Raw genomic sequence first — 68,753 nt, 5'->3', positions numbered from 1 at the left:
GCGGAGGCCAGTGTGTTCAGGCCTGGGCTGGCCGCCGCATCTCTCTGCTTCTTCCCACGGCCGTGCTCTGTCATTGTCCGTTGCTTTCTTTCCTTTTCCAGAGGGAGGGGGAGGGGCGAGGAGGAGGAGGAGGGGGAGGGCTGTTGCACCTGGGCAGGTGAAGACAGTCTAGGACCAGGGTTTCCAAGCCTTTGGGACCTCCTTTTCCTTGCAATCTTGTGTGACAGATGATGTCACTCAACAAGTACAGGTGGGGATGCTCTGGCTTAAGGGTGGGGTCCCAGAGCTCCTACCGCCAGCTCCTTTCGGGCTCCTCAGGATTCAGGGGTTCAGGGGAGCTATTGCCTCTCTCTGAGCTTGCATAAGCCGCATCACTTCTCTGGACCTCGAGTTTCTTTACCTGTAAAATAGGGATGATACAGTCCCTTTGGGGGGTTGCCAAGGGATTATATGAATACGTAAGGAAGTTTGGGTTTCCCAGGTGGTGCTAGTGGTAAAGAACCCACCAACCAACGTAGGAGACACAAGAGGTGAGGGTTTGATCTCTGGGTCAGGAAGATCCCCTGGAGGAGGGCATGGCAACCCACTCCAGTATTCTTGCCTGAAGAATCCCATGGACAGTGGAGACTGGCAGGCTGCAGTCCATAGGATCGCAATGAGTTGGACATGACCGAAGTGACTTAGCATGCATGCGCACACACAGGAAGTTTATACTGTCAAATACCACATTAAAATAAGTCATCATTATAAATAATATCTGTGTGACCTTGGGCAAGTTGCCTAACCTCTCTGAACCTCCCTTTCTCAAGAAGAGGGAGAAGGTGAGGGAGAAAGCAGGGAGGCTGGTCTGCAACATCCCTTCGAGCATCGTCTTCTTTGATTGCATTGTGTCAATCTTGCTTCCCTGCAAGAGGCGTTAGAAATACTGCGTCAGAGCCAGAATGGTCGGCCGGATTGCTCCCATTTTACAGATGAAGAAACTGAAGATCAGAACTAGAAAGAATTTCCCAAGATCATATAGCAAATGACAGAGTTGGCATGAGGAAAAAACAAATACTATGAAAGGCTTCTCAGAGTACAACTTTCAAAATATTAAATGCGCAATTCATGTAGAAATATACAGTGAGGGGCTCCCCTGGCAGTGCAGTGGCCGAGACCCTGTGCTCCCCACGCAGGCGGCCTGGGTTCCACGGCGGTCAGGGAACTAGATCCCACCTGCTGCAACTGAGATCAAAGATCCCAAGGGCTGCAACTAAGGCCCAATGCAGCCAAATAAATACATAAATATTTTTTAAAAAGAAATACATAAGGAGCATGTGTTAGTTTTCTTTTGCAGTTTATAAACGAAGGAACAAAGCTTGTTCAATGAAGGATGTGAGAAAAAAATTATATATACCTCATTAGGGTGAGAGAGATTCAGTGAAAATAACAATAACAAGAAAAAAAAAAACCAAGAATTCTGGAATATTCATAGGTTGCTAAGGTAGTTACAAAACTGGTTAATGCTCTTTAGGGCAATAAAATCATCATGTTGGTGTTATCTACTCTACTGGAAAGAAATCATTTGCGTCTCTACCAGACAAAAATAATTGGCAACTTATCAGTTTTCTACCAGCTAACAGCTATCTTTACAGAGCCTGGGCCCTAATCAATAGTAAATAATAAGTCAAGCAAAGTGACATTCCCCTGGAGTGTCAGGTGACCCTTAGGAAGCCTTGTTAGACATGACTCTAATTTGACTTTGAAAGGACACCAGTTATCTGTTCGCCTTATTTCCTAGCGTTGGAGGATTTCACTTATCAGGCTGTTGCAAGAGTATAAACACTTCCCAAGACATCGATAGTAATGCACATATCATTAGTGTGAAAAGTAATGGGTCAGCAGTAGCCCTATGAATGTCACAGCCGGGACACCTTCAATCAGAAGAGGAGGGTGTCTTTTTCATTTTCTCCAGAGCTCAGGGTCCTGGAGGGGAAGCGGGAGTGGAGGGATGAGAGGAAATCCCTTGTCATGCTTGTGAGGTCGGGATCCAGGAGCCCCATCCCAGAGAGCGGTCGAGGGTCTGGGGGTAATCAGAGAAATAATTTTTAAATTACTCAGATTCTTCCTGGTGGAGTCGTCACCTCCCACTCGAGGGCTGCATTCCAAAATCAGCATATGAAGCAATAATTGTCAGTGGCCAATATCACCTTTGGAAAAAATTCTTAGGAAAGCACCATGTTGAAGACCATTATTACTGTCTCAGGATAGTTCTATGCGGTCACTTTTAGCGTTGACATTAGAACAGGTTTCTGGTCCTTCAGTGGAGTATAAGTTGGCTAATGTATACCCCCTTTTAAAAAAATTAAATCTTTAAAGACTGGAGCTGTACTTAGTGGTGAGGTGTTTAGACCACAAGAGGCTCTGGATCTGAGGCAGATGGTGGTGGGAGGTTGGGGGAGGGGTGGGGGGTTAGGGGTGGGGGCGTTGGAGGTGGGGGGTCGGGGCCCGCAGGTACACGCTACAGAATATGCTCCTTGAGGGTCTGAAGCAGCAAGGATGGACAGCAACCCCTGCTGTATTTTAATGGGTATCTTTAGTTTTTTCTTGGAGAAGGAAATGGCAACTCACTCCAGTACTCTTGCCTGGAGAATCCCATGGGCGGAGGAGCCTGGTGGGCTACAGTCCACGGGGTCGCAAAGAGTCGGACACGACTGAGTGAGTTCATTTTCACTTTAGTTCTTTCTCTCTGAATTTTATTAGGCAAAATGCAGATAGCCAAATGTGTATATAATTTAACTATAAAGTTCTTGTGTTGCATTTAAAAAACACGGAGGTGTTATTTACACACAGTAAAATGCACAAACCTTAAATGCCCCTGTTCAATGGCTTTTTAATGTAAATGAAGACACCCTTTACCACAACCAGGTCAAAACACAGAACATTTCCATTACCCCAGCAACTTGCCTCGTGCCTCTTTTTGTACCATTGGCCCTCAGTGTCTGCATCCACAGAGCCCACCAACCATGGATCAAAAATATTTGAAGAAGAATTCCAGCGAGTTCCCCCAAAAGCAAAACCTGAGTTTGCCACATGCAGGCAACTATTCACTACCATTTGCATTGTATTTACAATTATTTACATAGCATTTACATTGTATTAGGTATTATAAGTAATCTAGAAAGGATTAAAAGTATACAGGAGGATGTGTGTAGGTTATATGCAAATGCTACGCCATTTTATAGAAGAGACTTGAGCATCCTTGGATTGGGGTCTCCAAGGGGATACAGGGGTGTCCTGGAACCAATCCCCTGCAGATACCAAGGGATGACTGTATTCCCTTCTACCTGCAAAGAGCCCAGGGATTCGACCTCTCTCACCGCGGGTTGCTTCTACCTGTTCTTAAACTTCACGTAAATAGAATCGCTTGGTGTCTTTTGTGTCTGGCTTCTCTCATTTCACGTGCTTGTGAGATTCAGCCTCGCTTTTGCTGCACGCCGGCTCGGTTTTATCGCTGAGTAGTACTCCGTGGTATGCGTGCAGCCCATTTCATGTAGCCCTGCTCCTTTTCATGGAAATTTTTGGTTATGATGAAAGAAACCAAGAACATTCTCGTACAATCCTCCTCCCTGTGCCATCCTGTGAAAGGATATGTTCAAATCCCCACGTTACTGTCTGAACCCCAAGACGGGGACATGCGTTGACACGGACACCCCTTCACTCTCATCTGCTACCCCGCACCTCCCTCTCCATCAAAAACACAAACCTCCAGACTCGCTACCCGATCCACTTTTTCTCCTTCTCCTGGCCGGCTCTTTATTATGGAGATTGTCTTAATCTTGTCTTTCTTGCAAAATCCTTCCCCTCCTCTGGGGGCCTTCAGAATCTCTCCTTCCATTCTCCTTCCCTCCACCCGGAAGATCAGGGTTTCTTTCTTCAGTGCGGGGAGTGTTTGGGAATTGGGGAGGGAACTGTCGGAAACCGCCTGGACTTTATTCTTTGCCTTTCTCAGCAGATAAAAGAGCTTCGGGGGATTGTTTTATGAAAAACGGAGGGGATCGCAAAACGACAAATAATTTGTTGTGGAGATGGAGGCAGCGCAGATTCAAATTCAGCATCTCCCCCCTTTCTGCTGCGTGTGCTCTTGCAGGAAAGAATGCCCGTGTTTGGGGATGACATTGACCCCTCGGACTGGGATGAGGCTTCTGGTCAGTGTTGTTTGAATCTGGTGCATGGCGGGCACTTAGCAAAATTCCCACCTGCTACTCAGGGCTGCCCATGCAGGGAGACCAGCTGAGAAGTTTGGTGGGGGGAAGTAAAAAGAAGACCAAACACAGCAAAAATAATTTTGTGGGGAAGAGTAAGAAAAATACGGGAAAAAAAGCAAAAAAGCAGACAAGCTCCCCTAACTGCTGGCTGCAGCTGGAGACCAGCATCCTGGCTGCCCAGGAGGGAGAAGCCAAGCCTGCCGGGAGCCAGGAGGAGCTGCACTTGGAGACGTTCCCAACGCGGAGATTGCAGATCCGGCTGGAAAGGCGCTAATGGAAGCCACCAGGCATGCAGGCAGGTGAGACGTAAAAAGATTAGGAGGATTAGGGGCGAGTTTGGAAAACAGATAGTGCCAGCCAGGAGGACACACCTCTGCCTGGTGGAGGCCGCGTCTGGGTCCTAAGGGATGTCTCGACCCCACATCCAGGCAATGTGGTACCCAGAAGGCCTGGTTAATGCGACCTTCCAAGAAGTTCACACAGATGCAAGCAGAGGGGCCCGGGCAAAGCCTCCTCCCCACCCCACCTTTAGATCCTCACCCCTAGTCTCCATGTGGAAACGACCTCCCTCCTTTCCTGTCACTGGGCCTGCAGTTCCACCTTTACTCATTCTTTCCCTGCGGATAGAGGATGTTCTGTTAAACGATAAAATTAAAGGTGTGTCTTAGGGCATTTGCAAGGTGTTAATGGGCTCTAATTAGTGAGCCCTGCTGCTAGACTTAATACTAGTGTTTCATATACTAATTTCATCATTGCAACTCTAAGGAGGTAATACTATGATAAGACCCTTTAACAGATGAAGCTCAGAGAGGGTAAGCAACTCGCCCAAGGTCACACAGCCAGAAGGTGGTAATTTCCACCGCATCAGGTAGCTTTCTGAAGATGTTCACTGGAATCCTGCAGATCCCAAACAGGAACTCTGGAAGGGAGAGAGGAATGGTGGAGATGAAAATGTTGGGTATGGGGACTCTGAAGGCAAGATTTGCCAAGTTCACAAATTTACCTCCCCTGTGCCAAGTATTTTTCATATATCGTCTTGCTTAACTTACACCGTATCCTTACAGGGTAGTGTATTGGCTCATTTTTCAAGATGAAGAAACTAAGGCTCAGAGTGGCAGTGACTCGTGGGTCTAGGGTTGCCAGATTTTGTTTGTTGGTCAGTCGCTCAGTTGTGTCTGACTCTTTGCGACCCCAGGGACTGCAGCTTGCCAGGCTTCCCTATCCTTCACTATCTCCTGCAGTTTGCTCAAACTCATGTCCATTGAGTCAATGATGCCATCCAACCATCTCATCCTCTGTCACCCCCTTCTCCTCTTGCCCTCAATTTTTCCCCGCATCAGGGTCTTTTCCAAGCAGTCAGCTCTTCGCATCAGGTGGCCAAAGTATTGCCAGATTTAACAAATAAAAATACAGGATGGCCTGTTCAATTGGAATTTCAGATAAGCAACACTATGCATAGGATATACTTATATTAAATATATATATATTCATCCTGTACTTCATCTGGCAGCCTCCAGGGGCCACGCAGCCTCTGAGTGGCTGTTCTCCCTCCACTCCCTGGCTCACGGGAAGCCTGTCTTGGTAGGAAGGGGTGGGCTGAAGGTGTGCACCTCTCTGCCTCCCAGGGCAAAGGGGAAGAGGAGCCTTCATCTCCATCTAGGGTCTCCAAGACCCCTGCTCCTGTGGGCGAGCCAAGAACCCCAGTCGGGTTCCCTCACTCTGACCCCCCTCCCCACTTCATTACCACATCTCTTCCTGCCTTAGATTTTCATCAGGAGAGGTCACTATGGGCTGGAGGCAGGGGACTCCCAGCTCTGTGGGTGTCCATGGACAGATCACCCCTCTGGGCCTCAGTTTCCCTATTTGTAAAAAAAAAAAAAAGTGGGAGGAGTTGAACCAAAATAGTAGTTCCCTGGGTCAGAGTCCCATTGAGGAGCTGGTTAAGGAGACCATTACTCAAGTTGCACTCCTACGTCCTGAACAGAATTTCTGGGGTGGGGCCCAGAGATTCAGTGGTTTTCATAGGTGCCTTGGATGAGCTGAGGCAAGCAGTCCAGCACCTTTCTGGAGCTCTGACAGCAACTGGGCATCTGTCCAGTCTTGACACGTGGGCTGCGCCTGTCTTCTGCTTCTGACACGTGGGGATCAGGTGCTGAAGGGTCTCTAGACAGCTTGATCAGAGTAGGACAATGGAGGAAAGTCCAGGTTTGTTGGGTTGGGCCAGGGTGAGAGGGAGGGAAGATCACTAAATCTCCCCTGAGCTGAGATCATTTCCAACCTGGGAATTTCAGGAGTATCTCTTACCTCTGAGTAGAGATGGGTGTTTTTCACAGCCCCTGCCTGGCTCATGTGACTGCCCACCAGGGCACCAGCGAGGCTACTGTTGTCAGCGCCAGTGAACCAATGGGCGGATGGCGGCTCGGAGGGGGCAGTCAGTTTCCGGTGTCACCCAGCAGAGCTTCCCTGGTGGCTCAGCTGGTAAAGAATCTGCCTGCAATGCAGGAGATCTGGGTTTGATCCCTGGGTTGGGAAAATCCCCTGAGAAGGGAATGGCTACCCACTCCAGTATTCTGGCCTGGAGAATCCCATGGACTGTATAGTCAATGGGGTCGCAAAGAGTCAGACACACGACTGAGTGACTTTCACTTTCCCAGCAGAGCTGCTTCAGTCTCCAGTCTCTGGGGGTGGGATTCTGTGCCCCAGCCTCACCCTAAGGCAGTCCTGGAAGGTGTCTGGGGTAGACAATGCCCTGCTCCTGTGGTCCAGGCGCTGCTTTCTTCATGGCGATGTTCTGAGCTTTTGCCTCTGCCCTACCAGCCGCTCACAGCAGCTCACAGCTGTCCACTCCCGCACCTCAGGTCCAAGCTCCCTTCTCCTTTCCCTGAACAGGGGGTCAAGCCTGTGGGCTGAGCCAGGATCTGGGCGCAGGTCTGCTGTGAGGGGCGCCTCCTCATTTTTGCCCCTGCGGGGCAGCTTCGGAATCTGGGCAAATGACAGCTGCTCAGCCGGTTCCCTCCCCCTCTCTCCAGCCCTCTGCTGATTACAAATAAACACCCGGGCTATGAGGGAGAGTAATTAACTCTCCAACATGGGGAGAAAGTAATCAGCCTGGAGTTTGCTGCAGGTGGGAAAAGAGCAGGCTTTTCTTAAGGAGTATGCAAATACGTCGGTAGTTTGCAAACCACCCCTTGGGCTCCAGGGAAAGGCTGTCAGAGCTGGGGGCGCCCAGCTGCTAAGCAGGGACAGACACCGGGTGATGCTGCCTCCAGCTGCTGGGGGGCCTGGCCTCTCAAGTTTACGGAGATCGGAGGGGTCAACATAGGAGTGGGGGCCTTGCCTTTGGGGCTCCCCTGCACGCCTGAGTCCTTGCGTCTGGAGCTCTGTGAGGAGGCAGACGGAGAAACAGGCTCTGGCCTAACCCTAACCCTAACCCACTGGTCCTTGCTCATGTGACCCCGGGCAAGTCACTTCCACTTTTCTGAACCCCAGTTTTCTCACTGAAAGATGGGGATACAAAGACGCACTTTTCAGGCTCGTACGGAGAACTGGATAGACATAAAGCCTCTACCCGGGCCTGGCACGTGGGTGTTCAGCAAGTAGGAACTCTTATTAGAAAGTATCACGATCCATGTGGGCCACGTGCTCCCAGGTCAAGGCCACGACCCCTCGGGGAGCTCCTGGGTGCCTGGTCTACCTTTCAGGGGGTGCAGTCAGCCTTGTGACATGTAACTTGAAAGGCTTCAAGAATGGCCCTTCCCTTCTGTTTCCAGGTATCTTATTTGGTTGGCCAAAAAGTTCGTTTGTGTTTTTCAAAACAATCTTGATAACTTTTTGGCCAGCGTAATATTGCCCCTGCCTTGCTTGAAAATCTGGACCTGGACTAGGGTAAGGAGAGTGAGGGCCCCGTGGGATTAAATTTAAGGAGGCATTCACTCAAGACCGTGTGAGCAGAACTGCTCCTGAGGGTGAGCACCACCTTAAACACGCCCCGGGCACTCGACCCAACTCATCCTCATCCAGGCTCTGGTGAGACCCCACCTTTGTTAAGCCCTCTCTTAGAATTAAGCCTCATCCTTCAAAGAGATTCTGGAGGGGAGCAGGGAGGGACCAAGAGGAAATTTTCTGAGTGATGGAAATGTTTTATGTCTACACTGGGGTGTCGGGGCACAGGTGTACATGTTTGTCAAAACTCACCAAATAGCACATTTAAATTATGTGTATTTCACTGTATATAAATTTTATTTCCATAAAACATAATTTTAAATTAAATAAAATGTTAGTATCTCCTGGGAGACATCTCACATTAATGTGCAATTATGGTGATGATCAAGGTGGTCATTCAGTTTCTGCTTGTATACCTCGTGTGATAGGGAGCTCACCACCTGTGGAGCCAGGACATCACTTGTTTGGCAGTAGAACTAGGATCTGAACTCAAATCTTACTCCAGAGTCCAAGGCCTTGGGTTCGGCTCTACTGACTGTCCCAGGGTTGTGTGTGCTCGGGAATCATCGTGAGGGTTATATGAGGTGTGACATGTGAAATGTTTGTCGCATATCGCTGAGATACTTAAGAGCTTCTGTACATGTGGAATTGCACTTCCCCAAGATTGCTGGGAGAAATATCAGTAACCTCAGATATGCAGATGACACCACCCTTATGGCAGAAAGTGAAGAACTAAAGAGCCTCTTGATGAAAGTGAAAGAAGAGAGTGAAAAAGTTGGCTTAAAGCTCAACATCCAGAAAAGGAAGATCATGGCATCTGGTCCCATCATTTCAAGGCAAATAGATGGGGAAACAGTGGAAACAGTGTCAGACTTTATTTTTTGGGGCTCCAAAATCACTGCAGATGGTGACTGCAGCCAGAAATTAAAAGACGCTTACTCCTTGGAAGAAAAGCTATGACCAACCTAGACAGCATATTAAAATACAGAGACATTACTTTGCCAACAAAGGTCCGTCTAGTCAAGGCTGTGGTATTTCCAGTAGTCATGTATGGATGTGAGAGTTGGACTATGAAGAAAGTTGAGCGCTGAAGAATTGATGCTTTTGGACTGTGGTGTTGGAGAAGACTCTTGAGAGGCCCTTGGACTGCAAAGAGATCCAACCAGTCCATCCTAAAGGAGATCAGTCCTGAATATTCATTGGAAGGACTGATGTTGAAGCTGAAACTCTAATACTTTGGCCACCTGATGCGAAGAACTGACTCACTGGAAAAGACCCTGATGCTGGGAATGATTGAAGGTGGGAGGAGAAGGGGACAACAGAGGATGAGATGGCTGGATGGCATCACCAACTCAATGGGCATGAGTTTGGGTAACCTCCGGGAGTCGGTGATGGACAGGGAGCCCTGGCGTGCTGCAGTCCATGGGGTTGCAAAGTCTCGGACACGACTGAACGACTGAGCTGAACTGACCTCATACAAGCAGTTGGTGGGATCTAGGACCAGTTCGGTGCAATGACATGTGAGCGGAAGGGATGTTGCTGGTGCAAGTCCTCTAACACGCTCTCGTCCCACTGCCACTGTCGTGGAGTCCTCGTGCTGCGATGCTTGGAGCCACAGAGTCCAAGTGGCCTGGCTCACTGAGGGTCTGCACGGAGGACACCTGTCCTGGAGAGTCAACTGGACCATGACAAGCTTTGCAGGAGCAATGGGTAAACCTCGGTGCTGTCGAGACGCTGCAGTGTGGGTTGTTCCTCTAGCATACCTGCCTTGTCCTGGCCCATACCGCACAGGGGTGGGTCTGCCGCAGAATGATATGATGTTAATATTGTGGCTGGCCTCGTGGTCTGAATCACCTTCCTCCTCTTCATTTTCAGGCTGTCATTAGTGACAGCACCCTCAAAGAACCCTTCAGGCAACACCGCTTTCCGCTTATCCCCACTGAGCTGTCCAGGGTCCTGTCCTCCGTCTGAACTCTCCAGCACTGCTCAGACTTTCATCAGCTCTGTGTAGTCTAGGCTGGGCTGCAGGGTTTCTAAAATGAGAATTAACCAGATTCACCTTTGGAGAGCTTAAATTCTGTTGTGGGGAGGCAGGCGTGGAAATAACTCCCAAAGTAGGAGGTTTATCAGGTGCCAGAAGTATAGAAACCGGAGGTGGGAGCTCCCAAAGGGTAAAACGAGTCACACCAGTGCAGGAATCTTGGGACCTTCCTTGGAGGAGGAGGAGAGGAAAGGAGGAGTGGGAGGGGGAGGGGGAGGAAATGCACGGGATGGGGGTAGGGGTGGGAAAGGGGGCAGGCCTCTGTAGCTCCCTCTGGATACTCTGGGCTCTCATCATAACTCCAGTGTGAGTCCCAGTTCTACTTCCATCTGCTGTGTAAGGTGAATCAGGCATTCTGGTTTTCTCACCTGTAAAATGGGGACAATAAAAACATACCTTTACAGGGTTGTTATGAGAACTCAACAAGTTAATACATGTAAAGTGCTTACTCAGCACCTGGCATGCAGTAATTGCTCAGTGAAGAGCTGTTATTATGACCGCGTTTGGCCCTTGCAACACCCTGCCAGAGGACAGAAATAACTAGCATTGTCTCTGTCTCGCAAATAAGAAAAAGGAGGCTCAGAACACACAGCTAAGAAGCGGCTGAGCGTGGCCTGGCAGCTGTGTCTGCCTTTCACCACAGCCCGTTTCGGGTCTCACTGCTTCCTCTGTCTTGACAACTTTTCCCAACTCTTTCCACTTTTGAGACTCCACTCTTCTTTTTTCTTCAATATTTATTTATTTTTTTAAATTGATGGATAATTGCTTTACAGAGTTTTGCTGTTTTCTGTCAAACCTCAACATGAATCAGCCATAGGTATGCATGTATCCCCTCCCTTTTGACCCTCCCTCCCATCTCCCTCCCCACCGCACCCCTCTAGGTTGATACAGAGCCCCTGTTTGAGTTTCCTGAGCCACGCAGCAAATTCCCGTTGGCTGTCTATTTTATATACGGTATTAAGTTTCCCTGTTACTCTTTCCATACATCTCACCCTCTCCTCCCCACTCCCCATGTCCATAAGGCTATTCTCTATGTCTGTTTCTCCACTGCTGCCCTGTAAATAAATTCTTTAGTACCATTTTTCTAGATCTGGATATATGGGTTAGAATACGATATTTGTCTTTCTCTTTCTGAGTTACTTTACTCTGTATAATAGGTTCTGGGTTCATCAACCTCATTAGAACTGACTCAAACGCATTCTCCACTCTTCTTTTTTAAATTATGGCAACATATACATAACAAAAATTCTTTAACCATTGTGACCATTTTAAACTGTGCGATTCAGTGACATTAAATACAGTTACTTTGCTGTGCAGCCATTGCCGCCGTTTGTCTCCAGAACTCTGAAACCCTGTACCCATTAAACAGTTACTCTCTGCCCCCCTCCCTCCAGCCCTTGGCAACCATACTCTATGTCCTGTCTCTGTGAATCTGACTATGTTAAGTGCCTCATGTAAATGGCATCATACAGTATTTATTCTTTCGTGACTGGCTGATTTCACTTAGCACGAAACATCCTCCAAATTCCTCCATGTTTTCACATGTGTCAGGATTTCCTTCCTTGATAAATCTGAATGCTATTTCATTGTGTGTATAATGCACATTTTATTTATCCGCTCATCTGTTGATGGAACTTCTATCTTCTGGCTATTTAGTGTGATAAATGTTGTCATGAGCATAGGTGTACAAATACACTTCAGAGTCCCTGCTTTCATGAGACCCTACCACTGCCACCACCGTGGGAGCCTCTCCGAGATCTTTGCCAGGGCCCTCAGTTCCCAGTGATCCAGGAGCCAGGCCCCCAGCCAGCTCGCAACCCTTGGGCCATTCTGCTGCCCACTCGGCTCCGTGCCTTTGCTGCTGTGGCTCCTCTGCCTGGCAGCCCTTCTGCACCGTCTCCTTAGCACAGATCCATGCGTTCCCCAAGGCTCACCTTGAATGCCTCCCACTCCAGGAAAACCGTCTCTGCCCTCCAGTGTTCTCTTCTGCCCAACCCTCCATCTTTCCCTTGCTTAAGTCTCTGATTATTTTTTAAAATATGGACTTGAGTTTGAGCAAGCTCCGGGAGTTGGTAATGGACAGGGAAGCCGGGCATGCTGCAGTCCATGGGGTTGCAGAGTTGGACATGACTGAGCAACTGAACTGAACTGATTGTTTAGAATTGTATTTATATATTTATTTATTGTTGTTGTTTAGTCACAAAGTTGTGTCCGACTCTTTGCAACCCCATGCACTGCAGCATATCAGGTTCCTCTGTCCTCCACTAACTCCTGGACTTTGCTCAAATTCATGCCCATTGAGTTGGTGACGCTATCTCAGCATCTCATCCTCTGTCACCCCCTTCTCCTCCTGCTCTCAATCTTTCCCAGGATCAGGGTCTTGTCCAGTAAGCTGGCTGTTCGCATCAGGTGGCCAAAGTATTGGAGCTTCAGCTTCAGCATCAGTCCTTCCAGTGAATGTTCAGGGTTGATTTCCTTTAGGATTGACTGGTTTGATCTCCTTGTCGTCCAACGGACTCTCAAGAGTCTTCTCTAAGCACTACGATTTGAAAGCATTGATTCTTCGATGCTCAGCCTTCTTTATGGTGCAACTCTCACATCCGGGCATCGCCTGTTCAGTGTTTCTTTGCGGCTGCATTGAGCGCTGCTGCGCGCAGGCTGTCTCTGCTGCAGCGAGTGGGGCTGCTCCGTAGCTGCGGTGCTCGGGCTTCTCGTTGCGTTGGCTTCTCTTGTCGCAGAGCATGGACACTATGGCAGTCGTCCTCAGCCTTTTCAGGACCGGTTTCATGGGAGAAAACTGCTCATTTTCTGCTGGGCAGCCCAGCTCCTAACAGACCATGGGCCGGGGTGGGGATCCCTGCTCCAGGACAAGCGGACTTCAGCAGCTGTGACCCACGGGCCTAGTTGCCTCCCGGCACGTGGGATCTTCCTGGACCAGGGGTCGAACCTGTGTTGCAGTCAAATTCTTACCCATTGGACCACCAGGGAAGTCCATCTCTGATTACTTTACACCTTACATTACTACTGTCTGTGCCTGCCTGATCTCACCAACCGCCTTCCTTCCAGAATAGGGAGTTTCCTTTAGCATGTTGTTGAGATAATCTCCCCTTGAAGGGAAGCAAAAATGGCAAAAAGGAGAGTCTTCCCCCCCAGCCTCCCCCACCCCCCGAGAATGTGTCCGGATAGAGTGCCCAAACACTCATTCTGCACGCACCAGCGGGATGAGCTGGATGAGTTAAAGGTAACGTGGCCTCTTCTGTCTCATCGCACTCTGACTTTTCAATCTAGAAAAGTAGTGGCCTGCTCACCCGCCAGGCCACCTCTGTCTCCCGAGGGGTTGGGGGCCGTGTGACTTCGGAGAGCTTTCGCTGCTCGTCTCAAATGCTCCTGCCTTCCACTAAGCTTCTGGATTCCTGAAAGCCCTCTGCCTGGTTTCATTCGCTCTGCTGCCTGGCTTTACTCAGAACCTAAACCTCCAGGGGGGTGGTTCTGGTTCCCCCATCTCCAGGCTGGGTTTCTCAGAGCCCAGGTGGGTGCTGGGTCTTCTGTAGCAATGAGGAGGTTGTGACTTCCCAGGGCTTTCAGCCTCTGCGGAGGGCTAACTGGGGGTGCCACTCCAGAGCACCCCTCTTGGCTTCTCAGCAGGCAGGGGTGGCCAGGTTATTTTTGTGATAAAAGTTTAATAAATTGAAAGGCACGGTTTTCATTCTGTGGGTAATTAGCTGCCGCCGCTGTGCTCCCTCCTAATTGTCTCCCTCACTCCAGACGGGCGTAGATCAATAGGAAGCGGCCGCTGCATGGTGAAAGTCACAATTAATTAATTGTCGGGCGTGTGTGTGTCTCCATCTCTGTCACATCAAAGTCTCGGGGGCGGCAGCTGCCCATATTTCTGGCCCTGCTGGGCCAGCCCAGCCCAGAGCCCCAGATGCGCGTGACTACACGCCACCGGGCACGCTTCCTGCCTCTCCCCTGGGCAGTGAGGCTCCTGGACGAGGGGTCCCCTGAGACCTCTGGCTCAAGGGCTTTCTCCGACAGCCAGCATTTTCTTGGTACCCCATCCCAAACGCAGGCTCCACTAGATCTTTGCCCAGGTACGTGTCCCCTGGTCCCCTGCCTCGCGCTCCAATTCATTCTCCTCCCTGCGGTCTAAATCTTCAGCTTCTGGAGCTCTGTGATGAGCTAGAGGGGTGGGATCAGGGGTAGGTGGGAGAGAGATTCAAGAGAGAGGGGATACATGTATACATAAGGCTGATTCACTTTGTTGTTCAGCAGAAACTAACACAGCATTGTAAAGCAATTATACTCCAATTGAAAGAGAAAAGAAAAACAAAGTAAATGAAACATCAGAGAAAAAAAAATCTAGCTTTTCTAGGTTAAAACTTCAGCTTATTCAGAATAGTGGTTGATTATTTCTGGTGGTGGGGGTAGGTATTGACTAGAAGAGAGGACATTCAGGGATGCTGGGAATGACCTACGTTTTTATTTGAGTGGTAGTTTCATGGGCTGTGGGCTTCCCTGGTGGCTCAGATGGTAAAGAATTGCCTGCAACTCAGGAGACCCAGGTTTGATCCCTGGATTGGGATGGGAAGATCCCCTGGAGAAAGGAATGGTTCCCCACTCCAGTATTCTTGCCTGGAGAATTCCATGGACAGAGGAACCTGGTGGGGTACAGTCCATGGGGTTGCAGAGTTGGACACGACTGACACTTTCATTGGCGTATACCTATATGCTGCTGCTGCTGCTAAGTCGCTTCAGTCGCTACTTTGCTATGCATTCAGTTTAGTGCCAACTGTTAAACACCCAAGACTAATGCCTCTCCCCTGTTCAGTACGAACAACTTTATGTGCCAGGCGTTGAAACAGGATGGTGAGGAACATGGCCCCGGGACGATGAAACCACAGGCCCTGCTTAAACATACCATCAGCCTTGGAGAAAGACAGCGTGATCCCCATTTTACATTTGGAGAAGCAGAGGCGTGAAGAGACTGTGGGCTGGAGGGGAAGGGCCTGTGTGTGTTGAGGGGCTTATGTGCACCCTGAACAAGCTCAGCGCCTCACACACCTCCACCGCTCCATGAAGGTGGAGCAATGTGTCCCATTTTACAGACAGCAAAACTGAGGATCAGGCAAGCAGGGTCCCTTATCTGAGGTCACGCACCCTGGGGCTGCTGAATTGGGTCTGGAACCAGGGTTGTCTCATTTTCAACATCTCCCTGAAGGGCAGATATGGAGGAGGTGGGGACAAGGAGAAGTGAGGGGGGGAGGTGGTTAGGGGCCTGAGAGGGGATGAGCCCATGGGGGAGTATGCCCAGCAAGGTGTGAGTGTGAAAGAGGTGGTGCTGAGGACAGGCTTCTGGCCGCACCCACACGCATGCACACGTCCACCGCTTCTGTTCCATCCCACCCTTCCTAGGAGGGCTCCCTGCTGCTTCTCTGGGGCCAGGGAGGCCACCCTGCCCTCCCCCGTAGAGCAGGAGAGGAGCCGAGTGGTCTCACCTGCTCGGCACCCAGAGGGGGCTGGGTGAGGGGGGCTGGGCTCTTCCTCCTCCATCTCAGCTGGGCTCCCAGCCCCACCCCCACCCTCCCCAGCTTGTCAGGTGACCCTTGGCCCTGGGAGGGCTCAGCCCCCACCCCCGTCCTGGACCCCAGGGCCAGAGCTCCATGCTATCGCCCACCCCATCCCCCCTCCCCAAGCAGGATGATCCTCCCCGACCTGGAGCCCGCCGGGTTGACAAATATTGTAAGAACTTCGTTGCCAGTGGGGCGAGGAGGTGCCTGTCCTTCTGTTGGCTGCTTCTCGGTGAGAACACAGCAGCGGGTCCAGCCTCCCCTGCCTGGCTGGGCATCAGGGGAGGCCACCTCCGTGCTCCCACTGCCGGGGCCGCCTGTCATTGAGCCTTTGAAGTGGCGCCTGATTTTCCAGTCTGTCTGAAGTCGCTGGCTGTTTATGCAGCAGCTGGTCCGGCAAGTCCCCCCGCCGGGCCTTTTTCCATGACGGTGCCAGCCACCAGGGACTCGGGGAGACAGCCACCGGGTCTCTGGGATGGGGGGAGGGGGGAGCAGGAGGAAGCTGAGATGCCATCTCTGTCTTCAGGGTCTTTTCTAGACTGAGGTTTGCTTATTTTTTGTTTAAAAGGACAAAAAAAAAAAAAAAAAGAGTTTCCAAGAACCCTAATGTGCTATTCTCTTCAAAGAAAAAGGAATAAAGATTTTTAAAAAACAAAACAAAACAAAAAAAAAATTAAGGGCCAAAGGTAAAGCTTTTAAATGTCTTTGAACATTTTTACCGTGGTGGCAGCCACACTGGGGAAGGTGCCGGGCTGGGAATCCTTTCATGGATGCTAACGTGCTGTGTGACCTTGGGCGAGCCACTTCTCCCTGCTAGTCAGATCGCTGGTGAAGGTTGGACCGATTCTGCCCCCTGCCCCACTTTGGGGTCTTCTTACAAGCTATGCTGTTTGTTTTCCCCAAGACTCACTCCCCCAGGCCACCTCTTTCTTCTCAGTATGAAAAGTCTTTAGCCCAGGAAATCAGAGAGCAAAGGGGAAGGGCCCTCCAGGGATCAGACAGGCAGCACGATCCCTCTCAGACAGGGGTGCAGAAAAATCTCCGTTTGGGGGACTTCCCTGGTGGTTCAATGGCTAACACTCCTCACTCCCAACACAGGAGGCCTGGGATCAATCCCTGATCGGGGAACTAGATCCCATGTGCGGCAACTAAGACTGGGCATGGCCAAATAGATTTAAAAAAAAAATTTACAAAAATCTCCACTTTGAGGATGTCACAGCTGGGGATCAGAGAGGGTAAGTGACTTGCCCGAGGTCACACAGCGAGAGAGTCTGTGGCAGGAGGGTTGAATCTGTGTTTTAGCTTCCCAGCCGGTGGGACCGGCTTTTTCTCCTGCCTCATTTAACAATAGGAGGAAGTTCCCAGAGAGCAGTGGCCATGTTCACGTGATCTACATTTTTCAACTGAGGCCCTTGAGAGTGGAGTTTAAGTGTGAGGACTCTGGGGTAGAACAGAATTTGGGGTCCTGCATTCACCGCCCCATTTATGTGGATCTCAGGCAAACAGTTTCCCATCTCTGGGACCCAGTTTCCCTAACTGTAAAATGGGCCTATTCCACAGGTTTCTTTGTGCACAGCTATAAGGATGAAGGATAATGTGTGGTTCCTGGCACGCATGGGCCTTCCCTAAATCCAGCAGCTGCTCCTGCAGGTCCTTAGCCTGGGGCTGGAGCCACGTCTGTTTTCTCCGTCAAGCACACAGGAAAGGAGGGCACCCAGGGCCCGTCTCCCAGGTCCAGCTGTCCTGTCCGCTTGGCATGCCACACCCCTCCCTCCAGAGCCCCTTCCTGGGAGGGACAGGCGGCCCATGGTGGGCTGTGCGGGAAATGTCAACCTCCTCTCACTGAGGGGACTCTGCTGACACTGCTGAGACCCCCGGTGGGCAGAGTGGGCAGGGAGCAGCCCAGGGCCCAGCCTCGCTCCGCGGGGCTGCCCAGACTTTCTTGGTCTCCCCGTCACAACCTGGCTTCCACCGCTGGGAGACAGCCTTGAAGCTTCCCTGGGGTTGGGGCACCCTCGGTCAAGGGGCCTTAAATGGAGCCTTAAGTGGTGGGTAGTTGTATGGGCTCAACCTCAAGCAAGAGGTGCACAGGGCAGGTGCCCAGGAGGTCTGGGCTCGGGACTCGGAGACAGAACGAACTGGGCTGGAGTCCCGACGCTGACTCCACCGCTCACGAGCTGTGTGCGCTGGTGTGCGCCTGCCCAGTGGGCTGCTCTCTTGCAACCCCGTGGACTGCAGGCCGCCAGGCTCCTCCGGCCGGAGCGTTCTCCAGGCAAGAACACTAGAATGGGTAGCCATTCCCTTCTCCAAGGGATCTTACCAACCAGGGATCGGACCTGGGACTTCCACCTTGTAGGTGGATACTTTACCACCTGAGCCACCAGGGAAGCCGGTATGACCTGGGTCAGGTTCTTGAACTGAGAGTAGGAACAGGGTTACTGCCCTCCCCACAGGGCTGATGGGGACACTGCAACAATCTTCCAGAGCCAGTGCCTGACACGTACAGTAGGAACCTCATAGGAGGAAGATGCTATGAATATCGTCAAGCTCTTACCCTCACGGCTGAGCATGGGGTTCTCTCATCCATCCCTTCATTCACTCCCTATGCAGTTAGGCCTCCTTGCGCACTTGATATAATTTGCCAGCCCGGTTCCAGGCACTGGGGAAGCATTACTGAACATAGAAAAGATCTCTGCCCCCCTGGAATTGATATTCTAGTGGGAGAGGCCCAGAGGGGACAAAGAATGGGGCTGGGCAGCAGTAAGAAGTAAAGAAAAGGACACAGAAAGCCTGTGCTCAAATCCTGGCTCAGCCACTAACTTGCTGTGTGACTCTGGACAGAGTGCTTCACCTCCCTGGGCTTCAGTTTCCACATTTGTAAAACGGGAGTAACTGCCCAGCCTGGCATCATCAAGAGATGAGTCTCCAATGAGGCGCTAGGGGAAGGGGCTCCCCCCCGCTGCTCAGCTTTCTTCCTGAGACTCAGGGCTGGGGAGCTAGCAGAGGATGGGGGTGGGGGTCCCACCTACAGCACTTCTACTCAACCACGATGCCCAGCCCAGCATATCCCAAAGCTACAAACCTGGAAATGCCTGCCCCACCTATTCAAGTCTGGCCCTAAGGTGGGGGCAACAGCTCTGTGTGTCTTCTCCAGCCCTAGACCCTCCAAACTAGGACCTTGAGATCCTGTTTCTTCCAGTCACCCTCAGAGTGGGATCTGGGGATCTAGGCAGCCTTGTTGTTGGAGAAGACCACCTTCATCCACTCATCCATTTTCTGTTTGTAAGCAATCAGCCAGGCAACAAATGCTCACCCAGCATTGACTGTGTGGCAACCCCATGTTAGGTCCAGGAGCTCAGGGGTGTGTCGATTTCTTTACCAAACATTAAACATCCTCTGTTCTAGGCTCTGTGCCTGGCTCTGGGGACAAAGCGATTCATTGATTTGTTCACGGTTTAGAACGCCTGCCATATTCCCTATGCTGAGTGTCAAACAAATATTGAGGCCCTATTCTGTGCCAAGCACTATGGCAGGTGCAGGGAACAGAGACCCAGGGGCTCCCTGAGCACCAGCACAGAGCCAGGTATGCCGCACGGACGGGAGAATGGCCACCAGCATTTTGTATGCGGACCTGAAACCCAGAGTTTCTCCCTGTGGCTAATGAATCATCGGGCTTCACAAGAGAAGTGCGAACAGACCCCCTTGTCCATGAATTTGCTAATTGAGCTCCTCGAACTCAGACATTAACCTGCATTACCATACACACTGCAGAGAACAGCCCTCCACAACTGATGCTCAATGCTAATGGAGAAAATTGGTCGAGGAATAAAACTGAAATGGAATCATAAAACCTTATTTTCACCATTAATTTGAACCTAGTCGTCCCTAAATACCTTCGGCTAAATCTTTCTATAACGTTCCAGGGCTGGGAGAGGGTGTGGGAACCAAAAGTAGGGAGCGGCTGTGCTGTGGAGGCTGGGGGTGGGGACCCTGGAGCTGGAGGGCTGGGGTGGAGGGGCCCTGGGCTGGCTGGCCTGTCTGCTCTGCTTCACCGGGGGCCAGCCAGCCCTGGTCCACGGCAGACGGAGGTGGATTTTGGTGATGAGTGACGCCGTCTCCACACATGGAGAAAAGTGAGGGGTGGGAAGAACAAGGCTGACGGAAGGGCAGGCAGAGAGGGAGGCAGGAGTGACCCCTTGGCAGGTGGACAGGGGGCAAGCACAGGCGCTGAAAGACAGATGGGCTGCTGGCCTGACCAAAAAGACCGTTAAGGAACAGACAGACCAATAGGGGGAGGAGAGAGATGGGAGGCTGGTCTGACCACTGGGAGGACGGACAGACAGACTTGGTGGCGAAACAGAGAGGAAGACCGATGGATATGCTGACAGACAGACAGACAGCCAGCCTGACCCACGAGGAGCCTGACGACCGACAGGCAGGCAGACAGGCACAGTGACAGCCGAGACGCAGATAAGGGAGAGGCGGGTGGCCAGCCTGCCCATTGAGAAGGCAGATGGACAGACGGACTGAAGGGCCGTGGCAAGCGGAGGCTGGGTTTGTGGCAGAGGCTGGTTGCTAACCCTCCCTGGATGCACTTAGGGGGAAGGGAAAGGGGGGAGGCCTGGTGGATGTCTTCCTCTCGTGTGTCAAACCCAAACCCCTTGCCTGAGGGAGTCTGGCGTGCGGGGTGCTCCCCTGGGCCCCAGGCTTCCCGGCCTCTTCCCCTCCCTCTCCTCCTCCCAGCCACGTGCAGCGTCTGGCACGCAAGGCAAGAGGCTCAGAGTTGCTGACTAGGTGCGCTCCAAGGTTGGAAGGTGGGGGCAGTGCCGGGACCCCTCCCTGGGTCACCAGGGATCAGATCCAGCGAAGGGTCCTAGCCCTGGTCTGCCATCCCTTTGCCTCACGTGTAACCTCTAATCCTCACCACCACTCTCTGTGGAAGGTTCCACTATTACCTCTGTTTAACAAAGCATCAAACTGGGCTCAGAGAAGGGAAGTGCCCAGGCCAAGGACTCAGCAGGAGGTGGTGGGAGCCAGGCTGCGCGTAGGAAGCCCAGGTGGGCACCGATCCTCGGCAGTCAATGGGGCTGGCAGGTCCAGTTTCCTCGTGGCTGGGCAGTGTGTCTACCAACCCCTGGAGTTCGCCATAGGAAACCTCCCAGCTCCCAGCTTAGACAGAGGACGCCTCCTTCCTCCGGGATCAGCTTTTCCAGTGACCAAGATGCCTTTGGCCTCCATCTGAGGGACTGCCATCTGCCTCTCAGCTGGATGCAGAGTTAGGTGGGCAAACCCCCAATAAGCAGAGCCCTGGTCACGCTGACCGTTGCTTGTTCTTTGCTCTGTGAACATGGCTGGTTGGGAAAAATTTGTGACTCCCCTAAGGAGTGCCCCGCTTTTCCATGAATGGAACCTCAATTCCCACCCCCTTGATTTTTATCCATTTCTCTTTCGGGTCATCAAGTGCTCAGGATAAGAAATGCTTCCATTCATTAATATAATGATAGTAGTGGCAGCGCAGTAGCAGCAGTAACAGCCATTGACAGAGTGTTCAGTGAGAGAAGATAAACTATGTTCTGAGCTCCAGATACGTTAACTCACACCTCACAGCGGGCCTGCGGGGCAGGCCTCTTCCTCATTTTACTGGAGGGAAAGCCAAATCTAGGTGGCTTCTCTACAGTCTCATAGTAAGAAGCAGAGCCAGGATCTAGATTCTGCTTCAATCCAAAGCCTGGGCTAATTCTGCTGCCCCAGGCAGGCTTGGAGATGCAGCCGGAGCCTGGTGGGGCTTCTGAGAGCCATGACTGGACCACGGGGAGTACGGGGGCAGGGGAAGGGGGTGGCAGATGGCGGGGCAGGGCGGGTCAGAGAACCCACTGAGCTGGGAGGCAGGTGGCCTTGGTGACTTAGAGACAGCTTCCTCCACCACCCTGGGCTGCTGTAGGTGAGAATTACCGTCCCATCCCTCATGAAAGAAACATCAGTGTTAATCGGATCAGGCCCCATACCCTGTGCTGGGCATCTCATCCATTTTTTATTTATTTCTTCCTTAAAACTTAACCCATGGGGAGGAGGTGGGGAGGTAGCTGGGAGAAGGCTATGGAGGGATGTGGGTGAGAGGATAATTCCACACCTTCTGGATGCATTCAGGGAGGCTTTGCGGCACAGCAGTTTGGAATCACATACATGGGGGTAATTTCAGCTCATTACTTGCTGTCCACGTGACCTTGAAAAAGTCATTTCCTCTCTTTGTGCCTCAATTTCCTCCTCTATAACATGAGGCTAATGATATCCATGCCCATAGGTCATGCCAGGCACATAATAATGTGAAAAAAAAGTGAAAGTGAAGTTTCTCAGTCATGTCTGACTCTTTGTGACCCCATGGACTGTAGCCCACCAGGCTCCTCTGTCCATGGAGTTTTCCCAAGAGTACTGGTGTGGATTGCCATTTCCTTCTCAAATAATAAGCACATAATAGGTGTTCAGTAAATTGCAGCCATTGTGCCTAAGGGCTTGTCTGAAAAAATGGAGTGTTTCGTCATTCTCATTGCCTGGAAGCGCCTTTCTTCCTGAGGCAAAATGATCCTTCACTGAAGGGACTCTGACCCTAATAAGGCGTTCTTAAGTAGAGCTGAAATCTCTCTTTCTGAAACCTCAACCTTATGACTGTGGGAGGAAATATCCCAAGCCCATTTCCCAGGACAGGCCCTCCAGGATCTGAAGACAATGATAGGAAATGTTCCCCTGTCCTTACTGGGGTCTTGCTACAGCTTCTAGTTGCCTTAGCTTCCAGAACCCCCTTCAACACAATATCCTCCCCTTGATACACCCAAGGGTTTGTTTTTCTCCTCCAGCACAGTCTAGCAAATATTACTGAGGCAGCAGGACATAAGCTGCCTCAGCCTCACTTAGTCTACAAGACACTGCATCAAAAGTATTTGGACAAGAAGAGAGTCAAGTCTCTAGATGCGCCAGGCCAGCATGGAGCATGGCAGGAACTCAGTACTTCCAATAATTCAGCCTCAGTTCCTCCCAAAGTCCAGAGGTGGCCTTGGAAGCAGGCGCCTGCAGAAGCAACTTCAGCACCAAGGACAGCCTCACCGGGTTTGCTGGCAAGATTGTCCAGCTGGGTTTGAGGCTCAGTGCAGCTCAGGCAAGGTGATGGCTCCAGACCTCAGACAACTGGCTCGAGGCTGGCAGTTATCTGGTTGCAGGGTGGAAGTGCTGAGTAACTGTTGAACGAATGCTTGATTGAGTGCCTTGGTTTCAGGCAGGCCAAATTATGGAGCATAAATTCAGAAATTGGAGACCTTGAGGGGAAAGCAATTTGGATCTGAGGTTGGAGGCAAGAGTCTTATCTCATCTGAGCCTCAGTTTCCCCAGCTGTGAAAGGATCGGGAGAAGAATGGAGATATAGAAAGGGCTTGGTATATAATCCTTTTGAGACTTGACATTTCTTGAGGATAGAGCCAGGAGTGTCTGCCTGGCCTGTGAATGATGCTGGGAGGATCTCAGAGGAGGGGGATTCCTGGGGCTCCTCTGTGCGTCTGCAACTGGCATTCCACATCTGGGATACCTCTGTGAGTATCCTTACACTGAGGCCGAGTGATTCCTATTCTGAGCATCTCGATGGACATGCAGTTCTGTCATCGGGGGAGAGACTAGAGGAGGGAGGGAATCAGAGGTGACCGCCTGAGCTTGGCATGCGCGCATACACACTCATACACACACACACACACACACACATAAGTGCCCTTACTGCCCTCTACATACTCTCATACTGTCACCCTCTACACCACTCATATACTCAGTCACACACTGATTCCTGTCACTGTCATGGAAATGCATGTATATCACACACACACACAATCACATATACAATAGTATTGAAAGTGAAGTCACTCAGTCATGTCCAACTCTTTGCGACCCCATGGTTGCTTTGTCCATATGATTTTCCAGGCAAGAGTACTGGAGTGGGGTGCCATTTCCTTCTCCAGGAGATCTTCCCAACCCAGGGATGGAACCCAGGTCTCCCACATTGCAGATGCTTTCCCATCTGAGCCACCAGGGAAGCCACATACAATTGTATGCCAACTCCAACCACACACATTTGTATGTTTCATGTATTTTGGTCACTGGGTTCTACATACAAAGACATCCATTAACTTCAGCCACCCTCACTCTCATGGCGTACACTTACTCCTCAGAGTCACACTCCAGAGACCCACACACACGCAGTCCTGAATCAACAGCCATAGATCCTCATGGAGATAATGTCACACGTGCCCTTTCGCATAGTCACATGCCACCACAGGCACGAAAATGTCTGTGCCATCTCTTGGAGTCACTGAAACACAAACCCATAGCAATAGCCTCCACCACCCCCCCACCCCCGGCCTGTCCCTCCTTCATCCTCCTTGTCCAGTGAGCCTGGGCTGCTTTCCCAGGTGTGAGCAGCTAACCGACTGGGTGACTCCTGATCTTAGGACAGGGTCCACATCCCTAACCACCCCCTCCAGCACACCTCACCAGTGCTCCTCCCCGCAGGGGTCAGAATGACTTACTTTGGATCCTGGTTCACCACTCACCAGCTCAGAGCAAAGTTTCCTGTGCCTTGGTTTCTTTACTGATATAATGGGATACTGACAGCAACCTTCTCATAAGGTTGCTGTAAGGACTGGAAAGCATGCCTGGAAACGCTTGTCACCATGCCTGGGACATGATAAAAGGGTGGTAAATAGTGACTCATTAGTATTAATAACAGTAAGCCACCCACATAGGTTCCCATTAGATGCCATACAGACACTCTTCTCTCCACAGCCCCTTTCACACAAGTGGGTGGAGGTGGGGGTAATTATTCTCAGCATCCAAAGATGATGTCAGCTTTGGGAGGGAGGGGGCTGCCCCGGGCTCCTTTCCCTGCACTGCCCTGGCCCCCACTCTTGGGTCGCCTTGGCTATGCCCCCACTTGAACTTTCTCCTGATGGGTCCCAGCCTCCTTTGCCTGGATCTGCATCACCTCGGCCCCTGCCAAGGCCTCCAGCCCGCTTCTTCTTCCCTTGGGCTCCTGCTATCTCAAAGCCGGGAGGTGGCTTTCTGGTTTATTTGATGCTGGGCCCCTCACTTTTGGTATTCTGAGAGAAGCTCTTGCACTAATCTCCCCACTCTAAATGCTCATCACATTTCTCTTAAAGCCACAGGAGCTCCCCCCACCCCATTCCCATCTTTTATTCATCACCTTCCACCAGCCCCAACACAGGAGACTTGGAAATGCAAACCCTCCAAGGACTGCGAATTTCATGCCAGCAGCTGACCCTTCGCCAGCCGCCTAGGGTGGGAGAGATGAAGGTATCCTAACGAGGTGTCTAGGCATTGGGGATGGAGTTGGAGAGCTTGTCGTCCATGGGCCTGGGCCATCACCCCCTAGGCAAAATGAGAGCTAGGGGAACAAGGGTGAGGGGGCTTCCCTGGGGGCTAAGATGCTAGCCCACCCTTGCCTGCTTCCAAGGCCTCACCCACATTCACCAACTGCCTCAGCCTTCCACCACCCCAGAGACACCCAGTCACCCTCCTCCAGTCATAGACACCGTTCCCGTGTCTTACCCTCATATCATCTCCTGATCCTCATGACAAGCCTGTGTGGTGTGTATGGTATTGACCCCATGCGATGGGGTCACGTGGAAGGGAGGATGAAGAAACTGACCCTGAGACAGAGCAGATACCCAGAGCCCCAGGAAGGGTCATTCACCTGTGCCTCTATCATTCACTGAATTCTGACCAAGATCCAGCCCTGGGCTGGGTACTGGGGTTGTCTGGCTTCGTAGGGACATTCTTGGCCTTAACCAGTGGTGATTAATCGCAGTGCCATGTAAGTGCTCTCATAGGAAGCCTAAGGGTGTGGGGGCACTCAGAGAAAGGAGGCATCCAGCCCTAAGTCAGGGGAGGGGGCGGGTACCAGAGTTTGAGAACTTCAGCATGGGGAGGAGTTAGCCAGAGAGGAAGGGAGAGGAAGAATATTCCTCTAATGGAATACACACATTCCTCTAATGGAATGCACAGCCACAGAAAAGGGCTGAGAGTGTTTACGGACCCGCAAGTGTTTTCTCCACTGGAGAAGGGAATGGCCAGCCACTTCAGTGCTCTTGCCTTGAGAACCCCATGAACAGTATGAAAAGGCAAAATGATAGGATACCAAAAGAGGAGCTCCCCACATCATGAGGTGCCCAATATGCTACTGGAGATCAGTGGAGAAATAACTCCAGAATGAGATGGCTGGATGGCATCACGGACTCGATGGACATGAGTCTGAGTGAACTCCGGGATGGTGATGGACAGGGAGGCCTGGCGTGCTGCGATTCTTGGGGTCGCAAAGAGTCGGACATGACTGAGCGACTGAACTGAACTGAAGTGTTTTCTTGTAGCTGGAGGGTCCTCTGTGGGTTTCAAGGGATGAGACAAGATACATGGGTGGGGCCAGATAAGAAAGATACACAGAGTGGGGCCAGATAAGAAAGTTCTGCTTGATGCCTTGGAACACCTCTTCCCATGCCTCCTCTAAACCCCAGCTGTACCCTCTGTCTTCCTCTCCCCAGAAGTTCCCTCAGAGGATTAGGAGGGTTTGGCCAGCTTTGCCCACACTGAGGGCCCAGAGGGTCATTCTTCCTGGTGCTTCTGAGCTTCTTCAGAGGAGTCCAAGTAGAACAAGACTTTCTCCAAAGACAGGAGCTACTAATGGTGAAGGTTCAGACACTGTGTCTGATTAAAGGGTGAGGTCCTTGTCTATTTGAGAGTTTCCTTTTGCTCCTCAAATGGCTCCTCTAGGTAGTTTGTTTTCCTTCTGCAGATGGTTCCTAGAATAGTGATGCCAAGTACAGGAAGTAAAAGAGAGTCCAGAGCTGCTTGGGAGGCCTTCCTTTGACTCATGCTATGAGAAGTTGAGTGGCCTAGGTTCAGAACCAGGCTGTGTCTCTAATGCTATGCAAACTTGGGTGAGACCTCTCTGGGTAAGCCTAGGTTTCTCTAGTTAAGAAACATGAAGGGGATGTCCCTGGTTATCCAGTAGCTAACCTCTGAATTTCCACTGCAGGGGTGGGGGTTCTATTCTTGGTTGGGGAACTAAGATCCCGCATACTGCATGGCCACAAAAAGAGAAAGAAAGAAACACGGAGGGTGTGGAGAACAAACAAACTGGTCCCCTCAAAGCTGTCTGGCTTTATAATAAGAGCAAAGGAACTTATTCCAGTTCCCTATGATCCTATAATTTGGCTTCTCTATTTTCTTTAGCCTGTGAGCATCTTGAGGGCAAAAATTATCTCATTTATTCCAGAATTCACAGACTCAAGCAAGGACCTGTCACAGAAGAAATGCTTGGTGAATATACAATCATTCATTTATTCATTCAACAAACATCTGTTTACATACAAATGAAGGCCACCAGTGTGCTGTGTGCTAGTGTTAAAGCATTGGGTAAATTAGATACCATACCTGCTTTTTGGAGTCTGTTGAGTGGTAAGGGCAGAAGATAAGTAAATAGACAACGTATAACTTCAACAGGTTTTAAGTGCTGTAAAAATAACCCTGTGTAGCACAGCAGAAAGTGACTCAGGGAAAGGCAGTCATTTTGGGGGTTGATTATTTTGAAGACTTGGAGGAACACCCCAGGCAGGAGGGAGAGCTCATGCCAACACCTGGTGTGTTCAAGAAATCAAAAGAAGGGTGTGAATGAGGGGGAGGTTGGGTGGAGGGAGGTTGCTTTAAAGCTGGAGCAGGTTTTCTTTAGGCCAGGTGAGGATTTCAGATGTCATTACCAACTTGACAGAAAGCTTTTGGAGGTGTTGTAACCAGGGAAGTGGTTTGTGTTGTGAAGATCCTTCTGGCCAGAATCCCTTGTGCAGAATGGATTATGGGGGTGAGGGAGGAAGAAGGGACACCTGTGAAGAGGCTCCCACAGATGTCCAGAGGAGAGGGGGTATCAGTGGCTCAGACTTGGCGGCAAGTGTGGAATAAACGGTTAGAGAGAACCCACCCAGATTCTATGACCTGCGGGTGCACCCAGTCACTGGGGCCTAGCACCCTGGACAGCGCACCCCACTCATTCCCAGAAGGGCTGATTCGGGTTTCTCCCAGACACGAGTTTCCTCAGAACACCCTCCATTGTGGTTTTAAAACACTTTAATTTCTAATTAGAAAATGTTCCAACATACAGGAAAATCAGAAAATACAGTAACAGATGGGTATGTGCCCACCCAGGTTAAATGGGTGTTAACATTTTGTCGTATTTGCTTCAAAGCCCTCTCTCTTTTTTAAAAGGAAAATGGATGGAACACGGTCAATGCAGCTCAATACCTCCTTCCTCCTCGCCTTTCTTCCACAGAAGTAACTGAGCTGAAGCTGATGTTTACTGTCATCGTCTACTTATGCATGCAAAACCTATAAGTCTATTGTTACATATATTTCAAAAGTTTATATAAATGGTACAATACTGTACACATTTCTTTGCCATTTATTTTTTCATTCCTTATTTATGTTCTGGAGATTTACCCATATTGGGAACATGTTGATCTAGTTTGTTCTTTTTTACTGTGATAGATGATTTCATTGTGTTTATAAAGCAGCTTATTTTCTTGTTCTCTTGCTGAGAGGCAGTTAGACTGCTCCTCATTTTTCTATTACATACTAAGATGTGGTGAATATCCTTGACCACGTATCCTTTCGCACATGAATATGAGTTTCTCCAGGGCTTCCCACGTGGTGCCAGTGGTAAAGAACCTGCCTGCCAATGGAGGAGTCATAGATGCAGGTTCGACCCCTGGGTTGGGAAGATCCCCTGGAGGAGGGCATGGCAACCCACTCCAGTGTTCTTGCCTGGAGGATCTCATGGACAGAGGAGCCTGGCTGGCTACAGTTCATAGGGTCGCAAAGAGTCAGACACGACTGAAGTGACTTGGCATGCACGCACACATGAGTTCCTCTAGGGTGCATGGGAAACACTCTGGGTTCTCCACCCAGATTCTATGACCTGCAGGTGCAACTCATCCCCCAGCTGCTGTGAGTGCTGGCTGCTAGGGACTCACAGCTGCTCACAGGTTCTTGGGAACTTCTTCATCCAGGAAGTTATAAGCTACCCACCCCGCCCCCTCCATTGGGCAGCCCACAGTCAATGACTGATGGATACAGCCAATGACTGATGCAAAAGCCTGGCCTCTTTGCCTCAAGGCAGATTCACTCTGCAATGTTATTAATGCTTCCGAGCTCCCCATGGGGTCAGATTGAAGATAATCTCCAGCTGAGAACCTACCACCACTTAACATTTCCTCCTACCCTATCTGCCTGACCCTCTCTCTCCACCTGAGAGTCCTCCCTCTAGAAACCATCTGCACAAGAATCTCGGGCACTGCTTAGGGGACCTAACTTCAGACAGGCACACACCTAACCTAAGGCAGAGCCACTGTGTTTCCAAATTGTTCTCCAAACTAGTTGGACCAATTTACATTCCCACCAGCAGTTTACAAACATTGCTGTCCCCCCCCCCCCACCCGCCACACTCATCTATACTAGTGTTATAGACTAATTTTGCCAATCAGATTGTGTAATATGCTATCTAATTTTTGTTTTAATTTGCATTTCCTTGCTCACTAGTGATACTGAGAATCTTGTTCCTATCTTTATTGGCATTCAAATTTCTTCCCCTGTTATTTGTCTGTTCACATCTTTGGTCCATTTTCCTACTGCTTTGGAATGTTTATGGTAAATTGATTCTTTGAAGCTTAAATTTTTTATTTTGGAAACTAATTCTCTCTTGGTTGGTGATCCAAGTTGCAAATATCTTCTGCCAGCTGTGGCTTTAACAAATTTGTTTATTTTTTGTCATGTAGAAGTTTTTTTATTTTAATGAAATAAGATTTATCATTTCCCTTTATCATTTGTGCTTGTGTCTTATTTATTTTCTACTCTGAGATCTTAAAGTTGTTTCCCCATTTTGTTTGAAAAGCTTTGTACTCTGCTTTTTATACTTACTGATAGGACTTTGATCAACCTGGAACTTATTTTATGAGTGGTATGAATGGGGATGTACTTTTATCTTTTTCCATGGGAGTATTTAACTGTCCTAACATCACTCATTGACTACCATGTTTCAAACATTCAGATATACTTGGATCTGTTCTTAGTCATTATTATGCTCTTTTTCTCTGTTTCTCTATTCCTGGGACCAAATCAAATGATTTTAATTATTTAAAGCTTTGTAGCAATTATTGAGATCTGGCAGGGTGAGTTTTCCTTCCTCTTCCTCTTCTTTCTTCTTCACAATTGCCTCAGCTATTCTGGGTTCTTTATTATTCCATATGCATTTTGGGATGACCTTGTCAAGCTGCAGAGAAAACCTCATTTCAAATCTTATTGGGAATAAAATGTATAGATTAAATTGGAGTCTACTGGCCAACTTGATAATAGGGGATCTTCTCACCACGAGCACAGTTTGTTTCTCCCGTGGCTGTTATTCTTTCTCTCCTCTGCATTCCACCCTTGCACAGGGGGCTGCCTGGAAAATGAATCTCCAAACCCTTCTCATCCTCTGGCCCAGCTGAACGCTCCCTCCTCCAGGAAGTCCTTGATGATAGCCCTGGCCCTCCAGGCTCCATCTCCCTCTCTCTCTTTCTCCTTTGACCTCCTCTAACCCCGCTGTGTGTACCATCTTCTGGACATAGCCTCCTGGATCTGATCGAGGGAAACATTTTTGGGCCCTCTGTACCTCCACCCACTCTCAGCTTCTAAACAGAAGGGGCTGCATGTCCATCTTTGTATCCCCAGTGGCACCCAGTCCATGGTAGGCGGTCAGTAGGCTCTGATGGTTGGTCCTTAGAGAAGAGAGGTGTGTAGTAACACATTTTTCCTCACAGGAAACTGCTGGTTCCATGGGGCAGAGTCTGGAGCGGAGCTTGGGGTTTTAGAGGGACACACATCTGGCTTGAGATCAAACAGCTCTGGCTTACATGAGGGTTCTGCCATATGGGGCACTGGCCTCCCTGAGAAGGACTATTAGTGAGACTGTAGGGAACACACTATGTGGGTTTCCTCTCTGGTCCTCCTTTCCCAAGTTGGAGGAGGGGCAGGAAAGAAGACCCTTCCCTCAGCCGGAGGGGTAGCTGGAGATCATTTATTTGCTCATCAACAAGTCCCCAGGGGTATTTTCCCCAAATGTGTGAGCCACTGACTCAAATGGACACAGCGGGGCTCTGCTCTGCCTCAGGCCACCAGCCTGTCTCCTGACACTCTTTCCTCTCTCGGCGAGCAGAGGTGCGTCCTGAGCCCCTGATATAACTACGGAAGCTGCCTGCATCCTGTCTTCCCTTCCCTGCCCTATAGCGCCCAGGTGTCTCAGTGGACTTCTTGTTCCCAGGGCAGCTGTTTGCATGAGAAGACCTTTCCACACACATTCCTCCTTCAGGGGAGTCCCCAGGAGAACACGAGGTCAGGGCAATCAAGCTCCAGGGTTAAGCGCCATCTGCAGTTCACAGAAGAGAGAATTAGGGATGTTTCCTAGCAGAAGTTGCGCTTCGGAGTTGGACAAACCTGAGTTTCGATTCAGACTCCCATAAACTTGACTTTAGGCAAGCTGACTTCTGTAAAACTCAGCCTCCTCTAATAACAAAATGGGCACATGAATCCTACCTCCTAGGATAGATGAGAAGACCAGAGAGGGGGAAAAAAATGTATGGGATTCATACAGTAGGTGCATAGCATAAGGCTGCTCCTTCCTTCCCAGGAGAGGTCAGAGTTGTAGGGATGGAAAGAAACGGGAGACACAGGCAAAGATGAGGCAGAATTTATTCTCCTTGTGGGCAAGTACAAGGTTCAGGATGGAGCCCACAGAGAGGCAGGTCCCTGGGGTGCCTCATGCTACGGGCAGGGGCCACACTTTTCCCAGTGCCAGGCCCACTGTGTGCCCCCCGGCCATGAGGATCCAGAGTCCAGGAACTGGGCAAGAGTGGGATGGGGGTGGGAGGAAGACAGGGTCCTCCCTAGATCGTGTCCTGACCATGTTTCCGACTTCCATAGGAAGGAAGAACAGCTCGGCGATATAGTAATATAATATATAGAGGTGTAGACGGCTGGCCGCGGCACCTGGGCAGGGCTGAGGCTCCCCAAATTATTGCAGGAGGGAGAGGGGACTCAGTGCTGGCGTCTCCGCGGGACAGCTGTGCTGGCTACCGGGAGGGCTGGGTGGGGGTGGAGGTTGGGGTGGGGCTGGGCTCGTCCCTCCCTGGAGGCTGGCAGGGCTCACTGAGTATCCTGCTTGGTGGGGTTCCATGGGCCTTGCCAGCTTCCCTGGGATGGGGCTTTCTCACCCTGGGTGTTTTTTTTTTATGTGCTTTGAAGACCATTTTTGCATTGTCAGGAGTGAGGAAAAAAATATTCTGACACGGTAGAAAAAAGATATTTACATACCCTGGTGGGCCGTAAGGAGGAAGGTCAACTGAGTCGGTGGGGTGGGGTGGGATGGGGGTTTCCCAAGTCCCTCCCACCCACATCCGTCTGTGTGGGAGGATTTGGGGAAAAGAGCCTCCCTTGGAGGCGCAGCTCTGAAACTCTGAAGCTGCCGTGTGACCTTGGACAAAGCACACACACTCCCTTGGTCTGCCCAGAAGGTGAAGGAGGGGTGGACTCGGGGCTGAAAAACTAGGATCTTACGGTCCTTGATCCTAGGCATGGGGTCGGGGGGCGCCGGGGGGGACAGGCCAGGGCTGGGCCGTGACATTGGCAGAGGCCCTTCCAAGCGAGAAGCCCTGGGCTGAGGGGGGGCGGGTACCAAAGACTAGGGGGAAGGTGGTGGCCCCTGGCCTGTGCCAGGTAGCCAAGTTCAGCTGAGGGCATCGCGTGTGTGCCGTGGTGATGCCTGCACACAAGGGGGCCAGAGAGGCTGGCCGGGAACCCTGTTTTCCTGTTGAAGCAGTGATGGGAGCCAGGTGGGGGAAGCAGGTGACCCCCGCCCCTACCAGCTAGAGGGAGGGCTCAGACCTGAGACAGAGCCGGGGGTGGGCCCACCCGGGCGGAGAACTAGGGTGGGCCTGATGCTGGTGAGGTTCGGAAGTAGCCCCTGGCTCCAGCCTCCAGGTGTGCGGGAGGGGCTGAGCCTCTCCCCAGACCCTGTGGGTGCTGGGACCCGGGTCCACATTCGAGGGGCAGTGTCACACCGAGCTCCGAGCTCACACATCCTCACGCTTGTGACACGCCATCCACAGTCACACACACGTGCACCCCCAGCCTTAATGAATAAGCACAGTCACCGAACTCGCACACATGCATGGGGGCCTGAAAGATGAACACACACACACTCACACACGATCACACATGTTCACCAGGGCTCCCATGACCTCGTGAGAAGGTGAGTGCGCGCACACACATCCGCATGCACACGGAGGCAGGTGGGCGACATCTCAGGGCCCTTGACGCTCCAGCTTCTGGGAAAGAGAAGGCCCTCTGCCCTCTGCTGGGCGCCAAAGTCCCTTCCCAGGTGGCCTGACCCCGGATAAGTCGGGGTCTTGCGGCGGGATCCTCGGTCTCCTTGGCACCTGAGCGGAAGGCAGCTGAGGCGGAAGGGCAGAGGCCTGGGACCGCCCACCTCGCGAGTCCTCCGACGGCAGGCGGGGCCCCGGGGCTGGCTGAGTTTAGGTCAGAGGTGCCGGCGGGGCCCCTGGGTGCTGGTCAGCTGGGCCCTCATGGTCTGGATGCTGCCCAGGATCTTCTTCTGGTGGCCCATGAGGGTGATGCCCAGGGCACGCACGTCCCTGGAAAGGAAGGCGGTGCTGACCTGGGAGGCTAGGACCCATCCCGGGAGCTGCCGTGCTCAGCGGCTCCGCCTCTGCCCTCGACCCCGCCCCCTGCCCTCGACCCCCGCTCGGATCCGATCCCTTGGGCCCACCACACTCACTGAGCGTTCATACGGAGCACCATGCCCAGGGAGGAGTAACCCCCGGCAGCGAAGTGGTCCCGGTAGCGGCCCATGCGGATGGAGTCCAGCCAGTCTCCCACGGTGAGGCCCCCGCTGCCGCCCCCGCCCCCTCGGAGGTCAAAGCAGCTCCGGGCAAAGGCGGGGGGCGGACACCTGAGGCAGAGGGGCCCTGGGTAAGGTGCCTGCCAGGAGACACTGGCACCCGCCACCGTCAGGTTCGGCAGCAGCTAAGGGGTTTACCCGGGCTTGGAAGGAGAGGGGTGAACAGGGGTCAGAGGCCCAGGCTGGGTCTGGTCCAGGGGTCCAGGCGGAGCTGTCCCGAGGCCTGGACGAAGCCGGGGCCTTATCCAGGGCAAGCGGGGAGGGCAGCCCGGCTTGGGCGGGGCTGAGGTGGGCGCCAGGCACCTGTGCACGGTGGCCGTGGCCCTGAGACTCTCAGGGCTGTGGATGAGCGAATCCAGGACGCTGACGATATGTGAGAAGCGAGGCCGCTGGGCGCGGTCTTTGTGCCAGCAGTCAAGCATGAGCTGGTGCAGCGCGTGGGGGCAGCCCATGGGTGCGGGCAGGCGGTAGCCCTCCTCCACCGAGCTAATGACCTGAGGGGGAACATGGTGCTGGGCTGGAGCAGCCCCCTCGCCCCCTGGCCCCGGAACGCCACTGCCCAGCCAGGTTCTGGCACTCACGTCCCGGTTGGTCATGTTCCAGTAGGGCCGCTCCCCGTAGGCCAGCACCTCCCACATGACCACCCCGAAACTCCACACGTCGCTGGCTGAGGAGAAGGTCCGGAAGGCGATGGCCTCGGGGGCTGTCCAGCGAATGGGGATCTTGCCTCCCTGTGACGGACACACGCGTGTTGAGAACACCTCCCCAGCCTGACCAGGAGCTGAGCGCAGGGAAACTTGCAGGCTGGTTGGAGAGACACGGCCTCCACGACCTTCCACGATCACCTGTTCTGATGCGGGGGGGACCCGCGCACGGAGCAGGAGGGGAGACTGAACGAGAGACAGTGGGTGGTGGGCTCGGCACCCTGGAGACGGTCAGTAAGAGCCGGTCAACAGGTTGAGGCAAAGAACTGACTCATAGGAAAAGACCCTGATGCTGGGAAAGACTGAAGGCAGGAGGAGAAGGGGATGGCAGAGGAGGAGATGGTTGGGTGGCATCACCGACTCGATGGACATGAGTTTGAGTGAACTCCGGGAGTTGGTGATGGACAAGGAGGCCTGGCGTGCTGCAGTCCATGGGGTCACAAAGAGTCAGACACGACTGAGCGACTGAACTGAACTGATGCCTGAACAAGTGATGAAGCTCAGACAACGTGGTCTAGCAGGTTTCCAGCTCCCGTCACCCCCTTACAAAATCCTTTCTCTAAGTGAAACCTCAGTGGGTGAGACCCTAAGGGTAGGCACTGATTGAGGCAGACCTCTGCACTTAAGGCCCCTTTCAAGAAGCCCAAATCCCCACAGAATACATTGTGAAAATGCTGGAAGGTTTTAGCCAAACTTTAGGGACAGATACAGAGTGGATGTGACTCAGAGAGAAATCAAACTCTCCCCAAATCTCCCAGTGAATGAGGGGCCATGGGGACCAGCCCTGGTGTCTCTCCAACAGCACAAAGGTGGGAAAGCTTGCACCCATTTGACAGAGGGGCAAACAGAGGTGCAGAGAAGAGACAGGAGTCGCCCCAGGCTGGAGGCAACACTGAAATTTCCAACCTCCCTAACGACACATGGGGCATGGGCTACGCACTGTGGTGGTATAGGCAGCATCAGGGTCGTCCTCCAGCACCCGGGAGAGCCCGAAGTCTGACACCTTGCAGACCAGGTTGCCGTCAACCAGGACATTGCGAGCAGCCAGGTCGCGGTGGACATAGCCCAGGTCTGAGAGGTAGCGCATGCCTGCGCCCACGCCTCGGAGCATGCCCACCAGCTGCACGATGGTGAACTGGCCGTCGTGTGTCTGCAGAGGGATGTGGCGCGGGCTTCAGGAAGGCTCCTTGAAGTTCACAAAGGGCCTCCCTGCTTAGGAAGCACGCTAGTGTCGAGGGTTTGTTCTCACGTCTCGTTTACCCTCACAGCAACCCTGAGAGGCAGGCAGGTAGGTGGGGCGTGAAGACTGGTCATCCACTTTGCCCAAGGGGAGAGGGAGACCCAGAGAGGTATGGCCCTGTCCCTGACCACCCGACAGACACATGGCCAGGCGAGGGCTGGGAATCAGGGTTTCCGGCCCCCACCCCATGCCTCCCAGCTGGGTGGGGCCCTGGGAACCCACAGAGGCACCGCTCTTAGCCTGTGTGCGGGACAGGGCCGCAGGACCCACAGCAGAGGGACTTTCACGTGATGGGGGCTGAAAGGCACTTGGACGGACTGACCCTCTCCACCCCTGGCTCCCCCTTCCCCAGGTCTGTTAGGTCTAAGCTCTGGGGACCAGGGGGTATTTGGAGGCCTCGCATGATCTCCTATCACCCAGACTGAACTTCCCTCTCCCAGCCCATGTGGAAAGCAGAGTGGGGCACGCACCCTCAGGAATGCATCCAGAGACCCGTTCTCCATGTACTCAGTCACGATCATTGCCAGACGGCCTGGGGGCGGGGGGTGCATAATGGGGAGGAAGTGGCTCTTGGTGGGGGATCAGGGCTGCAGGGCCATGACCCCATGACCATGCCACCCCCCACCCAGCTATGAGCTGCCAGGAGCCCACGGGGCCCAGGGACTGTAAGGTTTCCACTAGGGTCCTGGCTCTGGGTCCCCTTCCCTGCCAAGTCATCCGGGGACCTGAACCAGGGGGACGGGGCAGGGCAGGGTGGTAGGCAGATGGACCCAGAGCCCTGACTCCAGCAGGAGGGGCTCTGAAGGCTGAGGCTGTTGTTCACCTGGCACCTACCACGGGTGACGACACCTTCAAGGCGGATGATATTGGGGTGGTCAAACTGACCCATGATGGACGCCTCACTCAGAAAGTCCCGGCGCTGTCTCTCCGTGTAGCCGGCTTTGAGGGCCTTGATGGCCACGGGCACGTCCCGCTGCCCCGGTATCCGCAGCCGCCCGTAGCAGACTTCCCCGGACTCGCCTGTGGACCCAAGTGGAGCAGGCAGGGGGCAGACGGTGGGACCTTCCCCTCCTCCACCTGAACTCTGCACTTGCCCCGTCTTGCACACCCATATGCCTGGCCATGCCTGGCATCTTGGTGCCCCGCTCCCTCTGCCCAGCGTGCCCTTCTCCCAGGCACCTCCATGACGTACCCCCATGCACAAGCCTTGCAGCTCACCAGAGCCGATGATTTTCTCGATGTGGATCCGAGACGCCTCGATCTCTCGGGTGAAACCACGGCCCGTCCGGCCCGGCTCCTCGTAGGTGTGGGGTTCTGTATAGAACTTGGGCTCTGGGATCTTCCCCGGAGGGTGGTGCAGGGGCAGGAAGACCGGTGGAGGCGCTGAGGGGCCAGGAGAGAAGGGCCATCACTGGGGTCCCTGAGGACGTGCCCTCCCAGCCCTTCCCTGAGTCTGGGAAGGGTCTGAGGGTGGGGTGAGAAGCATCTTCAGGAATCTCAGGATGTGGGGGGCAAACAGCAGGCATCCAGTAAGTGTTTGCCAAGTGAAAACGGGGTCTCTGTGGAATGGCTCTGAGGTCTGTAGGGGATCTGGGGATGTCTAGTGAGTTCTGAGTATGTCCAACATATTTCTGGGCTCACTTTCAGGGTCCTTAAAATCCTTTTCAATTGGTCAAACTAACCCAAGGTCCTTATGAAGATCTTTCTCATTCCTAGCGTAGGAGTGTGACCAAGAGTGGTTTCACCACAGTGCCGACTCAGGTGGATGCAAAGTGGTTCTCTAAAAGACTGGGTTAAGTAGGATTCTGAGGCCACATTCAGGCTCCATGGGAATCAGTACCATAACTGATTCTACCATGGGCAAAGAAGTAGAGTGTTGAGGTAGGTATCCTCATATTTGCCCTGTTTTCTGAGGTCTCTGCAGGGTCCGGAAAAAGTTCTCTGTAGCAAGCGTTCTTGTCCAAGAGTATATGACCAACCCCCCCACCCAAAAAAAAAACCCTGTGTGTGAACATGTGTGTGAGTGCAGAAATCTGGGCAGTTCCCTGGGAAGATCTCTATAGAATCCTCTGCAAACCCAACGAAGTTGAACCGCACCATGCCCCTGGGGGCTGGGGGCTGGGGGCTGTGTGACACCCTGCTGTCTCTCTCTCCAGGGCTCTAGTCTCTTCTGCGGGCACTTTTTCCCTTCCCTCCTTTTTTCCAGCCCCAGCCCAGCACTGGCCCCTGCTGTGAACGCCCCTCTCCCCTCTGGACCCCGAGGCTCCTGCACTCACCCTGCCCGTTCTGATAATGCATCTTCTCCTCATCTGAGTGCTGGAAGGCCTTGCTGTAGCCACAGTGCCTGTGGAGGGGGACGGTCCTCAGCTTCAGCCCTGACCCCCATCAGCGACACGTGCGAATTCCCCCTATCTTTCCCCCATCCCCTTTCAAGTCAGCTCCGGCCACCCCAGTCCCTGCCCTTGGGACATCCTTGACATTCACAAGCACGGCATGGGACTTTGCTGGTGGTCCAGGAGTTATGAGTTGGCCTTGGAACACAGGGGACACGGGTTCAATCCCTGATCAGGGAACTAAAGTCCCACGTGCTGCAGTGCACCTAAGCCCGTGTGTCACAACTAGAGAGTCTGTGCACCGCAACACAAGATCCTGCATGCCTCAACTAAACCCGATGCAGCCAAGTAAATAAATATTTAAAAAATACTTCATAAAAAAGCATTGTGTAGTTTACACAGTTGAGTCTACTCAGCCTTCACAGCAAAATATATGGTATTCCTAGCTCAATTTTATACCAAAAGCACTCCCGGCAGAGGGTCTGGGAGATGAGGCTTCTGATGCCAACTCTGCCACGTGACCTCAGCAAGCCCCTTCCCTCCCCTGGGCCTCAGTTTCTCCATCTATGGATGATCTTTCGAATTCTCACTGAGCAGGATCCGAAGCCCACCCCACCTCCCTCTGGAACCGAGTGGAAGAGTGACTAAGAGCCCGGTCTTCAGTTTTTTTAACAGATCTGTGTTCTGTCCCGCTTCTGACACCTATTTAGCTGAAGTGGCCTCACCTCTCTGATCCTCAGCTTACTCACCTGCAGAATGAGGTCGGAATCTATACATCCTGGGGCATCGTTAGGATTGAATGAGATGGAGGGGGTCACGTTGCAGGGAGACCCAGTGGGACTGGCTGGTGGGCGGACATGGCATGAGGAAACGAGAACCGAGGATAATGGCTAGGTTCGGGGCTTGTCACCCCACGAATGGTGGTGCCACATTCTGAGACGGGGCTTGGGGAGGGGCTGGTTTGGGGGTGCTATGTGTCGGAAACACATTCGAGTGGAGATGGGAGCGGGCAACTGGACCTCAGGGGAGAGGCCTGTGTGGATGCCACACTTAGGCAGATGTCAGCGTGAAGGTGGAATTCAAAGCCGCAGACCCTGATAAGGTCACTGAGGTAAGGTGCAGGGTAAGCGGGTGAGAGAGGAGGGTCTGGATGGGCCGGGATCCTCCAGCTTTCGGAAGTTGGTTTAAAAGCTGGATATGCAGAAAGACAAGGCGGGACAGGTGGATGGAAAACAGGAGGTGGGCCTGAGCGTGGAAGGTGAGAGGGAAAAGTGTGCCAGGAAGGAGGGAAAGAACAGGTCTGTCCATAAGAGAGCCCTGCCCCAAGCACAAAGCGTCACTGGCTCGGCGGGGGCTGGGGACAGGCAGGAGACACAGTGCTCCGGGGGAGGGGCTCAGGGTGGCGGGTGCCCGGGACCACCCACCTCTTCTTGCAAATGAGCAGGAGGAGAAGCACAACCAGGCCAGTGATGAGGGTCAAGCAGATCCAGACGATGGTCCGGGTGTCGTAGCTGGGCCCTGTGCGGGGGAAACCAGGGCGGGGTGGGGGCGCTGCCTCACCTCTTCGCCCTGGCCTCAGAGGTCTGGCAGCCTTCCTGGGGCCCAGTGGCCGCCTCCTCAGCTCTGAGAGTCGGGGCACAGGGTGCACCTGCCTCTGCCCCGACCCTCCCCTCTACAACCTGCCGTGTCAATATCCTGCTTCCCAACCTGGTGCCACCCCTTCCCAGGACGGTGCAACCCGAGCAGAGTCACCAAACTTCTGAGCCTCAGCTTTCTCACCGACGAGTCCAAAACCACCTGCCCTACCTGTTACTGTAAATGACGAAGCTGGGTATACCGCGCATTCTTGCCAGTTAACCCGCAGCTTCTCCAGGGAGATCCCAGCATTACTGTGAGCTGTCAGACCAGAAAACTGGGGCCCAGAGAACTCAAGGAACTTGCTCAAGGACACACAGCAGTGAGTCAGGCAGGATTCCTACTTGGACGGTGCCAATGTGGGGTCACACCTAAGAGCGCTTGAGACACACAAGTTCCAAGGGCATGCCCGGCAAGAGGCAGGGCAGCGACTCAGCCTTGGAAACCCGCTGTCCTAACACTGCCCCCTGGAGGGTGCTGAGTATAGGAGACCCCAGTTGGCCGGAGATGGGGGGGGCGGGGCGTGCAGGGCAGAGGATTCCCAGGCTTGAATGTGCGCTGGAATCACCCCCAAGGGTTTTGATCCAACCGAAATTTCTGGGGCTCTAGTCTCAGGGTTTCTGATTCCAAAGATGTGGGGTGGGGCCTGAGAATGAACGTTTCTGACACTTCCCAGGGACTGACGTGACTGCCGGTCCTGGACGATGCTGTGGGAACCGCTGTTCTGGAGGTGGGGGGCGGGGCGGTGGGGGGGGAGGGGGAACGATACTGGGGAAGGAGCACAGAGCCTGCCCCCAGGCTGATCAGATTCAAGTCTTTTACTCTGCTGGGTCACCTTGGGCAATCTGTTTGACTGTTCTGACGCTCGTGTCCCTCGCCTGGAAAGTGGGGAGGTGGACACCGCCAACTCCCTAGAGGGTCTCGGGGCCGATTAGAGGGTCTTCCTGTCGGCAAGGAGCGCCAGGATCCTGCCAGTCACACTGATGCTCGGGAAAAGCCCGCAGATGATGGGCTGTTATGAGCTCTCTCAACCCGGGGTGTGTAACCTCCCTTCTCTGAACCTCAGTTCTTTTTCCACCTATGAACATGCCAATCGGTTCCCACACCGCCCAGCGCCTACTAGCCCCTTTCCTCTGACCCCCGCGACCCTGGCGGCGCCCTTGCCTCCCCCCTGCACTCACGGGGTTTCCCGGTCTCCACCTCCATGGCCTGGCTGAAGCGGCCGCAGCCGGCCGAGGTGCGGGCTCGGACCTGGAACACGTAGCGAGTGCCCGGCTTGAGGCCCGAGACGGTGGCGCTGGTGGTGAGCGCCTTGAGGGTGGAGTAGCTCTGCACCTCCTTGTCCTGCGGCGGGGGCGGGGCGGTCAGCCTCGGGTCGCCCGCCTGCCGCCCTCCCCGCTCCGTCCCCGTGGGTGGTACCTTCTCGTAGTACTTGATCTCGTACTCCAGGATGATGCCGTTGGGCTGTTCCGGCTCCTGCCACAGCAGCGAGACGCTGGTCTGCCCTGCTCGCTCCTGGCGAATCACCACCACCTGGGACGGGGCTGGGGGGCGGAGGATAGGGGGGAGGGGGACTCGGTTAGGTCAGATGGAGAGATGGGTGATGTTGAGGCCTTTGTGTGTCCCTTGCCCAGGCGCGGCCCTGGGATGTTAGCTGGGACCACACTCACTCTGCCAAGGGTCCTGCCGCTGCCCCAGGAAAACCAGTCCCCTCCGCTCCTCATGGCAAATCACTGCCGGGCAGCCTGGTCAGTTACACGGGGTCAGAGCAGCCTGGCTCCCATCTAGGAAGCCGGGCTGGGCTGGACCCATGTGAGGCCTGACCACCCCAACTTCCACTGCCTCCTCCCTGGCCAAGCCGGAAGTAAGTTTGCCGGACCCCTGCCAGCCCTCCCGGGCGGCCCCTCTCATCCACCCTGACGTCTGCGTTGCCACGTTGCCCGCCCCTGCCCAGGGCCTCAAGGGTTGTGCAGCAGGACCTCAGGACTGCTCAGAGAAGGAGGAAGAAAAGGAGAAAGTGGGGAAAGAGTCAAAGGAACGGGCACCCTCACTGCCTGGGTTTGGAGGGCGTGAGTGGGTTGGCGCTGGCTACTTAGAGAGGGGACATGAGCTGACCCGCTGCCCACCTAAGCTCAAGTACCCTGGCTGCCACACTAGATCACCCTTTCACCCCCTGGCTCATTCCCTCATCCTCCCATTTCCTCCCCACCTCCTGCATTCTGGGCAAATGCCTCTGACATGAGCCTGACCAGAACGTCAGATGTCAACCCGGCCACAGCCAAATGGAGGGGACTGCTCTCGGAGCTGTAACCTCGTCCCCGCTGCCCCCTCTGGCCACAGCCTTCCTGTTTCCCCGCTGCTCACCCTCCAAAGGCTGGAGGACCCTTGATAAGAAGTCCTCACTCAGGAGAGATGGGGCTGAGTAGGAAAGAGAGGAGGGTCCTGGACCAGCCGGGGGTCGTCTAGCTTTTGGAAGTTGTTAGAGAAGAGTTGTTGGCCATGAAATTAAAAGACGCTTGCTCCTCCAAAGAAAAGCTATGACCAACCTAGATAGCATATTAAAAAGCAGAGACATTACTTTGCCAACAAAGGTCTGTCTAGACAAAGCTATCGTTTTTCCAGTAGCCATGTATGGACATGAGAGTTGGACTATGAAGAAAGCTGAGCGCCGAAGAAGCAGTGCTTTTGAACTGTGGTGTTGGAGGACGCTCTTGAGAGTCCCTTGGACGGCAAGGAGATCCAACCAGTCCATCCTGAAGGAAATCAGTCCTGAATATTCATTGGAAGGACTGATGCCGAAGCTGAAACTCCAGTACTTTGGCCACCTGATGGGGAGAACTGACTCATTTGAAAAGACTCTGATGCTGGGAAAGATTGAAGGCAGGAGGAGAAGGGGACGACAGAGGATGAGATAGTTGGGTGGCATCACCGACACGATGGACATGAGTTTAAGTAAACTCTGGGAGTTGATGATGGACAGGGAGACCTGGCGTCCTGCAGTCCATGGGGTCGCAAAGAGCTGGACACAACTGAGCGACTGAACTGAACCGAACTGAGAAAAGAGGGGCTGGTAGAGACGGAGGACAGGCCAGACAGGTGGATGGAAAATGGGGGGTGGGCCTGGGCATGGAAAGCAAGAGAGCAGGGGAGGGAATGCCCACTGCAAGTTGAATTTCTAGGGACAGGAGGGCAAAGGTGTCTGACTGGAGGTGCCCAAAGCTGTCTGCAGAGGAGAGGACACAGGTGTGTGAGCATGACAGTTCTTTTCAGGAAGCTTCCACATGGAAAGAAGTAGTCTGGTGGCTGGAAGGGCGTGTGGGTTCTTGGGAGGCTGCTCTTTTTAACAAGGGAGCCCCTGAGCCATGTGAGTAACTCTGGGTTCTCCTTCACCCCCAGCTAGCTGGTCACCTGCCTCGGCCGCCCCAGAGACACGCGGGCAGGGGCAGGGCCTAATCCTTTCTGAGTCATCAGCATCGAGCGGACAGCCTGGCATCTGATAGGTGCTCCCCAGATGCCAGAGGAATGAGGGTCTCTTGGGAGGATGAAGCCTTGGCCTCTGGGAGGGGGGTGCCCTGGGCTCTGGGCTGGGAAGCCTGTTTCACTTGGGAGCGAGACAGACCTGGGTTCGAATCCTGACTCGACCACTCTATGCAAAGACCCTGGGTGGCTCTGGGGCTCAGAGTCCTCCTTAGTAACACAGTGGGAACAGAGTTGTTGGGCCAGGCCTGCATGGTGTTAGAGGACACGAAAGTGGGGGGTGGTGAGGAGCCACGGGGCGCATTAACAGCCAGGGGGCTGTTAATGGGAAAGCTGCCGCAGAGGGCTCTCAGGTCAGGCCGCTGCTTGACAGGCAGGACCCCCCAGGATGGGGAAAGAAAGGGGCTATATTCAGCCCAACGACTGGCTAGAAACAGAGAGCTAAATGGCTGTTGTCCAAACTGGTGTGGCCAAAACCATCCCAGGGACAGCAGTGGCCGCTGTTCTGGGAAATGGCCATCAGAGTGAGTTTATTTTTTAATGACATTTATTGAGCACGTACCATGGGCCAGCTGCTGGGCTCAGCGTTTTTATCTCCTTCACTTAAGCCTCATGACAGTAATCGCAGAGGTATGATTATTCCTACTGCATCAGGGAGTAAACAGAGGCAGAGGGGGAAAGTTCTGGAACCCAGGCCTTGGATGGTCATGCTGGTCTACCTCAGGGCTTTCTGGATCACTCCCACTTACAGGAGGGCTTCCCAGGTGGCGCCAGTGGCAAAGAACCCGCCTGCCAATGCAGGAGGTGTACGAGACGTGGGTTCGATCCCCGGGTTGGGAAGATCCCCTGGAGGAGGGCATGGCAACCCATTCCAGTATTCTTGCCTGGAAAAGTTCATGGACAGAGGAGCCTGGCGGGCTACAGCCCACAGGATTGCAAAGAGCATGTGTTCTATTTTTCTAAGGGCATGGAAAGCCTGTAGCTCGGCATCCTGGTCAGGAGGACAGGGTTAGACAGGTGGGCACTTGCCCAAAGGCAACCTGCAGCTCTGAGGCTGCGGAGGGCGAGGGCTGGGGAGCTGGGGACCGGCACCTCCGCCTACCTGCCTGGTTCGTGGTGATGTTGACCATGGCGGCCCGGCGGGGCTCGGGGCTCAGGTCGGACACGCCGTTGACTGCCTCGATCCAGAAGGAGTAGTTCATGTGGGCCAGCAGGTTGGCCACCAGGAGGCTGGCCTGCACCAGGCTGGTCTGCTGGGGCACGAAGCGGGTGCCGCTCCCGCACGTCTCGCAGTGGCCCAGGGCCCACGGGCAGCGGCGGCACACGGCGTTGTAGGTGATGTCGCTGCGGCCGCCCCGGTCTAGGGGAGGGGCCCACTCCAGGGTCACAGACGTCCCGTTCACGCTGGAGATCAGATTCACCGGTGCCGAGGGGGGCCCTGGGGCGTACAGAGAGACAGGCGGGCCTGGTGGGTGTTCATCTGGGCTGGTGTAGTTTCCCTCACCAGATCAAGGAAGGGCTGTTGTTCCCCGCGATCCCTGGGGCTCCCTCGAGATGAGGGCACACCTACTGGATCCTCTGGAAGCTCCCTGAGGCACCGGTGGTGTGTCTGCCCTCAGGCTAAGGAGCGCAGTGTCAGGGTCTGGGCACAGAAGCCACCCCCCTCCCCCATGCAGGACCACAGGGATGCCGGGGTCTGCCTCACAGAAAGCCTGCTTCACAAACTTCTCCAGAGTTGGGGAGAGGCTGCACACAGCAGTCCCCCCGGTGAGACACTCCAGGCACTTGTGTCCCACACTCCGCTCCTTAACCCCCGGCTGGACTCCATGCAAAGGACACGGAACGCCGTGGTGGAGGAGAGTGGAGCCTGTGTCCCAAGAGACCCCTCTCTCCCCTCCATCCCAGGGTGGGCCTCCCAGCTTGGTCAGCACAAGGACATAGAGGAAAGGGATGGGGCTGGGGGTTGGGGGCTGGGGTAGGGTCCCGGGGGTGGGGGTTTGAACAGAGGTGGAGGGGGGTAATGGAGACCCCCGAGGCTCAGAATTTCAACTCTCAGAATCCCAAACAGGGAATCTTAGATTTTAAGAAAACAGAATCTCAGAATCACAGAGAAACCTTCGAATCTGCAGGGTGTGGAAGGCAGAAGTCTAGCTTTTCACAAGCGTAACATTCCTAGAAGTAGAGGGCACTGCATCGTGGATGTGGGGAGAAATCGGAGCCCAGCCAGCTGAAGGCAAGTGTCCACGAGCGAGAGCTGGGCTCACTCGGCCTGAGGAGCCCAGAGCGGTCACCGTGTCCCTCGCCTTCCTTCTGTGCCTGCAGGTGCCCCAGGGGCAAAGGGACAGGAAGTCTGGGGAGGAACAGTGGAGGGAGGGTGTGTGTGTGTGCATGTGTGTGGTGTGGTGTGTGGGTGTATGGTATATGAGTGCGTGTGTGTATGCACGGTATATGAGTACACCTCTGTGTGTGTGGGGGTAAGTGTGGTATATGAGTACACCTGTGTGTGTGTGTGTGTGTGTGTGTGTGGTGTGAGTGTATGGTATATGAGTACACCTGGTATGTATATGTGTGTGTGTGGTGTGAGTGTATGGTATATGAGTGCGTGTGTGTGGTGTGGTGTGGGTGTATGGTGGTGGTGTGTGGTGTGTGGGTGTATGGTATATGAGTGTGTGTGTGTGTGTGTGGTGTGTGGGTGTATGGTATATGAGTGTGTGTGTGGTGTGAGTGTATGGTATGAGTGCTGGTGTGGTGGGTGTGAGTGTATGGTATATGAGTGTGTGTGTGTGTGTGTGGTGTGTGGGTGTATGGTATATGAGTGTGTGTGTGGTATGAGTGTATGGTATATGAGTGCGTGTGTGTGTGTATGGTATATGAGTACGCCTCTCTGTGTGTGTGTGTGTGTGTGGTGTGGTATGAGTGTATGGTATATGAGTACACCTGGTATGTATATGTGTGTGTGTGGTGTGAGTGTATGGTATATGAGTGTGTGTGTGTGTGTGTGTGTGTGTGGTGTGGTGTGAGGGTGTATGGTATATGAGGGTGTGTGTGTGTATCTGGTATGGTGTGTGGGTGTATGGTATATGAGTACACCTGGTACGTATATGTGTGTGTGTGATGTGGGTGTATAGTATATGAGTGTGTGTGTGTGTGTGTGGTGTGAGTGTATGGTATATGAGTGTGTGTGTGTGTGTGTGTGGTGTGGTGTGAGGGTGTATGGTATATGAGTACACCTCTGTGTGTGTGTGTGTGTGTGTGATGTGGGTGTATGGTATATGAGTGTGTGTACATGAAATCAGCACACCTGGGCCCTCACCGGCCTCTGCAAGGGGCCTGGGGCTGAGTGGGGATGGAGGCGGAGGCAGGGAACACGGAGATCACGCTGGGGGGTAAATTCTAGAGCAAAGCTCCTCAGCACCGCGTCAGGCCCCCCTCATGCCATCCCAAGAGCCCAGGGCAGGCGAAGACGGGGGTGGGGCTGAGCTGGCTGCAGCTCCTGCCAGCTGGGCTGGGGGTGACAGGCCCCTCTGGGTGAGGGCAGAGGAGACCAGGAGGCCAGAACACTGACAGACACGCGGCCCTGCGGGCCTGGGGCCCAGGTCCCTCGGAGTGCCCCAGGTATGGGCATGTGCACACGCTCTCCAGGCACACGTCTCCCTGGCTGGCCAGGTGTGCGCACACTGAGCTCACAGAGCTCCACAGGGACTCAGGAGGCCACTGCAGGTAGCCAGATGCACACACGTGTGTGCACTGTGCACCCGGGGCACAAGCGCTTGATCAGCGCCTGCTCTACACAGGCATCTCTGTCCCCCACACACAACAGCAGCTCCTAGGACTCAGGAGCTCCTACCAATGCGTCAAGGCCATCACTGATGGGGGGCACCTTCTGATACTCGCCTTGCCTCAGGGGCAACGCCCTCCACAGCGCTCGCCCATCCCAGCCCCCGGGACACTGGTATGACCACTGGGTCAGAAGATGCCATGGCCACCTGGTGCTGGAAAGGGAGGGGTCCAGCTCTTGTTCTGCCCTTCAGAGCAGAGAGGACAGACCGAGGGAGGAAAGGCAAGATTTCCCTGGAGAGATGGCAGGTGACCAATGAGAAGAAGCTGGGGGCCCAGAGAGGTCAAGGGCATGGTGGAAGGGTCGGAGTCACCCCCAGGCCCAGACCGATCCCTGGCCCAAGAGTCACCTGTCCTCTCCCTGCCTCACCTGCAGAGACCTGGCTCCCTGGGGACACAGGGTCCTAGTCTCTGGGGCCATGGGGCGGTACTCACGGGTGCAGGCGGCGGACGGTGGGTCCAGCGCCGCCCGGTAGTAGCTGAGGTCGCAGCGGCAGGCCTGGGCAGCAGGGGCCGCAGAGTGGCTGTGGGGAGGGCAGCGGGCACAGAGCTGGTCCCCGGGGGCTGACTTGTAGAAGCCCAGCTCACAGGCTGTGGAGGAGAAGGTGGCCTCAGGTAAGCCAGCCGGGCCCCGCTGACAGGCCTCAGGGAGGGGGCTCTCAGGCCCAGGGCTCCCCAGGGGACAGCGGTCTAGACCTCCAGCATCACCCCTTTCCTATTCTCATCTGCGGGTGCAGGGACTGAGGCTCAGAGGCGGCCGGTGACTTACACAGGGCTGCATGGCAAGGCAGGGGCAGAGCGGAGGCTGGGACCCTGACACCTGAGAACCAGCCCACAGTTGGCTCAGGAAGAAACCTCTCTGAGCGCCCCTCATCTCCAACGACCCCTCCCGCCCAGGCTCCCAGGCTTTGTCCCTCACAGGGCACCACTAGCCTCGGGGGCAGGGGTCATGGCTAAGAATCCAAAGGAAGTGAAAGAAAGTTGAAGTCACTCAGTCGTGTCTGATTCTTTGCAACCCCATGGACTGTAGCCTACCAGGCTCCTCCGTCCATGGGATTTTCCAGGCAAGAATCCTGGAGTGGGTTGCCATTTCCTTCTCCAGGAGACCTTCCCGACCCAGGGACTGAACCCGGGTCTGCTGCATTGCGGGCAGACGCTTTACCATCAGGGAAGCCATCAGTGAAGAATCCAAGGGGGGCCAAAAAACCCCAGGAATTGGTCCTGCGTGGTGGTGGTGGTGGTGGGGGAGACAAGAAAGCCAGTCAGGGAACGGGGTGGGCGAGTGACCTGGCCGGAAAAGATGAGTGTTGAGACCAGAGGCCCCCAGACGTGGACAGACACGGAGACACCCCTACGAAAACGCGGACCCTGGCCCCATCACAGTCACCGAGTTAGGAGAGCGAGGGCTGTGTCCTGGGAAGCTGTGTCTTACAAGTGCCCCGAGCGCTGCCGACTGTCCGGGAATTGCGGGCTCCTGACACTCCCAGAACCCGCGTCACATCACCGTGGCTGGGACTGACACGTCTCGCATCTGACCCTCTCTCCGCCCTCTGCCTCACCTGCCACGCGTCTCTGCCCTGATGGCCAAGCAGCCCCCAGCCCTGCTGCCCCAGCCCCAGCCCACCCCATTCCTTCTGCCCGTTTCCAGGAGCACCTCGTCTACACCAGGCTCTGAGCTGGGTGCCAGAGACACAGTCTTGAACAAGGTCCGCATGGTCTCTGCCCTCAAGAAGCTGGCCTTTTTCAAGGTGGGGAAGACTCAGTAAAAGCAGCTGTGATCATTTCCAGAAGAAAATAAAAGCCGAGGATGTGGCATACGGTAAACGGTGGGCTGAGTGACCCGCCCCGAGAACGAGTCAGCTGTCCAGGGAGAGGGCAAATGAGCGTGTTGAGGGGCTCTCGAGTGACACTGCTGATCCAAACCCTCACAGGCTCCCCGTGGCCTTCACAATAAAGCCTGGCATTCAAAGCCCCCTGGAAGCCCCCATCAGTGCCACCTCTCACGCCCCCCTTTCTCAGGTCAAACTAGAGGACCGGCCAATCTCCGTTCTCCGTGCCTCAGGGCCTTTGCACGTACTGTACCCAATCCTCCTTCATCTCCCTGTCAAATTCTTTCAAATTCCTTTTCACTGTGCGTTTGATGCAGCCTTTCTGGACACCTCCACATACACACACAGACACGACCACTCCCCTCTCTTTGCATCCCTGCTTAGTCTCACCACCTGCAACACTACGGCTGTGTTTTTTTCATCTGTGTATCTGTCTCTCTCTCCTTGAGGGCAGATGATCTCTGAGTAGGGCCTTATTCATCTCAGAGTTCCTAGGGTTTGGCCCAGCATAGAGCTGTCAACACTGGTGGGAGTTTTCAAAGTGAGCTAATTCTTCCATTATCTGCTCTGAGCAGAGACAGACCCCAGGAGTTCAAGGGGACCAAATGCCACCCCGTCAGGCGGCTCCCAGCTCCACTTGTGGAACTGAATGCTTTGAAACAGGGACCACCAGGAAACACTGGGCTCTGTCTCTGCCTAGTCCTGTTTGGGAAAACTCGGGGCTTGAGAGAAGCTTCATTTGATTTGATTGTATCTCTTGATTATAATAGCTAAACTCCAGTTAATTTGTAAAATTCTACAAACTTGGGAGGAAACTTGCCATCAGAGGACATGATGACATCCTTAAGCTGCTTCCCAGACTCAAGAGACTGTGAAGCCAGAAGGCTGGGGAGTCGGGGCGAACGTGGTTCAGTTTTGAGACCTCTTCCCTGGCCCCTGGAGAGGCCCCTGACTGGGGCCAGGTGCTTGGAGTTATGGGGGGGCTCCTAGCTGACATCATGTGACCTTGCTTCCTCTTCCTGGGAGGCCCCCAGGAGGCCCAGTTCTGGGGCACAGCCCAAGAGTGTCCTTCTGAGCCCAGGAAGCAGGCACAGGAAACAGGCTTTACACTTCGCCAGCAAATATTTATCCAATCTGTTGGTGAGCTAAATGACGTTCTATCACACTGGAATCATCGGATCCACATCGATTAATGTCGTGGGAACCGCCTGCTTATTCTGTCTCTCGTCTGCTCCTTCACCCACATTCACCGAGCTTCTGCGATGGACTGGAGACAAACAAGAGCTAACGCTGCTTTCAGGGAGCTTTCTGAGCAGTGAGGGGCAGACCAGTTCATGTGTGGTGTGACATCTCTGTGTGACACGCGGCACTGAGGAAGCGCCCCAGGACAGCCTTTGTGTTTGGAGTCCCGGACCATTCAGAGTTCAGCGGGTCCTCCGTCAAGAGCGGAAACTCAGGAGCAGGCTGCCTGCTGGGCTCCTTTGCTCAACCAGTCCCCGCCCTCCCCGAGGCTAAGTGACCCTGGGCAAGTTGCTGGGCCTCAGTGTCTCCATCTGGAAAATGGGGATAAGAATAGCTGCCACCTCCGAGGGCTGTTGTAAGAATGGCAGGAGTGAATACACGTGAATTCACGCCAGCACAGTGCCCAGCACTTGTTACTACCACTCTGCTTAGTGGGTGTGAATACATCTGTTTGGCAGAGAGGAAACAGAAGCTCGGGGGAACTTGAGGGCCTTGCCCCAGGCTGCCAGCTGAGCCAGGATGCAAACCCGGGTTTAGGGGGAGCCTCCGGAGGAGCCGGGGCCTTCCCCCCACCAGCCTCTCAACACCCGGCCTCGGCTTAGAGGCAGCTCCGCCATCCCGCCAGTCCACCGGGGGGTGGTTCTCTCACGCTCGGCTAATACCCATATGGCTATAAAGTGTCAAGGCTAGATTAATCCGCTCAATGAAAATAAAATAATCTTTAATAAGAATACTAATCACCAGGCCTCGGGGAGCCTGGAGACCTGGAGGCAGAGCCGGGAATTAATGGCCAAGACAGATGGAGCGGCTCTGGGCTGGGGCCTGCCGACCCAGGGCGCTTCCGGCGTCTGCGGTGCCTGGTGTCGGCCGCGGGCCAGGAGGGGCTACCGCCCCTGCCGAGGGCACCTTGCCCAGGCCGCCTGTCAGGCCGGCAGCTGCCAGGGGCCGCGGCCACCTCTCTCCTCTCCCCTGCGAAGAGCTTGAGATTTGACAAATAAGGTGTCTGCCGGTGGCCGACCAAAGGAAATTAATTCTAAATCAGATTTTAAACACAGTCAGGAAGGCAAAGGAGCTCGTTGTTCATGCTGCCCCTTCGAAATGAGATGCTCTGATATTTATAGAAAGATGATTAGGGCTGCAGAGGGTGGCTTATACTCTGCGTCCAGGTGGCGGAAAGGACAGTGCTAGGGACTTGGGACTCTGGGCGGCTGCTGTGTTGCGTGGTGTTCTGAGAGGCCCTTCTACTCTGGATTCGGGGTAGGGGGCGCAGCCACGTGGGTGGCGGGGGGAAGGTCAGTGGGTCAGGAATTGGGTGGCGTGGGGAGTTTTCTGGTCAGGCGCTTGGGAGATTTGGGATTCAATCAACTACTGCTAGCTGTGCGCTCTCGGGACGGTCACTTGGCCTCTCTGGGCCCTTTTCCCCACAGGTAAAGTGCACTAGCTCCGCCCGGCTCTGACGTGCTTCCGTGGGTCCCCGAGGCCCAAACGCGGTCTCAGGAAGGCTTCTAAAAAGCCACATGATCGGGCTGGTCCCCTCTCCTGGGCTCTACTGTCATCTCTGTAGAATTGGTGGCTGCTGGGCCACTCTCAGGGGAGCCACGAGGGTGAGACCACCGAGACAGGAGCCTGACGGCTGTCGCCATCAGCCTGGCCGCTGCTGCAGCCCTCAAGCGCCGGGGCCCTTCTCCTGGTGTAGAAAGAAGGCGGAGGGGCACCCAGGCAGGGGAGGCTGGCACCCCCTCACCCAGCCCTGTTTGCTCAGAGAGAACTGCCCAGTGGAGAAGGGCAGGGCCCCACGGGTCTCCGGAGGTCCCGCTCAGGCTGGGTACGCGGCTGCAGCTTTGAGGTCATCTCAAGTAGATCAGCAAAGGCACGCCCAGTCTGTGCCCAGCTCCTTTTAGGCCCCTAGCCCCCTCAGTTCGCGGGCTGCCCGCCAAGGAGCAGGTGGGGGTCCCTGGGCCCCCACAGGGCCGCTGGCCCCGGGCTCTCATTAGGCGAGCACCTCAGTTTTGCACCTGCGCTGCTTCTTCAAAGGAGGTCAGCAGACACCGCACACGCCCACCGACAGGGCTGAGAAACGTCTTTCCCTGCGTGATTTAAAACTGGCATCCTGTCCCCAAACCCCACTGCCTGCAGTGCACGATGAATTAATATTTTTTTATAAAACCTGTAATTATCTTGCAACTGGCATAATTATGTTGTATTGTGATTTAAATGTAAAAATCAAAACAGGCTGCAATTCCCTAACCCTGCTTTGGCATTACTTTATTATTTTTTATTAACGTGCCAGAAGTGTCAGGAAATGGGAGTGGCCTTGACTTCTCCCAGCTCTGAGGACGTCCAGCTGCTCAAGCCTTGGGGTTTTCACCAGGACTCCTACCCTAGACATGCTGTGGGTCCTTGGGCAAGATGCATTCCCTCTCTGGGCTTCACTTGCCATCTCCACCCAAAAAGGAGCAGTACCTCTGAGTGAGGCCCCCACCCCAAAGTCAGGAGGACCAGTCTCCCTCGAAGGGCAAGGATGCACGCTGGACAAACAAGTGGCCTGGTGTTCTCCCTGGCTCAACCCAGGGCTGGAGACAGCTGACCTTGAGCAGGTATCCACAGGCTGGCCCACCTGACTATTACAGCTTATACAGTCCTGGTTACTAACTGTTTTAGTGTTACCCCAGGGAGTTGGGAAGCAAGGCTTTGCAGAGGGCTTTGTGGACAGAGGAGGCTGTTCAGGGTTCTGGAGTGAGGAAACATGGGATCACATCCCTACTCTGCTACTTAAGCTGAGGGGACTCAGTTTTTCCCATCTGTGAGATGGGGATACGATACCTAGCTTTGAGGACTGTTGTAAGGATGAGAAGCTGTGAACTCCCTGGAGACAGGGATGCACTGTGCCTCTATCCCCTATGCATGGATGAGTTACTGACATGATCTGTATGAAGTGCTCGTTAACGTGCCTGGCACATAGCAAACACTTGAAAACTTGTCTCTAAGAGATTTTATTATCCCCATCAGAATAAGGGGGAGAAGGCAATGGCAACCCACTCCAGTCCTCTTGCCTGGAAAATCCCATGGACGGAGGAGCCTGGTAGGCTGGAGTCCATGGGGTCACTAGGAGTCGGACACGACTGAGCGACTTCACTTTCACTTTTCACTTTCATGCGTTGGAGAAGGAAATGGCAACCCACTCCAGTGTTTTTGCCTGGAGAACCCCATGGACAGAGGAGCCTGGCGGGCTAGAGTCTATAGGGCCGCAAAGAGTTGGACACAATGGAAGCGATTTAGCACACATGTACAAGACAATCAGACAGCCCCAGAGAAGGACCAGAGAGGGCCTGGTGGCTGGTCGGAAGAATCTGGCCCCGGAGTTCCTGGGGTGAGACAACTCCTAAAGTGGACTGGGGTGGTCTCTGAAGCCACCTTGAGCATCGCCTGAAACGGCCAGCCTGTGTCCTGCTCCTGTGAGCACCCAGGGGCCTTCCTGCTGGCTAGGACAGAGGCACGGTGCTGAGAGGCCCGAGGGTCCCTCTAAGTGTGGTCCCGGGGCCTGTGTAGGAGCAGCTAAGAGGTTTGAGGATATTCTGAGTGTCTTTCAGGGCCCCATCCCAGTCTTCCCCGAGGCTGTCTGGGGGACAGGCCCTGGTCTCTCTGATCCCTGCCCAGGAACATCTCCTTCCCCAGGAGACCCAGTGGTCCCCACGGCAGGCTTCACCAGCCTGGGCTGAAAGGCTGGCCTGGCATGTGTCCAGCCCCTGGGGAGATCAAGGGACAGCAGAGGGCAGCCAGGCCAAGACCAGTAACAGCTGGGGCACCAGCTGCGTGAGCTCGCCAGCCCTCCCGGGGTGCCTGGGCTGTCGGGGTGCCCGGCTACACCGATCCAAGATGCGTGCCTGCTGACCACACGTGCGCACACACACACGCACACACACGCACATGCGCGCACACACACGCACACACATGCACACACATGCACACAGGCAGACATACACACACGCACACACACACACGCACACAGCCTGGACTCAGCCCTGCTCCTGGTCTGTGACATGGGAACCCCAGCAGAATACCTGTGGGAACAGGTGCTATTTCAAGACCCAGGTGCTCTCAGCTGTCCCCTCCCCCACATCTCTAGCTAAGTTCCGCCTGCTCGCGGGCAGACACACCCAGTGCAACCCGGAAAACACCCTGGCTGTCCCTGCCTGCCTATCTTTCACAATGCTCCTGTACGCCACGCGTGCATTCACCCCGAGCCCAGATTCCAATCGACACCCCCTCCTCAATAGGGTAGCAGTTCAGTGGTTCTGAGTCTGGACTCTGGAGCCAGACTTCTGAATTCAAGTCACAGCTCTGTGACTTCCCAGCTGTGTGACCTTGGGGAAGTTACTTTGCCTCTCTGGGCTTCAGCATCCTTATCTTTAAAGCCAGGATAATAAAAGCTCCTATTTCACTGGATAGCTTTGGGGAGTAAATGCATTCATAGGTGAAAAGCACTTAGAATAGTGCCAGCTGTGGTAGGTTCCATCACTGTTCCCCAACACACATATGTACCCAGTTAGTACACCCCAGTCACACAGGTGCCCAGAGATGGAGCTCTTCACAACACCCACAGAGGGTCTATCTGGCTGTGGTGTTTTTCCCTCCCAGCAAGACACACACAGGTGGCCTGGAGACACAGGAACGCTAGGGCTTCATGCATCCTCCCAGGTGCTGTGAGCACCACCCAGACACCTGCCGACTGTGCCAACCCTGCCTGCCAGCCCCCCGCCCCAGCCCCGTCAGCCCTGCGGGTACTGAGCCCAGCCGTCAGCCCACCCGCGCAGAGGTGTGCTCACCCACGCAGGCGTCCCGCCGCTCCTCGTAGCCTGCGCTGCACACGCACTTGCCGATGGGCACCAGCCACTCGCCCTCTGCGCTGCAGTACATCTTGGGTGTGTCCCGCTCCTCGGAGTGCCGCACGCACTGGCCCCGCACCTCCACCAGCGAGGAAGAGTCGGCCCCCGTCACCGCCTCCGAGAAGGCGGCCAGGTTGCGCACCATGGTGGGGCACTTCTTGTAGTAGACACGGAGGGACAGGATGGCCAGGCAGGCGCCGATGTCCTGGAAGGCCAGGTAGAAGCCGCGCTTGCTGAGGGGCCCCACGCCGCGCACCTCCGTGTTGAGCCTGAGGCGCCGCACGCCCAGGTCGGCCCCCGTGAAGCTCTCGTCGGCCGCGATGGTGTCGATTTTGAGGAACTGGCTCTCCTGCGTGCTGGCGCCCAGGTCGCGGTCCGACTCCAGGTAGTAGAGGTTGAAGGTCTCCTTGCAGGTGCCCGGCACGCCGGGCATGCTGTTGCAGTCCCGTAGGGTGAACTTGATCTCGGCATAGACACGCCGGGCGCCGTCACGGGGCACCCAGCTGGTCCGCAGCCAGTTGTTCTGGTTGGGGCTCATGACGTTGCATACCTGGTACGTGTGGATGGGCCGGAAGGACTCGTCCACCTCGTTGATGGAGTCCCACTGTGGGCAGAGAGACCACAGCCAGCTGAAGTGAGAGGCAGCGGCTGGCCCTCTCTTGCCACAAGCCGCGCACCCGGTGCTAGGGAAGGTCTGGGAAAGAAGACTGAACATTCTCCAGCCTCCAGCGGACTGTCAGCCATCAAGAGGCCAAGCACCCTACACACGTGGTTATGGGGGAGCGTTATTAGTCACTCACTCGTGACCGACTCTTTGTGACACTGGGGACTGTAGCCCACCAGGCTCCTCTGTCCGTGGGGTCCTCCAGGCAAGAGTACTGGAGTGGGTTGCCGTTCCCTTCTCCAGGGGATCTTCCTGACCAGGGATCAGACCTGTGTCTCTTCCATCTCCTGCACTGCAGGCGGATTCTTTACTCTCTGAGCCACCAGGGATATCCTGGGGAAGCGTTATCTGTTGCCTTTTCACAGCACCGAGGGGTTCAGACCTAGAGCTGTGTGTCCAGGGTCACACAGCTATTGAGTGACGGAGCCAGGACTGGAACTGAGGCGAAAGCCACACAGCTCTGACCTTGTTTCTACACAGCTACTCCGTCACGCCCAGAGTGGGGTGACTTGCGTGGGGAAGTCAGTGAGCCCACTGGTCCAGTTTTCACATCAGCTGCCAGAAAGATCTTTCTAATTGCATGAAGCTATGTTGTACCCTGGCCTCAAATCCTTCAGCAGCACCCCCTGAACTGGTGCTTGTTGAGTGACTGACTGTCTGATGGATGGATTCCTCTGCCTTGCTGTGTGTGATGTTCCTTCTGCCCCCACCACGGGCTGCCCTGGGTAAGGGGATACCGGGATGCGGGAAAGTTGAGTATGATCACTTCTGTGTCACGTGCTGGCCAGGCCTCACTGATTCAGAAGTAAACCAGTGACCATCACTGACACAATCAACAGAGTAAAAAGGCAACATACAGAATGGGAGAAAACACCTGCAAACCACGTGTCTGATACAGGATTAGTATCCGGAATATATAAAGAACTTCTACAGTCGAAAAGCGAAGAACCAGACACACCTAATTAGAAAGCGGGCAAAGGACTCGAACAGACTTTTCTCTAAAGAAGATACACAGATGGCTAAAGAGCACGTGGAAAGATGCTTAGCGTCACGAAGCATTAGGGAAATTCAAATCAAAACCACAGTGAGATACCACTTCACACCGATTAGCTATTGTCAAAGCAATGGAAAATAACGAGGGTTGGCGAGCCTGTGGAGGAATTGGAACCCTGTGCATTGCTAGTGGGAATGTTAACTGGTGCAGCCACTGTGGAAAACAGTGGATACCAAGAAATTAGGCATAGAATCACCCCAAGTTCCTCTTCTGGGTGTGCACCCGAAGGAAACCAAAGCAGGGACACAACCAGCGATCTGCACACCCGTGCTTATCGCCGCCCAGAGGTGGAAACGCAAATGTCCCCCAGCGGATAAATGGACAAACAAGATGTGTGCACTGATACAGTGGGGCCTCGGGAAATTCTGACACGTGCTACATACAACATGGAGGAGCCTTGAAGGCCTTATGCCGCGTGAAATAGACACAAAAGGACAAGTCCTGTATGCTTCCACTTGTGCAAGGCACTTACAGCAGGTTCCTAGAGACAGCAAGTAGACCGGTGCTTACCAGCGGCTGAGGCAAGAGGGCCATGGAGTTATGACAGTTTAACGGGCACAGAATTTCAGTCTGGGAAGATGAAAGCATTCTGGAGATGGATGGGGTGCCGGTCACACAACAGCGTGAATGGACTCAATGCCACTGAACTGGAGGCTCACAAGTGGCTAAAAGACGGCAAATGTTATGCCAAGTGTATCTTGCTGCAGGAGGAGAAGGGGACGACAGAGAATGAGAGGGCTGGATGGCACCGACTCAATGGACATGAGTTTGGGTAAACTCTGGGAGCTGGTGATGGACAGGGAGGCCTGGCGTGCTGTAGTCCCTGGGGTCGCAGAGAGTCAGACATGACTGAGCGACTGAACTAATTAAAAGAATTGCACAAGAAATACTCTCTCCCCACGAGCCCCCTCACATTCTCACAGATGGAGTGTGGAGTGTGTGGGCACGCAGGGTGTGGGCACGCAGGGTGTGGGCACTCATGGTGTGGCAAAACCTCCTGCAGGGCTGAGGCTGGGCCTTCCTGCAGGGGTGGGAGAGAAGAGCCCCAGCAGAGGCTGGCAAGGGCCAGCAATGTTCAGCAAGCCCAGTCTGGACACAGAAGAGCCACGCCGAAGACACAGCGTTGAGAAATGAAACGGAAGTCGAGAGGCCTGGGTTCAGTCTCCACTGGCTCTGCGACCTTGGGCAAACGGCCACTCCTCTGTGGGCTGCAGCCTCCTGAGCGGCAGAATGCTGATCGGCTGGGAGTAGTCGCTGTTGGGCTGAGTTCAGTGGACTCCTCAGGGTTCTGAGGAGGGGCTGGGCGCCAAGGGCGGATGGAGGAGACAGGCTCTGGGGTCGCTGTCCTGGGTGCACCAGAGACGCAGGGCCGTGATCTCTCTTGGGCCTCTGTGGCTATTGTCTCTGAACTAGGGGCCCTATGGCTTAAGCAGGGGTCGGGGAGGGGAGGACAGTTTGGGAGGAGGGGGAGGAAGCGAAGACCACTCCTCACTGTGCTCTGAGAACCGGCGGGGTTCCGAGCTGTCCCACAAGCACTGGAGTGGGGGTCTGGGGCATCCTGAGTCTTCCCTGCCCGACAAAAGCCCCTTGATCTGACTTCATCTTGGTCAGCTATATGGTCTCAATCCCCGGCCCGCTTATCTGTAAGAGGGGCTCAGAAAGGCCCCACTTCAGTGAGACTTGAGAGGATGAAGGGAAAAGAAAACTGCCCGGTGCTTAGCTTGGGCCTGGCCCAGAAGGGGACTGACATGATGCTGGACTGCCATCACCCCCGTGCCCGCCTCCAGGGACCCCTGGGGAAGCAGACCAGGCCGTGCCAGCCTCACCTGAAAGACTGTATGCCTCCTGCACACTCCCCCACCCCAAGAAGGACCCCCCACGCCGCACCCCACTCTGCAGCCGGGGCTCTGGGCAGCACTGTGTTACATCTGGGGTTAAAGTCATTGTCACAATTAATGGAGCACCAAAGAGCCAGCCAGCTGCTCACTGTCTGCTTCCTGCCAGGGACCCGGATAAATTAATCAGCTCGATCCCAGTCTGCTCCAGCCGCCCGAGCAGGGCCAAAGGCCTGGCTTAGCCTCAGGGGCTGCCGCAAACACAGAGAGTGGCACAAATTCCTGGCGGGTGGTACAAGGGCAGAATCAGCCCTGTTCTCTACCTGGGGCACCCCCACTCCATGCCGGGTGCCAAGGCTACCCCAGCTGCCTCTCTGGCCCCTGGCACATACCGCACCCCCCAGCCCCCACTATCCCTATGGAACTCTGTTCCCTAGGGAACAGAAAGCAGCAAACCAGCTGTGCACCCCTGGGCAGATCACATTCCCTCTCTGAGCTTTGGACTTCTTATAGGTAAACCGAGGTAGCTAATGCCTGCCCCTTTCATCACTCCAGGGGCTGGTGAGGATCAAGAGACAATAAAAAGGAATATTCACGAGTGGCTGTTAATTCACCAGCTGAGGTGGAGCACGACCCAGTGCGTGGATGGAGGGGTCCAAAGAGAGGGGTGCAGCCTGGTTAGAAGCGTGAATTCTGGGGCCAGACTCCCCAGATCTTAGCAGAGACGCTTAACCTCTCAGAGCATCTGGTTTCTTGCTGGTACAATGTCCTTTCCCTGCATCATCTCTCAGATGACAACTGCAGGGAGCAGGTTCTGTGATCATCCTTGTGTTATAAACGAGGAGGTGGAGGCGAGGTAAAGGGACTGGCCTGAGTCACGCTGATTAGAGGCTGCAGAGCGCCACCAGCTCGTCCAGACCCAGCACCGCTGGCTTTAGGCTATGCGCCTGCCTGACGGTCTGATAACTTGGTGAGGCTGGAGACAGTCACGGATGACCTTTGTACCCAGGGTGCTTAACAGACTCCAGGATCAGAGAATGGATGGAAACGCAGGGACCATCAACCTCCACCCAGCTACAAACTTATTCAACAAAAGATTCCCAGGCCCCTCCCCAGACCCCCTGGATGTGGGCACCTGCATGTTTCACCTGCCAGCCTGCCACAGGTTCAAGATCCAGAGCTTGGAAACAGAGATCTCCTCTGGCTTTCTCTCTCCTCTGGGCAAGCCCCATCTCCAGGCCCCGTACTGATAGGAGGTGGTCCCTGTTTCAGTAAATAATGCAGGATTGGTTCCCAGCCCTTCACAAGGTGACGCAGGGACTCAGTGAGGGCTCCAGGCCAAGAGAGATCTGAGCTCGCATCCATCACTTGAAACCTGCCTGATGGTGGAAAGATTTTTCTCACGGCTCTGAGCCTCGGCTTCCTCATCTGTGAAATGGGATGGCTGTACCACTTGCAGGATTAGTAGTGGTGGTTAAACGAGATAATGCCCACAAATTGTTAAGAGCTATGTGACTTCCCTGGTAGTTCAGACGGTAAAGTGTCTGCCTGCAATGTGGGAGACCTGGTTTTGATCCCTGGGTCGGGAAGATCCTCTGGAGAATGAAACGGCACCCCACTCTAGTACTCTTGCCTCGAAAATCCCATGGATGGAGGAGCCTGGTAGGCTATAGTCCACAGGGTCGCAGAGAGTTGGACACGACTGAGCGACTTCACTTTATGTGAATATAAATTATTTGTTCTAATTATCAAGCGAAATGAGTAACTCTGAACCACTTTCTTTTTAGGGGGTTTTGCTTGTTTGTGTTTGGCTGTGCCATACAGCTTGCAAGATCTTTAGTTCCCCAACCGGCTATTGAACCTGCACCTTTGGCAGTGAAAACGCGGAGTCCTAACCAGTGGACCAAGAGGGAATTCCCCGAGCCATTCTTCACAGCATCCAGCAAACAAAAGAACCTTTCGTCACCAGCAGAGTCCAGTCATATTTCTCACCACCCACCCCTGCTTAAAATCCTTCCTACTTCTTGTTACCCTAAAAACCAAGTCCTAAGCTCTGAGTGGGACAGAGGGACAGAGGGACAGAGACAGCCAGTGCCAACCAGGGGTTCAAGTCCATTCCTGCCCAGCTGCTGAGTCTCAGGGGAGACGCTGCCCCAGCCCACAGCCAGGCAGTCACCTGCTCTTGGGGCAGCCCCTGCCACTGGCAGAGCCAGTTCCTGCACCAAAGCCCTTCGCACGCACGAACACCCCGGGAGACAGCCGCGTGGGACCCACAGAAGAGCCCCTCACGGGGAGAGGCTGAGGCCCTGGGGGGTAAAGGGACACTCCCAGGACCAAGCCTCTGTCTTCAGGCACGGCTGACGTGCTGAGGCACAGAAGGGGTCCCTCCTGGCTCTCAGGGGCCCTGGCCTGCCCCTTCAACTCCCTGAAGCCTGGTGCATGGCGATGACAGCAGGCTCAGCTCGCCGCCACCTGGGGACAGACCCCCAGAGAGAGAGGAGCTGGGATTGCCCTGGCCCCGGTCACAGCCCCCAGACAGCCCAGCTTACAATCTTACCCCCAAGTAAAGAAACACTCAAAAATCAGCTCGGTGTCACTGTCAGCACGAGTATTATTATCACTCTGTCTCCAGAGCCATGGAAGCAGAAGCGTTCATGAAAGCAGCTGTGGGCACCAGACGTGTTTGTGTCTATGATGGGGATGTGTGTGTTTCTGATCATGCTTATAGGAGGAAATTTATGTGAGATACAGCCATAATATACACTAATGACAATGATAATGATAATAATACATTTAATGGAGGCCCACCCTGTGCCAGGCATGGTGCCAAGACCACGTGTCATCTCCCTTCACCCTCCCAGCAAACCCCACGAGGTTGCCAGTGTTCATCCCATTCTACAGACAGGGAAACTGAGACTCAGGGAGGTGAAGTGGTGACCCAAGGACACTCAGCTTGTGGATGGTGGGGCCCAACCCCACCAAGCTCATGGGCTTGTGTTGCTTTACCGCCCTGCCCCCCTGAGATTTAGGAGAATCGGGGGACTGGGCAGGGCATCCTTGGCTCTGGACACTCGGGGTTACCATGCCAATTCCTTGGGAGGGTGGAAGGGAGTCGCCTGTGAGTACAGGGATCTAATGGGCTGAGCCCAGCATCACCATGGAGGCCAGATGGGCCTGGGACACAGACGTAAGGATAGCACATCCAGGCCTCAGACCAGAAGAAGGGGGAGCTGGCCCTGGACTTGGTTCTGGAATTCCAAAAGACTGCATGCGCTAAATTTAAGAAGTCAGCAGCTCTGACTCTGACTGCTGGGCGTCCTCGGGTAAGTCCCTTCACCTCTCGTGGCCTCTGCTTCCTTTTGATCTGCCTGACGATAAGAACCGGGCATCACAGCCTCTCTGTTCACAGAGGGACAGCACTGGCCGCCCCGCCCATCACTCACCCCGTGAGCCGGATACGTGAGCCAGCCCCAGTCCCCGTGGATGGTGGACGTGTCCAGCAAATTCACTGCAGAAAAGAAGACAAGGGCGCATCAGATCCCTGGCCACCCCCTTCCCCAGTCCCCCAGGACCAGGGTGGTCTGGCCACACTGGGGTCTGCTCTCAGCCCTGAACACCCCAGCTCTGGTTTCTGGGTCCTTTTTCACTTTCCTGGCCTTCAAGGCTCAGCTCAAGTTCTTGCTCTTTCCTGAAGCTTTCCTCCACCACCACAAAATATAATCTTCTCACCTTCCGGAAGACTCAAGCTGCCCCGAGTGCTAGGCTGCCTCGACTGGGGGGTGCAGTGAGAGGCAGATGCCTGGGCTTGGCGGTCTGGGAGGTCTGGATCTGAATCATAGCTCTGCCAGTTGGGAGCTGTGTGTCCCTGAGCAAGTTTCCTCCATCCCTGAGCCCCCACTTCCTCCCCTGTAAAATGGGGTGACGGTGATGCCTGCCTTACAGGGGGCTGTGAAGATGACCTGACCCTGGGCCTCTCACAGGACATGGTGGCAATCCAAAGCACCCACCGATGTTTGCACTGTAAGTCAAACCTCCATCCAGAGGACTGGACCCAGCTTTGCCATCACCAGGGTCCCCAAAAGGCACCTCGCACTGAGCAGGTCCATGGCGCACATGGGCGTGGAGGGCTTTGGAGGAGGAAGTGCTGCCTCGTGGGGAGCACGTAGGGTGAGCTGGGCTCTGCTAGGGAGCTTGCAGTGCCTCATCCGTGGTCCACACGGCAACACCGAAAGGTGTTCATTCCTCTGCCCATTTTCCAGATGAAAACACTGAGCCTCAGGGAAGATCAGGACGGTGCCTGGAACTCCACAGGTGTGACTCCTGGGCTGGCACCCAGAGCACCACAGACAAAGCCACCAGCCCCGGCAGCTTGAGCCCAAGGAGCAGAATCTCTGGGTTGTCACAGTGGTAGAGAAAGGAGTGCTGGCCCGAAAGGCAAGTGTAAGCCAGACCCCCGAAGGGGACCCTGCAAAGTACCAAGAGCAGGGTAGAGAAAAAAACCTGCTTTTAGAATCAGACACTGCTGGGCTCACCTCTCACAGCTACTTGGTAGTGGGTGACCTGCACTTCACTCAGCCTCAATTTCCTCATCTGTAAAATGGGCATAATGATACATAAGGGTGGCCAACAGTAAACTGCCACACCTGGACCCAATGCCTCACCAAAGTTGGCTCCTGTTCCCTGAGTCCCGGCCCTTCTGCCTCTCTCTTGGTACCTAGGAGCAGTAAGCATCACTCACTTTAAGCTGATAAAGATGCACTCAACTGGGAAGAAATCAGGGCTTGAATCCCAGCACTGCCTCTAACTGCTGTGTGTCCTTGGGTAAGTCCCTTCACCTCTCTGGGCCCCGGCTGCCTTTGATCTATCTGATGAAAGGAGTTTGGGCTCCGAGTCTCACAGCTTTCATTTCCCTTTCTCTTCTATCTACCCACCTCTCCCAGCCAGCAACCACTCCAACCAACCCGATCTGCTAACTTAGGCAGGCCGCAGAGGGTTAAAATGGGCCTTCCTGGAACTTTCCCGAAGAGAAGGGTGGGTGCTGTCCTTCGGCCTGAGATTTGCACAGCTCTGCGCCTGCCCTCAGTGATGGAGACAAGTGTCCTCAGGAAATGCTGGGGGTGCGGATGCTCTCCTGCGCTGATTTTCTTCCTCTTCCTCCCCTCACTCTCCCCATCCAGCGTCGGCTGGGGGGGGGCTCCAGAGGCCAGCTGGAAAAAGGACTTGCCAAGCCAGGGAGGGCCTTCTGAGCTCAGGCTTGGGATCCTCCCACCGGGGCAGAGGGGCGGGCAGGACCAGGGGATGGAGGCAACGTCTGCAGGGGGGATCTCCCTTCCCTGAGCCGAACCGGCCCCACGCCAGGGCGGCAGGCAAAGAAACCTTCCCGCCTCCCTCCCTCCCTCCCCGGCAATGGCGAGAAAACTGGGTCAGGAGCTCTCTCCTCCTGCGGGCGGTGGGCGGGGGAGGGGCTGCGCTGCAGTTTCCCCCAGACCAGCGGGCTGAGTTTGGGGAATGGGGGGGTGGTGCGGACAGGGACCTGTGGGCTCCCCCGCCCCACACCACATCCCAGATGGGGTTATCAGAACTGAAGGGCCCCTAGGCCAGCACCGCCCAGACACAACTCAGACCTGCGCCCACCCAGGGGCTGCTGGGACTTCTTCCCCTGGACTCTAGAGGCAGAGGCCTGCAGACCCCCACTTTTCAGGCCCTTCCCTCCCCTCTGGGAATCCCCAATCACATCTGCAGCTGATTCATGATCAATCAGCCAAGGAGGGTGGTTCAGATAATCCAAAGATAAACCAAAAGTCGATTCTATTGGATTCAGGAAGAGCAACCAGATTCCAAGGCTGCTTGTTCCAATTCCTTTCAGACCGGCCTCTGTCCATCCCCTCCCTGCCTCTCTCTCTGTCCCCCTCCTCCCCATGTCCTGTCCCCTTCTCTCGGGGGACACAGAGGGTCTCTCACGGGAGGCTCCAGGCCCACAGGAGGTCTCACGGGGCTGGAGGGAAGTCCAGGGCTAGGCCCCTCCTGCCGGGGCCTGAGTCCCTTTGGAGAGGCCAACGCTTTGGCTCACCAGGGCCGGGCTTTCTCTGTCCTCTTGCTCTGCTGGACGGTGTGACCCCTGGGAAGTCGGTGACCCTCTCTGAGCCCATCTCCCCACTTGCAAATGGGAGAACTAGACACTCGGTCTCTCAGGGCCCTCAGGGAAGCAACCACTGAACCCCTCTGTGCCTCAGTTTCCTTATCGGCCAGATGTCTGCAGGCGTCCCTCCCAGGCCTACCTGCCGGCCTGTTCTCGGGGATCAAATGGGTCCCTCCCCTGCTCTGAGAAGCACAGATAATTCTTAAGCCTTTCCTGTTTGACTGAGGAAGGTATTATGCGATTTCTTTTTTTTCCTCCCGAGCCGTCACCTTCCCCCATTCCATTTCGCTGAGACTAATACTTAAATTGATTTACATTCCCGGAGGACACAGCGCATGGTGGTGAGGCTGGAGAATTCGGGGTGGCCCGGGGATGTCAGCTGGGATATGAATGCCTCGGAGATCACCCCAAATTGGTGGATAATCCACATCAGAGAGTGAAAAGGGGCTTTGAGCCTGGTAGGGTTTGGGGGCATCCCTGCAGGTGCAGGTCCGTCCCCAGCCCTGAGGCACAGGGGCATTTGGGGAGCCTGGGGGCACTGTCACCTTTGCAGGACCCCCACTGGGAAAAGAGTCCCCTCCCTGAGTTCCCACAGTCTCCCCCAGCCAGTCCTGGCCCTGCACCAGCGCACAGACTCTTGGCTGTCCTGTGTGGAACCCAGGCCCCAGGTCTCCACCCAGGACCTTTGGACCTGCAAGGGTAACCTGTGCCCAGGCAGGGGCACCCTGCTGCGCTGATCAAATAGGTATGGCCGGGCCCTGGCACCAGGCCTGCCTGCCTCCCTCCCACCCCTGACAGACATCCCCCGCTTCCTCTCCTGGTGACCTCACCTCTTCCCCAGCTGCTGTCCCTCCCCGGAAACAGCCTCTCTCCCGGGCCAAAACGGTCTGCCCTCTGCCCAGGAGCCGGGTCAAAGTCCCCTCCTAGGCGGATCTGGGGTTTGCCAGTCTGGCATTCTGGAGGGTGCTCGATCCTCCTCAAAGAAGAGGGTTGAAACATGGAGTTGGGGCTGCACCACCCAATGCCCAGGCACTCTCTGTGGGCCCCTCAGAGTCTCCCTGGGCAAAGAAACTGCCGCCTTCTCCCCATCCAACCCAGAGGAAACTGTCCTCGGGCCACAGCTCCCAGACCTCCCAGGCCCCTTGTGTCCCCTCCCTACTCACCCCGCAGCTCCCTTGCTCTGGTCCCTGCTCCCTGTGTGGCCCCTATTTCATTGGAGGTTGAGTTCAGTACATCTGTGTGTGTTGGTGCTGCGCACACGCATTTCTAGGGACAGGAGTGCAAGTTTGAGGGTCTTTTCATATATGTGGCGTCTACACACAATGTGCATATTTTCATACACACGAATCTCTACATGCACATGCGTGCACATGCGTGCACCTGCGTACTGGCCGCACTTCTGTGCATCTGACTGTAGGGGTGTGGGGGCTGTCCATGCACATGGTCTCTTCGGGCCTGGGTCTCTGTGTGTGAATCCCAACACGTGGCTGCTGGTGCATGTGTGATTGTGGGTACGACTGCGTCTCTGTGAGCTGCTCGTGTGTGAGGGGTGGATCGGTGGTGCATCTGACCGTAGATGAGGAACACCGGCTCTGGAGCTCCCTGGAATCTGGGAGTTCATCCTGCCAGGCTGAGGATGCAGCTCTGGAGCCAGGCTGTGAACCCTAGGATCTGCACAGAGCCCTGGGTCAGGCCTCCTCCTGGCAGAGGTGCAAGAGGAGAGGGGGGCCAGGGCAGGGGTTGGGTGAGGAGCAGAAACCAGGGCAGCGTCCTGAGCTGGACCTGGGGTGCCCGGTGGACTAAGGGGTGAGTGTGTGTGTGTGTGTGTGTGTACGCACACGCGCACATAGGTGTGCAGCCCTAGGTGTTGGGGAAGCCTGATGGATGCCCTCTCCTGGCTTCCCTTATCCCCTTCCAGATCCTTTTGGTCCCTACTGCTCAGCCCACACCCTCATCCTGCATCCCCCCGGAGTGACCCGACTTCCCCAGCCTTGTCCCTGGACAAGACCCAGCCCTCCGGGCCTTACCCGCTTCAGTCTGTCTGCAGCCCGCTCAGCCCCCTCCTCCCGGGCCCCTTCTCCCGATCGCCCACCGAAGCTGCTCCCCTTGGGCAGGCTGCTGTCCTCCCGCCCCCCCCCCCCAGCCCTCCAGTCCACCCCACTTCCAAGACCCTCGTTCCCTGCCCTTCACGCCCGTCTCCCCCCGTCCGGCCCTGTTCTCTGATCCTCCTGCTCCCCTCCTGGTCCCCAGCCCTGGACGCTGGGCCGCTTCTCCTCAGCCCTCTGAACCTCACCCTGCATCCTGGGTCCCTCTGTCCTCTGTCCGCACCGGGTGCCCTGCCCTGCCTCCTCTCTCCGCTACATCGCTTCTCGTCTTCCATCCTCCGGTCCGGTCCCTTCATCCCCAGTGTCCGATCCTCAGTTCCCTGTCCCCGGCTCCGAACCCCTGAGTCCCGTCCCCCGGTCCCTCGTGCCTCTGTCCCTCATCCTCAAGCCCTCGGGTCCTTCTCCCCCCAGCCCTGTCCCCGGCGCTCCGTCCCCTGACCCCGGGTGTCTCGCGGTGCCACCCCTCCCAACCCAGATCCAGGGATCCCAGCCCCTCGGGCACTGGGGTCGAGGGGAAGGAAGTTGAGCCTCTCGGCGGGCTCGCTCCGGCTGCTGCGCGCGCCGCGCCCCCGGCCCCTCGGCCGCCCCCGCCCCACCAGCCGCCGCCGCTCACCTTCGCCGCGCGCCGCGGACACGCAGGTGGCCGCCGCCGCCGCGGCCGTGACGACCCAGAGCGCGGGGGGCAGGCGGCCCCGGGCGGGGGCCATGGCCCGGCCGGGCGGGCGGGCGGGCGGGGGCGCCGCGCACCCTGGGCTCGGCCGCGGCCGCCCGCGCGTCGGCGCGCTCCCTGCTCTCCCGCACACCCGGCGGCCGGGCGCACACACCGGCGCACACGCCGGCTCGCAGCGCACACGCGGGCACCCGCGCCCGCCCCTGCCGCCGCCGCCGCCGCCGCCCCGGGCGGGGGCCGGCCTGTCACGGCGGCGCCGAGCCAATCAGCACCGAGGCGGGTGCGGGGGGGGACGCGGAGCCCGCACCGCGGACACCGACCCGCGGATACCGCCGCCCGCCCCACGTGCGCACGCTCGCGCCAGCACCTTCACCCCGCGCCCCGCACGGACTCAGCCGCTGCGCACCCAACCAGGGGTCCGGACGCCCGGCGACACACAGACCCACCGGTTGGGGGGCGGGGGGGGAGGCCCTGCGTGAATAGACACGGACACGCTCACTCTTACACACGTGATCCTCAGGCACACGCACCCCCCAACAAACTGCCTCGCACGCGGTGATGTGCACACTAGTTCACGGACGGAGGCTCAGACACCGGCTCAGAGACAAACTCACAAGCGCTTTTAGTTAACAATTCTCTCCCTGCCCCGCACCCAGTGACTGGGCACCCCGAATTCAGGTGAGGCCTTAGAGCGCCGTGATCTTGAGCTCAGCGCTCAGGGACCCGACCAACGTTTTAGGGCTGGCTTTGAGGAAGTTTCTAAACCTCCCTGAGTCTCAAGGTCCATGTCTGTAGAACAGGGATAAGAGGGTCTGTGTCCTAGAGTCGATGTGAAAATTATATGCAAGGACCCAGGTAAGGTGCCTGCCGTTCACCAGGCACACAGCCAGGTGGCCAGCTTGGCTGAAGGCAGTTACCATTCCCTGCTTCTCCTCCCTTGACCTTCCACACTCCAGTTCCAGGCCCAGGATTAGGGATCCCCTCCTTGGAGGGGATTGGCGGGGGAGGCTGCAGTCGGTGGGGGAAGGACTGGAGAAGGGGCTCCCTCCTGAAGCTGACTCTCTCCCTGGGAGCACCCGGTGGGCCAAACTGTCTGGGAAGCAGAGATCTGCAGTCCTGGGGGCTGGCCAGCAAGTGTGTGCCCACCAGGGCAAGTTCCGCCTCTGCCTCTGACTTCCATCCGCTGCTCAGCACCCTCTGAATGTATTGCCACTCTTCTGCTCCCTAGGGAAGAATCGGACCCATGGCTGGAGGTTA

At 54.9% G+C, this 68,753-nt stretch overlaps 1 protein-coding gene across 1 annotated transcript; it reads right to left on the bottom strand.

Moving 5' to 3' along the window:
• On the bottom strand, window positions 32,029-67,656 carry EPHA8 (EPH receptor A8). Its single transcript, XM_018055419.1, has 17 exons — window positions 67,440-67,656; window positions 62,026-62,090; window positions 54,970-55,633; window positions 47,508-47,663; window positions 44,338-44,673; window positions 41,178-41,302; window positions 40,940-41,102; window positions 39,548-39,641; window positions 38,067-38,134; window positions 37,009-37,173; window positions 36,625-36,810; window positions 36,261-36,322; window positions 35,491-35,700; window positions 34,428-34,577; window positions 34,150-34,340; window positions 33,724-33,897; window positions 32,029-33,580 (listed from the first exon to the last, which is right to left on the bottom strand). The coding sequence occupies exons 1-17, from the start codon at window positions 67,531-67,533 to the stop codon at window positions 33,466-33,468; spliced, it is 3,018 nt and encodes a 1,005-aa protein (XP_017910908.1). The 5' UTR covers window positions 67,534-67,656; the 3' UTR covers window positions 32,029-33,465.

The sequence above is a fragment of the Capra hircus genome, chromosome 2 (assembly GCF_001704415.2).
Source record: "Capra hircus breed San Clemente chromosome 2, ASM170441v1, whole genome shotgun sequence".
Classification (NCBI taxonomy): domain Eukaryota; kingdom Metazoa; phylum Chordata; class Mammalia; order Artiodactyla; family Bovidae; genus Capra; species Capra hircus.
This window is presented reverse-complemented; position numbering and strand designations above follow the sequence as displayed.

Excerpts from the sequence above, each read along its gene's own strand:
- EPHA8 (XM_018055419.1), bottom strand. The coding sequence starts at position 67,533 with ATGGCCCCCGCCCGGGGCCGCCTGCCCCCCGCGCTCTGGGTCGTCACG. Across the intron at positions 62,091-67,439 it reads GTCCGCGGCGCGCGGCGAAG|TGAATTTGCTGGACACGTCC; the intron begins GTGAGCGGCGGC and ends TCTTTTCTGCAG. Across the intron at positions 37,174-38,066 it reads GCATTATCAGAACGGGCAGG|CGCCTCCACCGGTCTTCCTG; the intron begins GTGAGTGCAGGA and ends CTGGCCCCTCAG.